The following is a 59,198-nucleotide window of genomic DNA, read 5'->3' as shown; positions in this document are numbered from 1 at the left end:
ATGGGTCACGGGCAGAAGCACAGTCCCTCATGATGGGAGTCCCTACCATGGGCCCATATGTAATTACACACTATTCTGGAGTTTATAGAAAATTAAATCTCCCAAATTTATTTTCATTCCTTTGACTTCTACAGACTGCTTGACAACTACAGCAGTTCCCATCAGCATACTTGAAAGGGCCTCCTTGATGCAGCAGCCTAACATAGTGGAACAGGCTTCCCTCCAATTCAGTTGCAACACACTTAATCCACAGAGGCACACTCACTTTGCCCTGCTGTGGAAAGGAAAGTCAAATGCATGTTAGTGTGCCAAGGGTGACCCCTCTCAGTGCCCTCCCCAAATAACTTGTCAGGCAAGAATTTCAAAGAGGTTAAAAATAGACAAACTCATACTAGTTTGGAATACTGCATTATTTATTACATTTTTACTGCACTTATGTTGAACTGAGGTGTATAAAGTGTTGGCAAAATGTGCATTTTAGCCTGGTTTAATTTCTTTTTTATCATTACTTTAAAGCAAACAAGAATTATCTGTTTCTGATTGACAGCAGTAGAAGCAGAAGTGTTTAGGCTAGAGGTGTCTCAACCCATTAGACATCTAAAGTGCCTGAATCTTCATTTCCCAGTGTTTCCAGAGCACAGAACTTCACTGAAGTGACCAAGATCCGGGTATATACTTATTTAAAAAAATAAAATAAAAAATTAAAAAGGCTTGCTTTACATCCCTGTTGACTCCAAATCCAGCTAGCATCAAAAAGCACCAGCAAGCTCAGTTTATTCTGACAGGACAAGTGGCCTGTGGGTATCTGGGGTAGGCTGGGCAGCCAGGAAGGGGATGGGAGGGGGGGTCTAGTCCAGACTGGCTATCATATCAACAGCTGCTGCAGAATTTAATTTCCTTTTATAGAAGGGGAACTGTGGGAACTGTTGCTCTCCACAGTCAGTGGAGCCTTTGGCTTAAAAAACTGCCCTCCCTGGGGAACAGATGCTACGTAACATCTCAAATGCCTGCATGTTTGCTCTGGTTTCTTCCACAGCCAAAACCAGTGTGCTTGTGTTTGTTTGATGCAGGACCTGTGAAGCCTGCCTTTTCCCTGGCTTCTGGACCGTGAGTTGGAGTCACAGGAGACGAGAAAGCCTGCAGCAGTCCCAAGAGGTTAGAGGCAGAGGGGGAAGGAAATGCAGTGCTAGGCCCATCCAGGGGCAGAAGGAGAAATGTGCCAGGAGCATACCTGCTGCTGTGCACGGGGCCCCATGGGGCAGAGCTCGGGCTCGGATGCCTGGCTGTGTCTGTGCTGCTGGCCCCGAGCTCAGGAGCTGTCACAGAGCTGGGGAGCAGCTTTCCCACCAATAGCTGCCTCTCCCAACTTGTGCTCAGAGCTGGCAGCGCCCCTCAGCAGGGAGGGGTGTGCATCCTGGGCACAGTAAACGTGTGCCTCTGCTGTTCCCTTGTTCTTGTGCTTCCAGGATAAACCAGGGCTGGCAGAAGGGAAGGGAACAGGGCTTGTCTTAATGCCGGGGAAGCTCACCTTGCTAATGCAGTTAACACCTTTTCTTTAGATGCCCACCCCACCAGTCCTCACTTGTACCAGCAGCTCCTCATTCTGTAGAATGAAGTTGTTGGAGGCTGGAGTTTTTTTACACTGAAAACAGACGTCAAGGCATGGAGCCATCAGAAAAAAAATTGGTGGTAGTAGCAGTTTGCATGGTGTGCACAAGAAGCTATCTATAGCAACTGGAAAGTCACAGAGGGTGCATTATCACCGCCCTGCAGGACTCATTCTGGCCCCATACAGGGAGTTATATATAGAGCTGTATACAAAAATACAGAAGAGCCCTGTGCTTATGTTGGAAAGCCTCATTAGGACTGCTCTTGGGCAGACTCCTGTCCTTGGCCTCACCAGAGAACTGCATATTTCAGAAGATATTTTGGAAGGATGCTGGACGGTGAGTACCACCCAAGGACAGCTAATCTGTGAAGTACAAGACCAGAGTGCATGTATGCCCAATCTAGCTAAGATTTCTGATTTCCTCTGAAGTATTTTTACACTATTTATAGAAATCTACACACACACACACACACACACACACACCATTCCACCTTCTCATCTATTTACCTCACAGATTTGCTCTACATTAAACTGTGCTGCCAGAGCAAAACTCTCCTTAGTTTAAGAATTCACAGGTTGGGGGTTCAGGGATGGTGGGTGTAGTGTTAAAAAAAATTAAAAAAAATAAAGAACTGTAAGAACTGTAAAGAATTGTAGCCCACCAAAGTGGCCAAGGCAGGATAAACTGTCCTTACACCATGCCCAACAGTTCTTAGTCTAACCCACTGTGAAAGAGCACCCCTAATAAATGCTACCTGGGCAACAGGTTTACACAGATGATACCTTCCCATAACATGACAGGGTCTAATTCAAAGGAGGTTTTAATGATGAAATAAGCAGAATGGATGTTGGGACAAAGATGAAAATGCAATTTGGTCAAGTGAGTTTATTTTAGTAAGGCTTGGCTGTAATTTAAAAAAGTTAAACAAAGACCTCTGGACAGCACAACAGCAAATAAATACAGCTTTGTGCCTAGGGAAACCTTTAAATTCATCAAAGGCAGCATGCAATTTCAACAGCAGTCTTGCATATTTAGCTTTCTAGGCAGCATAATCACCTGTCCCACAAGCACTCACAAAGGGTGATAAACCACAGAAAAACTTGCCTTGACTTATGTCATTTCCACTTCAAATTTTTCTTTTGCAGATTTCACATGAAAAGAAGAGGTGGGATCCCCCCTCCCAGGGTGAGGCAGAGCCTTTGTCCCATGTCTGGAGCAAGCAGGGAGAGTTCTGGACAGGATCCCAGGCTGGATCTTGCAGAAATAGCCTCATGAAAGCCTGAGCACCCAAAGCAGTTGCTTCACTGGCACAGAGGTGTGGTGGGTTGACCTGGGCTGGGCACAAGATGCCTATCAAACTGCTCACTCTCTCCAGCTGGACAGGAGAGAGAAAATAAGATTGAAAAGGACTCAGAGGTTCAGATAAGGCAGTTTACTAAAGCAAAAGTGAAAGTTTGCACTTACACAAGTAAAGAGAAAAACAGGTTTATTCTCTACTTCCCATTGGCAAGAGATGTTCAGCCACTTCACCAGAATAAGGCTTCAGCACCTGGAGTGGTGGCTCCAGAAGGCAAACATTGTAAATAAAAGACGTCACACTTCCTCTTCCTTTTCTTAGCGTTTATGTCTGAGTTGATGTCACATGATGTGATATATCCCTTGGGTCAGTTTGGATCAGCTGGCCTGGTTGTGTCTTTCCCAGAACCTTGCCCAGCCCCAGCCCACTGATGGGGCAGGCAAGAGTGCTGGGGAGACAGTGCTGATGCTGTGCCAGCACTGCCCAGCAGCACCTTTCCAGCTACCAGTGCAAAGCACAGCACTGTGAGGGCTGCTAAGGGAAAATAAACTCAACCAGACTCAACACATCTGAGTAGTTCCTGATCCTTGTACTAGGGCTTGGTTATCAATGTGAAGGAGTTAATTTGGAAGCCACTTCCACAAGCAGGCTAAAATTGTCAAAACACAGCTGCTACATTCATATCTCCCTCCTTGCATTTGTGAATTTGATATAAACAACTTATGTGGAAAGTTGAAAGTTCTTCCCTGACATTTTTAATTTTCAAAGTGAGAGTGTGCAGATTGTTATCACACAGATTTTCTCTTCCTCAATGTAAACTTTCTCTTTTTACTGCAAGTCAGGACCGTATTCTTTCTCAGAATCCTACTTGTTCTCCAGTGATAGCAGCCTGTCCATTCCCAAGTACAGAATCTGTACCTGCAGATAAACATTTTAAAGGATGCCAGTCTCACCTTGGTGGAAGGAAAGATCATGGAGAAAATCCTTCTAGAAATTATGCTAAGGCATGTGAAAAATAAGTAGGTGATTTGTGACAGCCAGCATGGCTTCACTAAGGGCAAATAGTGCCTGACAATTTTGGTGGCCTTCTAAAATGGGTTTGCACTGATGGATGTGGAAAGAGCAACTAACATCTACAAAGGCTTGTGTAAAGCCTTTGACACTGTTCCATAGGCCTCATCCTTTCTCTAAACCAGAGAGAGTGGACTGCCCAGTGGATAAGGAATGGGCTGTATGGTCTCACTCAAGACTTGCGCTCAGCACTAAGTGTCCAAGTAGAAACCAGCGATGAGCTGCCTTGCACAGGGGCTGGTATTTGGACTGGCCCTGTTCCACACCCCTGTGGACAGCAGGGAGGGTGGGACTGAGGGCACCCTCAGCAAGTGTGCCAATGCCTCTGAGCTGCTTGGTGCTGTCCACACAGTGGACGGAAGGGATGGCGCTCAGAGGGACCTGGACAGGCTTGAGAAGGGGGCTTGTGCTAACCTCATAGTCATAGTCAGAGCCAAGTGCAAGGTCCCTCTGACAGGAGTACAGGCTCGGCAATGAATGCATCGAGAGCAGCTGGTCTGAGAAGGACTGGGGAGTGCTGGTGGATGAGAGGCTGGACATGACCCAGCCATGAGCACTCACAGCCCAGAGAGCCAAACTGTCCTGGGCTGCATCCAAAGCAGCGTGGGCAGCAGGGGAGGGAGGGGATTGTGCCCCTCTGCTCTGCCCTGGTGAGATCCTATTTGGAGTCCTGCATCCATCTCTGGGATCCTCTGCATAAGAAGGACGTGGACCTTTTGGCATGCACCCAGAGGAGGCCACAAAGATGATCAGAGGGCTGGAACATCCCTTCTGTGAAGTCAGGCTGAGAGGGGGTTGTTTGACCTGAGGACAAGGCTCTGCAGAGACCTACAGGACCTTCCAGCACACCTGAAGGGACCCCACAAAAAAGTCGGAGAGAGACTTTTTACAAAGGCATGCAGTGACAGGACAAGGGGGAATGGATTAAAACTGAGTGAGTGGATATTAGGAGAAAATTCTTCACTGAGAGGCTGGTGAGGCACTGGGAGAAGGACTGCCTAGATAAGCTGTGGATGCCCCATCCCCAGAAGTGTTCAGATCCAGGTTGGACTGGGCTTTGAGCAACCTGACCTGGCAGGAGGTCTCCCTGCCCATGGCAGGGGGTGGGAACAGATAATTTTTAAGGTCCCTTCCAACCCAAACCATTCTGTGATTCTATGTTCTCACAATGTAGTTATCAAACAAGGCACTTCTCCAGTGTCTCAAATATAAAGCAGTAGTGTCAGGGTTTGCTGCCTTTGGTGGTTTCAGTTTGAAAACCTTCAGAGGTTGTCACTCTCTGTGCCCTTGGGAAGACAGGTCCTCACCCAGAACATGTAACTTGGATAAAAAGACATGACAAGAGCTACAGTTCAAAAGAAATGACAAAGTTTTCCCTCAATTTCCCAACAGTTCATTGATTTTTATTAAACTCAGGAACTAATCAGGCAAATAGAGACCAGGAACACAAAAGCTTAAAAATGGTGAATGAAAAGTGTAAATCTACAACACATTGTAACCACTCAGTGGAGTAATTTAATAACCATTTAGTATAAAGATGTTGAGACTAGTTTCTTTTTCACCCAATGTCATCTGAAGTGAGGGAAACTTGTTAAGTGGTCTTTTCTTACAAGTACAAGAGAAGAGCTTTTCAGAATCACCACATTATTTAGCATCAATGTAAACAGACCAATAATCTCATTCATGATTTTTGGAGATGTCTCATATTTAGTTGCAGCAATAACATCTTATCTAGGATCTGTCTGCTTCTCACCATGTCCTGAAATCTCTTTGACCTAAACAGGGACACTGATAGTAGGGTTTCTCCAAAATGCCAGGAGACAGGCTGTCCAAAAAAGGCTTTCACTTTGGAAATCACCATTTCTTCCCTTCTATATTAGGCAACTCCACACTGAATGGCACAAAATTGAAATGTATTTTTAGGGAACACAACAGCTTTTACAGAGTATTTAATTTTTATACTGGCATTCATGAAGAAAGCACATTTGATGCAGCTTCTTCAGCTCCTCTCAGGTTGCCCTTTACCTTGGGCAATAGAGCATAGAACAAGGTACTTCTAATATGTACTTCAGCATATGTATTTCAGGTATTTCTGCAATACCCAATTTACTTGCTAGTTTTTTTCAGTGATGATGATTGTTCTATTTAGAAAAAAACAGTTCTCAACACGAAAATTCATAAATACAAACATGCTTGGAAGCAGCCTTCCAAAAGGGTGTTACCATATCCACCAGCAGCTATGTACAATCAAGTGGGCCGGAAAGCCCTAATGTGACAATTTTTAAATCCCCAGTCCTCACATCCTATAGAAAAGATATATTTGACTTCTTTTGTTCAACATACCATTTTAAAGCTGTTTTTTTGGAAGAGAAACTTGGGCCACACTTAAGAGTTTGGGAGTGTTTCACATAGGATAGAGGCACTCACATTTGTCAGACTAATAGCCAAGAGGTTTTACATCCTCAAGCACATGGTAAAGCCATTTAATGCATTAATTTCTTATGTAGATTCAGTCTCAGCAATGTAAAGCTGTGGTTAACACAAAGTTATTAGAGGTAGGTAATAATCATATGGTTTGCTTTTTCTAGCTACATTTAAACTTCACAGTTCACATTTAAGTTTTAGCTCTGTTTTGATGTATCCCCTTTAAAAGTGATTTTAGGTTATGGACTTCCGTGAAACTTCTGTCCACTGATTTCTCATTTAACATTTTTATAGTCAGAAGACACAATAAACCACAACAATCAGAGAGGCAATTCAATACAGTCAGAATCCAGATGTCTGCTACACAGGAACAGTCAATGTTCATCATTTGTTTGCCTGCCATCAACTGGCATATTTAGAATGGCAAATCACGACTGCAGAGTTGGTAATTAGTACAGATTTTTGTTAACCAAAAAAATTAAAGTAATTAGATATTCAATGTGATGTGAAAGCATAGATATTTTGCTGTCTTCATCAAACTTTGTGAGTTTATCAAAAACAAATATGCCTTGTACAACCTTTAGGAAAGGCCAGCTCTGCTGTCAACATGCAGCCTGAAAAGATGTAGAATAACTGGGGGCCAAGGAGATAAGAAATGTAGAATCCATATGCAGAACCCAGGGTAGCTTACAGATACAAAGAAACATAGCAAGAAATGTTACCTGCTTTTTGAGGCAGTAAACTGTCAAATTACTTGCCATGAGAATTTTTCTTGTTCACATAATATGATTTTTCAGTGTTACCCCCATACTTTCTGCTGAGGGATACTGATGTCCCTCACAGATGAGAATCTGGTCACACGTAGGGCAACTCAGGAACCATAGGATTTTGCAAGTATGGATTTGCCTCACAATAATCAAATACAACACTTCTTATGAAGCTAAGAACAAATGAATATTTAGGCTATTTCCCAGAAGACACTTAGAACACCTTATTCAACTTCTGAAATTCAAAGCTACTCCCTCTACCAGGGTATGCAGTAAATGCTAAAAAACCTCAAAACTAAAAAACTCAAAGATGGTTCACCAGCAAGGCAGAGAAGCAGTGGTGGGGATGGGTAGGTACAATTACATCTCACCTTCACTGTAACTATACTGCATTCCAGAAACCCATCCTACCCTACCACGAAATCAACTTGTGGTCACCATCTGATGTAAAGACAAGAATATACCATGCCTTTTTGATCAATTTTTACTTCAAGATTTTTGTTGTCTGGTTTCAAATGGGTTTTCATCTAGGTAGACCCCCCATGACATAAGAGAATTCTGCTCAGGTAAGCTACTTCAGCCTTTGCTGACCAACATCCTGTTAAGACTACCCAGGAAAATGGGATTCCCACAGGAACTGCTGTGGTGAGCCCACTGCCTGGGAGATCCTCTCTTTTAGGTATCTTGCTAGTTCTTTTTTCTTGTGGCTGGATTTCTAATCATCTCAGCATGTGGCCAATAAAACCAATTCCCAAGCTCTATCTTCCCCCCCTAACTCCTTCATGTTCCTTGAGTTATCACTTTTCTTTTGCACCCTAATCTTACCCTAGGCAGCTCAAATCCTTTCCACCAGTTTGGTTCCATTATTACCCCACATTCTTGGCTCTTGCCTCCAGTCTCAATATCTCCCAGCTTTCATTTCTCTTACTCTGCAAACAGTCCTACTCAAGCACCTCATTCTCCCTCTCCAGTACTGGCCTCACAGCTCTCCTGGCTCCACCCCTCTGGACTTCCTATTTTTTCCAACTATTGAGTCTCTCCTCCAAACAAAGTGTCTGCTGGGACGTATCTAGCTCACACACCTTACTCTGCTCCTTCTCTGATTTTCCAAGCAGATCACTATCACTAGTTATGCTCCCAATGCTGCCACGTAAATCAATCTGCTATAGAAATAAAACTTATTTATTTAGCTAGGAAGGCTGCTACAGGTTTGGACAATGGGATTGTTCTGGTAGCCTAAAGATACCTATTGGACTTCTCTAACATGTGTGCTAGGGGTACAGCTACACTACCCTTTTCACTTGCCCTGCATTGCGAAACAGGAATCATATTTATCCCCAAAGTTATTTTTGCTGGCCAAAATGGTCTACATCCTGTCTCTTTGGGCTCAGCAGTGGCAAATGGTGCACCTAATCTGTTTTAAGAAGTCTTCAGTTGTCTTTGGAACCTTTAGAAAAAAAAAAAAAAAGTGCTGTTAATGACTGGCAAGTAGAAAGACTTGTGGAGTCTACTGAATGCACAAACTGACCTGCCACAAACACACCAGCTGCAAAGTTACTTGCTTCAACTCTGAACAGCACTTCAAGCATACAAAATAAGGCACTAGTAAAGCACTAAAGAAGCTGAGAATATTCACCATTATGCTAATTTGAACAGACTGGAAATTCTGATTTATTCTATTCTAATTCTAATTGGAAAGGTCTGTCTTTGTAAGCAGGTTCTAATGCTACTCTTGCATACAGATATGCTTCCAAAAGACTGGGCTGAATATCTCTTATTGACACACATCAATATGCCATACTCTTACTGAACTTCACACAAAGAAAACTATTTCAGATGAAAACTCTTCGTCTGGCTATCAATCCACTGCATCTGTGTAAAACCTACTCAGAAGAATTATGAAATCCATTTAGTAAGGCCACACAACTTTAAAAGTCCAGTATATTGAATAAAATAATTTTATTTGTATTTAATTAATTTGTTTGTGAAAAACAAAGTTTATGGAATCTGAAAGTTGATGATAATAGGTAACTTTTAAGTGAGACTTAATATGAGAGATTCTCTACCCAAAAATATGTCAAACAGTAAGATTATAAAGAACTTCAACGTTCTGTGCTATACTGTATGATATGTAAACAATTTTGAAAATATTTCCCCATTATATATTTTGACACAGTATGCACAAATTTAAAAAAATAAAATTAAAATGAAGTTTAAACGCCTCAAGGGATTTCTCAGAAGTAAAGCCATCTGAAAAGCCATTTACAGTCTGCGGTGACAAACTTCTATATAATCAAAATATTCCCCTTTTCACAATGCAGAATAACCTGCTGAAGGCAACTCCCTATCAAAGTGATGCCAGCAACACAGATCTGATTGTATGACTCCAGCACTTAAAAGAGCACATTGGTTATACATGGCTTTTAACCCTGGGCTACAATTATGCTACCAGAACTAAATTCAAGTCTAAATCAGTCATGTAGAGAGGTGTGTGTCATCTGAACGCTGTTTAAAGTCCGTGTTTTCCAGATCTGATGAAGGTGGTGAAGACGCTCTGATGCTCTTGTGCTTACATTCAGGGCAGGATGAACTTTGCAAATACCAGATTCTCCAATTAATGACAAACCACAGATCCCAAAGTAGGCATGTAAAGCATCTGAAAGAAGGACAGAAATGGAAAAATATGATTATTTCAGGCTTAACATCCAAGTGTTCCCATATTCAAACACCTCTGAGTAATTACAGCCAAGGAAAATGAATAATCAGGTGCTGTATTTAAACCTGAGTTTTGATGGAAGAAAAACAAAGCTACCAACATGAACTAAAGTCCAGATTTCTTTTATAACAACTTGTGCACTACTTTACTTTTTCTGAGTGCCACTGCCAAAAAGCAAAACAATTTATGCATCTGAAAATAACCAGTCCAGAAAGCAAATTTTTTTCTTGCATGTTTTTTTTTAGATGCTTACTTTATGGGCAGCTAACTACTGAAACAACAAAACTAGTGCCAATAGCTGCCAACAGCAAGACTTAGAGAAATTGAAGAAGCCATTACTTTTCCTAGCTTCACCTTTTCCTGAGAGATTACCCTAAAGATTCATGCAGCTTGACTGAGAGATGACTGCCACCAAAATGGGATACTCTTACTCTCCTGTTCCATACTGCTCCTGATGTCCAACCTAACCAGGGTTGCAGCTCACTGAGTCTGCCTCCTTTGGGTAGCAGCAAGCTATCAGATTGGATTATCTGCCCATGAAATCACAGGTGAAAGGTCAAAAGACTATGAGAATTTCATGTGTCCCTTGCAAAATCTTAACATGTAGCACTCTGTGGAGCTGTCAATAATTCAGTATCTCACTAAAATGAACACCGAATCATTTAGGCTGGAAAAGACTTCTAAGATCACAGTCCAATCCTCAACCTACCATTGCCAAGACCAGCACTAAATCATGTCCCTAAGTGTCATATCATATCTCCAGGGATGGTACTCAAACACTGCCTCGAGTAGCCAATGTTTTACAACCCTTCTGGCAAAGTACTTTTTCCTACTATCCAATCTACACACCTCCTCTGGTGTAACCTGAGGCTTTATTCTTGTCCTATCAGTTCTTTCTTAAATAATGCTAGTGGGTCTCCACAGCCATGTTTTGATGTCTGTTAGCACAGGAACAAAGCAAGACTACAAAATAGTATTTCCCTGGATAATCAGCTGGAAAGAGTTACTTGTTAACATTGTAAGTCCATATGGCACTTAGATTATCACAAGCAGTTGACTGTCTTCTGAATCTAGTCTTCTTCCTAAAAACATTTTTGCACAGCAAAGACAGCTTGAGTCCTCAAATTTTAACTGAGTAGGAGTAAAGTAGGAGCCACAGAAGTTAAAATCTAATTCTGATTAAGTCTTAGGAATCTTTATAGTGTAGACATGACTGAAAGACAGCTTGCCTTTCAGATATGAAACTGAGCTGGCAAGAAGCTCAGCTGCATATATATAACAATGAAAACAATTCCCCAGAAGCCATCTTTGCAATGTTACATTTTTAGTCTTTCTTTGTATCAGAACTGAGCTAACTTTTTACTTCTTCCTTCAAAACAGGACCACAGACTTATGCCACCATCTGCCTGAGGAAAAATTGCTACAGCAAGCCTGGAAAATACAAACATGCACACACACAACAAGGAAAACCAATTATTATTTGTCTTGCCTTTCTTAAATCTTATCTCTAACAGTCACAACTATGCTAAAAGACAGAATCATAGAATCATAAAATACCCTGAGTTGGAAGGACTCCACAAAGGTGATAAAAGTCTGACTCCTGGCTCTGCATAGGATGCCCTGAGAATTACACCATGTGCCTGAGAGGATTGTCCAAAAATTTCTTGAGCTCTGTCAGGTTGGTGGTATGACAGCTTCCCTGGGGAGCCTGTTCCAGTGCCCAAACAACCTCTGGGTGAAGAACCTTTTCCTAATATCCAACCTAAACCTTCCCTGATACAACTTCAGGCCACCCCCTCGTGTCCTGTCGCTGTCACCACAGAGCAGAGATCAGTGCCTGCCCCTCCTCTTCCCCTCCCAAGGAAGCTGTCACTGCAGTGAGGTCTCCCCTCAGTCTCCTCCAGGCTGAACAGACCAAGTGCCCTCAGCCACTCCTGACACGGCTTCCCCCCAAGGCCCTTCCCCATCCTCATGGCCCCCCTTGGACACTCCCTAACACCTCAATGTCTTTTTTGTGTTGTGGCACCCAGAACTGTCCCCAGCACTCGAGCTGAGGCTGCCCCAGCTCAGAGCAGAGCAGGACAATCCCCTCCCTTGCCCGGCTGTGATGCTGGGCCTGATGCACCCCAGGACACCGGGGCCCTCCTGCCTGCCAGGGCACTGCTGGCTCAGGGTCAACTTGTCATTGACCAGGATCCCCAGGACCCTTTCTGCAGCAGTGCTCTCCAGCATCTTGTTTTCCAGTCTATCCATACATTCAGGACTTGCCCTTGTTAAACTTCATATGGTTGGTGAGTGCCCATCTCTCTGATTTGTCAATGTCTCTCTGCAAGATTTCTCTGCCCAACAGCTACTCCCAAAATAGTCAACAGCTACTCCCAATTTAGTGCTGTTTGTGAACTTACTTAGTATTCCTTCCAGACCTGCATCCAAGTCATTAATGAATATGTTGAACAGCACAGGGCCAAGGATGGATTTCTGTGGATCCCCTCTAGTGACAAGTCACCAATCTGATGTCACCCCATGCATTATGTCCTTTTCTGCCCAAAGTGTGAACCAGTTGCTCACCCATCCCATTATGTGTTTACCCAGCCATGTACTGGACAGTTTGTCCAGAAGGATCCTGGAAGGGACAGTATTGAAAGCCTTAGATTGTATCAACTGGCTTGCCTTGGTCAACTACAGGGACAACACTGTCATAAAAGGAAATTAAGACAGATTAAAGCACTTCACACATGACACGTATTTGAAACAGATTTTTCTAATCTCTGACTCACAAGGTAAATGTCTCATTAAGTTAAACCAAAATTCTCCCTCCAAATGATATTGTTTAATCTATATGATGAGGAGTAAATACATCTGAATTCCTCAGAAATGCTTAACTGGTTTTCAGGGAAGAGGCAGATGTGAATCTATCCAAAGCACTGTATTTTTAGTGTGGGTTCACCTTGAAAAATTCTGAACTGTTGTTCAAAACAAAATTATAAAGGATTAAATATCAGGTCATAGATTCTAAACAGATTCCTCCTTTATTATGACTGAATTTTTATCTTATTTGGTCAGTTTAAAGACTGTTTATCTTCCCTGTGCAAAATGCCGTGGGCAGACACTACTGGCGCAAACTTTGTTTTCACAAGTTTGCAAAATCTTAATTGAATTCTAACAACTTCTTACATTAATATTTTAAATATTAAAATACTTTAGCATCCTTTTGAGGTTTTTTTTCACAACAAATTATCCACTTCCAAAAGCATAATGACTAGTTTTCAGACATACTCGTATAATCACAACCTGTAAATCATAGTACATAACTGCAAGCTTTGACTGTTTTTACATATATCAATGACTCCTGAATAAGCTTGAATTACTAAATTACTAAAGAAACAAGTGTTTTGATGTATTAAACTCAATTTACAGAAATACCTACAACACAATATTCCCTTTAAGTAGAACAGTTAAACACATACTAAATAGACAGTGATACTCTTTTAATAGGAACCTAAACAACAGCAGCTCACTTCCTCTGTGGTTGAACAAGGAAAAACTTCATCTCCCTCTTTCTACCTCAAGAAAAATCCTTATTATATTTTTGAGGGTGGGGTTTTTTTTGTTTGTTTGTGGGGGTTTTTTTGTTTTTTTTAAGAGTATAGTTTCCCTTACACATCTCAAATGTCTGACTGCTGGAATGTATTTCTTACTTAGAAATACATTAGAATTAGAAATACATTTCATTACTTAGAAATACACTCACTGCAATTTTGAGAAGTTATTTTACCTGGATGGCTGTCTGGCCACTTGGCAAATCCACCAACAAGGCGATCTTGAGTTGACAGGATGTAATTTCGGTTTTTCTCAAAATTTGTATATTGGAATATGTTCAAGAGCTGAAAAGAAATTACATTGCAATAGTAATGTAAGTCTTAGTATTTTTTTAACACTGAGTCGTTAACTAAGTCTTAGTAAATTTTTACCACTAGAATATAGTGCCTATATTTGAGATAAGCAGTGACAGCACATATAGCACCAATCTGGTAAACCTCCATTTCCTGCATCTTTTGAGAGATGAACAACATTTACAGTCATTGGTGCATACTGGCACACTTGTGTGAAGTATCTAACTCTTTCAAGCAAAGAAAACAATGCTTAAAGAAATCAAAACAGGTCAATAACTATCCCTATATCTGTTCTGTACACTACCTTCAATGTCGCTCCCACCCAAAAGGAATAGCAAGTGTCTACAGGTTTGTTGGGTCGTCCATGGTAGCCATTCTGTTGCCTCATTATACACCACCTTCTTATTCTGTTCAGTTCTTTTTCTGAAAAAACTTCCTCCAGTTTCCCCATCAAACACAGTGATGCAATACCACAAAATGTAGAGCCACCTGTAAAGACAGAGCAGGGTTTGCAATGCTTTGATACACGGATTTTCTGAAGCCAGTATGATCTCAGTCAGAACTTTAATTAAGTTTTTAGCAACTAAATCAATGGACTTTTAAAAGTACAAAAAAGTTAATTTTAGGTCTAAAATCCAAATAAATAAGGACACTGTAAATAAGAGCACTTTAGCAGGTATGTCAAAGGAGGGAAAGAAACCCCTCAACCCAGCTCTTGCAGAAATAAACCAGCTCATTTTCTTAAAGCTATTTTTTCTCTCAATGCTGCACAATTTACATTACACAGCAGTCTAGAAATAAGAAAATGGCATTGCAACAGAAATATTTTTTCATTTGTAACTTAAAAAAGAAAAATATTGTAATGCCAGCAATCAAACTGAAGCAGAGATGCCAAAGCCAGGCTCAGACACAATCCCCTAGAGGACATAAACAAACAAGAGTGTCTGGTGAGAAGAAGAAAAAAAATTCAAATTAAAATTATTAAAAAACCAAAACACACAGTTAATACAGTGAAAAGACTCCTGGACTCTCATGGTTGCAATACATACAAATTGTGCTTCTAAGACTGTCAAGGAAACTGCACGGTAAAAACTCATGTTCTTTGTGTAGCCCAGCCAACACTTTTTAAAGCCCATCAAAGTTTACTTTGAATCGAATACCTGATATGATAAAATCAGAGGCTGGGAAAGACCATAAGCAAGCTGCTGACAGATGATTCAGGCCTCAAAGCTCCTTACAATATCCTGGTGCTGGAAGACCCCAGGAGCTGTAAAATTATTTTCACTCTGATGCTGAAACACAGTGCTGAAGTACTGCTATTTGTTATCACTAATATTCTACAGAAAGTTAGCTAACCAATTGTTTTAATACCTAGGGGTGCAATTTAAATATTTCCGCTTTATTGATCCATCAAGAAGGAAACAGGCAAAATCCTATCAAAGCACAATACTAAGGATAAAGATAGCAAACATTTGAGAGGATCATAGAATCATTTAGGCTGCAAAAGACCTCCAGGATCATCAAGTCCAACCTTTGCCAATCACCACCTTGGCTAACAGACCACAGCACTAGATTTAGTATCACCCACCTAAAAGTCAAAAGCTCCTCTGTCACAAGCAAATTGCTGCTTCATGGCACAGAAAGATTTTGCTTAAAAATAGCATTCTCTTGGGAATTCCTATCTTCAGATCTACCAACTCTTTACAAAAATTAACTGTTGCTTCAAGATTTGAATCCACAACAGATACTGTATCTATAAGAGGAAATGTTTCTAGGTTTTACCAAAGCTGTTGAAATGGGAAATAATCAGTTACACTGCACAAAATCTCTTGCAGTTAAAATCCTCGGAGTAACAATGGCACCTGCGGAAAAAGTTTGCTCTGTCAGCAACAGCTGAGAACTACAAGCAACACCTTTCAACAAAACACTAATGAGGTAAGATTAATGTAGGTGATTAAGAGCCCGTCTGTTCAGATATTAAGCTAGCTCTAAAGGAAGAAGAAGCGATATTTGGAGGCATGTTTTGGATTTGCTCCTCCCCACATCACTTCCTTAAAAATCAGAAAAGAAGAAAAGGTATGGCATACCCTGCACCTTCTACAGCATTTTCAATACCACTCTGAAAGGTATAGAAGACTTTGACATTCTTACCATGAGATTCCAGTCCAGCTCCCTGTGCCAGGCCATTATCGTAAGACTGAAGAAAAAAAATCCCACAAAGCAGTTACTTTAGAACCACAGCTCTTTGACAGACATTGCAATTTCTTAGTTTACCAGCAAATTTATTATCAAATCATTGCCACAATTTAACCTGATTAAATTCTGAACTTCCGAAAGTTCTTGGCACAACACAGTTAACAAATGAGCCCTGTTTCAATGCAGGCAGTTTTTATGACTTTCATAGAATTAATTTTAGTTGTGACATATGTTAGAAACCTGAAAAACGGTATGCATATCTTTGCCACAAAGAAAAAAGCATGTACAGCAGGTATAAAAAGAAAAAAAATGGATATGTAATCAAAACAAAACAAAATTAAATGGTCATTTAATCTGTCTCTAATCCAAGAGCAGTTTAACATTAAAAAGAGGCAAAAATGCTAGGTACTACTATGTGTAGAATACTCAAATCCAATCAATACTTTAGTAAGAAGCAAGTACATCAGGCTTTAAAAAAACAAAAAGGGAACCAGAAGCAATAAGAAAATTATAACATCCATTGGAATAAACTTAAAATGTCCTATAAAATATTACTGTTTAAAAACACTGTTACAGTGCTGAAAAATCACTCTGTTAAGTGCAACCAATGGAAACTCAAGTCTGACAAAGCACCAAGAATATCATAGTTCACATCTCTCATGACCAATCTAGGAACACATGTATATGTGAGAATAATAATCTTTCTTCCCTAAAAATCCATTAAATTATTTTACTTGAAAAGAAACAAAGGATCATATAGGAAATTATTCATAAAATGGAAAATGTTTATTTTACAAGAGTTCACAAAATATTTAATGAATGATCTCTGAACAATACCAAATGCTTAGAAGGAACAAAGAGGTACACAACTTTTGAAGTTAAATTACATAAGTCCTTTATATTCTTCATCAACTGCTCAATTAATGATTGAATCATTCATTCAGTGAAATATCCAATCAGACAAAAATTTCTGCCACATCCCCCAGGTGCTGACTGTGAATTTCCCACATTTTCTCTAAAACAGCGGCTAGTAGATACAGGACACCTTGACAAACCACTAATGACTCCCATAGTCCTAACTAAAGAATGGCTACAGGACTATCATATCTTTAGAAATTACCTAAAGGTTATTTTGTATATCTGCTTTTAAAGCTGACATTGAGAAGGAAAAGGTAAACAGAACAGACAGAAGCTACACTAAAACTGTATTTCTGGTTTTGAGTTGTTGCTGCAAGCTGAAGCAACTTTAAAGACTAATATCTGATGCATACACTTCAAGCTGCAGCTTGATTTCAAAGGTTTGAACCACCACATTTTAGTAATCTCTATGAACTTCTGAATGTTAAAGCACACACTGTGAACTCTTCCTTTTTCACTGCCTTTTGAGAATGAAATACAAATGTGCTACCACACTCCACAGGCACATTAATTGCTAAGAAAAGGCAAGCTGATTAGCAAAGCTATGCTGGCAAAGCTAATTAACTCTACAAACAGCAATTTTAAGAGGAGGTGGCTTGCTTTATGTATGACAAAGTAATTTGCTCTGGAGAAAAGCTGTTAAGTGTGCATCCCAGGCACTACTATGTTGGGCTGTACAATTAGCTTTAAACTCTAATAGACAATAGCTGACCCTGGGCTAACTGGTGCCTATTTATTTACATACAGCAGCTGCTCTTTGGGGACTTGTGTGCTCTAAACAGCTAGGGAATACTTTTATTTTTTTGTCCTTTTGAAAAGACTCCAGAAATTCTATGCAAAAATAGCTCTTGATTACTGCAACAAGACAACTGTATAATTAAATACTATTGTCAGGGAACATGTAAATCCAGTTGGGTAAAATCTTCACTTCAAAGTATACAAGTTTTACAACCAGCTCAATTAAATCAATAGACTAATACAACTGCATTTGAAGAAGACTATACTAGAAGCAGCAGATATTTTTAAAGCTTCTTGCAATATTTCCATTTCAAAAAAACACCAAGCATTATTGCAAAAAGCAGTGCTATTGAGTCTCTGAAAGCTGTTCAAAATCTCAGCATTGTGGTGTCTGTTGATTAGTGATATATCTGAGTTTTGAATGTGAAAGACAAGAATCAACCTACACTGATAAAAATTGTTTGTTGGAATCTGACTATTTTACTGACTATAAAACTGGCCCAGAATTCTTTTTGTGATCAGCATTGTATGAACACTATTTTAGTTGAATGACAACAAGAAGGCCATCTATTCTTTAAGAAGTTTCAGTTCTTTTTAACATTTTAAACATTATGCTCCAATCTCCTGCTGTTCTTGACATACCTGACTACACAAATGCACTCCCTCATTCAGCTGTATTGAATTGTAGGCCACAATTCTTACACTGCATCACTAAAGGCAACAGAATCTGAAGAATAAGCTAAAAAATCCACAATCTTATTACAAAGAATACTGTGTTTAACCACTCATATTACTCTCAATACAGATCAGTTGCACTTCACCTGTATGCCAACTTGAAAAACTGAAAAAAGTTCTGTTAACTGTCACATGCTTCATCTAAGTGTAAATGAGTAACATACAACAGTAAATAAAAACCACACCTTCCTGTCAAAGCAATTTAGTAGTGAGCAAAGCAATCCCTCTTGTTCTATAACTAAAAAAAGTGCCAGAATGAGGTGACACTGTAGCAAAACAGAAATAAACATTTACAATGAAACCTATAGCCATATTAATTGTATAGTTAGTTACACAAGGAGCAACAAAATAATCTCAAACAGAATTTACTTGATTCCATTTTGTAGGTTAGTTTTAGCACCATCTACAAACTCTTAATGAGAGAAACCAAGCTAACATTCTTGGATGCCACATTTCACACTCATTGTATTTATTTATGAGATACACTTTAAGAAATACTTGGCTCCTGTGATAGGTACTTGAACTAAAATACATCTCAAGGAAAGTGGTGGAAAGAGATGAATTAATGAATGAATGAAAGGAAGGAAAAACCTCGGCTGTGAAATGATTTTCAGAATGGGCTAGTATGAATGTCTTAAACTTCTTCAGAAACAACCACAGCTCTAATTGTGACCAACCAGGATGCAAAGGTTTCGTGTCTTTCCCTAGAATTGCCAGACACCTTGCAACTGAGTTAATTCACAGAAATACTGGTGGATGAAGGAGTGCAAACCCAGAAAACACAGACAGAACTAGTGTACATGTACATAGCAGCTCTGCAGTGAATTCATAGCATACCAGTGGTTTAAAAAAGTCCTGCTGAACACAGTGTATAGTTAACCTACCAACTCACAGTAAATCTGGACAAAAATACAGCATGCCTTACTGCACATTTCTAGATGCTAGGATGACTGCTGCTGACAGAACACCACTTAAAGGATCTCTTCAAGTTACTCTCTGAGCTAGCCAGGAAAAGACACAATCTATGTGATAAGCCAGTGTCTTCTGAATTTTGACCATGCCAAGACTGAGTTCTATTTACTGGTGAACTCAAGTATTAGTAGGAGGCCTTCCAGAATGTCCTGCCATGTTAGGCTTCAATTATTAATTTTTTTTTTAAATGCTGTCAATTTTTCCAATAGGAACATAATGACTGGAATTTAGAGGTGCAACAACTAATGCTAAACTCTAGAAACAAAGTATAAATTTGGTTCAAGATCACACTACACAGTAAATCTCCAGTACCACTTCATAGCTCTAAACTTTCAAATTTCCACTTGCCTACTCCATTATTAAATGGACTCATCTGATGCTCTCTGTCTGTTCTGTCTTAGAAATAGTTGCTTCTTTCTCCTTTTATTTTTTCAGTGCTGTTACTTTACATATCTTTGTCACACTCTATTTAACAATCTCATTTCCAGAATGAAGACTCATAGTATATTAAATACTCCTTTTACACAAGCTGATTCATACCTTTCACAGTTCAACACAACTTTCTTTGTCCCCTTCCTAGTTCTACCATTTCCTTTAGGACCAAAACTGCACTCAAATATTCATAAGGTTAATTAACAGACAATATGATGTACAGAACTACAATGATGATTTTTCTCTTGGGTTTTTTTCTTTTCTTCTGTAACACTTGATTCTCCTAGTGTATCTCTGATAAACTATTTGACTAAAGACTGATCTCAGTAAACACTAAGGTCGAGAATCAGAGCAGGAAGAATGCTCCCAACCTAATCAGCAAGCGTGAGCACTCTGCCTAAGCTCCTCCCTCAGACTGTGAAAGGAGAAAGGATAAATCACTATCCTTGGGTGAAACCCACTGAGAGGATTCATCAGGCATATTCTCATGCTGAGAATCCATGCCAACTAAAGTGAGATACCAACTATGAGAGTAGGGCTCTTATGGGATGCCAGGGAAGAAGATTCTAGGATTGTATAGAAACCTGCTTACCATGGAATGTTTACTGGGGAATGCAGGGGTGAGCATAACTTACTATAGGGTGGCTAGGGAAAGGGCCAGTGGTAAGAAATGGAAATACCAAAGCAGACTGAGGAAGAACAAATAACAGTCAACAGAGGGGAAAATGGGATAAAAGGTGCTACTAGAGTGTGAACAGACTGCAGGCCCATATCATTGTATGACTTGTAACCCTGGCCTCGATCATCTCAGTCTGTAAAGGACTACGGCAGTGTGCCAGAAAGCTTCCCGGGGTGTACAGTAAGAAATACTAAGGCATCCAATTACCTCCTTTAAAAATAAACAATGAACAATTTGGTCTGAAGCAGGAGATTTTGAAGTCTTTTTTAAAACTGTTTCTCACAATCTTGCTGCTGGCAGCAACTACTGAAAATATTAATTTCCAACAGAAGTTGTGTGTCATCATAAATTTGGGTCTTCTTTGTAGGCCAGAAGAGTTTATTTACACACACTCAGGGAGCTGCAATTTTCAAGCTTGCTCAGCTTCCTTAAAAAACTGTGTTTCAATATTCAAAAACGTAACTCAATTAAACTAGTGAAACAACATGAAAAAATTTGGAAAGCTCCTTTACTCCAAACAAATATGAAGACAACAGACACAAAAAAAGTGTATACTCATGAATATATTTTTTCATTCCAAGTATCTAATAAATAAATTATGAAGTGCATGACTGGAAATGCTTAAGCATGAACTGATGTCAATTAGTTTATTTGAATCTGTGTATCTTTTAAAAAGCAGTACTACTCCCCAGTGAAGTGTGAGGATTTTATTGATACATTTTTCAAAAGCACTTTATGCACTTCTATTTTTTCTAAGTTACACAAACATCATAACTCAGTTTTCAAAAACTTGCTTTCAATTGTTTAATTATTTCAATTAATGAGGACTTTCAATTTAATTTGCAGTGAACAAACACACCAAATAAAATTATCTTGCTAGTACAAACATTCTAATGAAAACACAAATGCAAAAAAACACTGTACTTTGTAATTTTCAGCTTGCTAAAGCAGGAAGAAAAAATGAAGAAATGACCATAATACAGTTTGGACAGAGATTTTTTTTTTTAGCTATAGACCAGGAAAAAAGCTATAAGCCTCAAACCATAGGAAGAAGTAACATTTTGAAAACACTCACCATACTTCTTCTAATGTAGTCTATTGCCTTCTTCATATCCATGCCTGACCAGTTATCGAGCATGTAGCAGATACAGGAAGCACAGTACACAAACCTCATATCATTCTCACTTCCTTCCAGCACTGCACAGAAACTGAAAGAAACATTTCTGTCTTTAGACACTGTTTCGCCTGTTACACCAGAAAATATGAAATGCAGCTCAAGGAATTGCAGTGTTTTCTTTAAAGATTAGTTTACAGTAATCTCATAAATACAACCCAAAGCTGCACAAGATTTTCTTTTTAGAAGATGTGATTCTAAGCCAAGGAAAATTCATAGAACTATAAACATTTAGGAGCCTAAGTAACTACTTCCAGCAACCTAATGACACTGATGTTTATTTATTCCAAGATGTTTATGCTTACAGTCCTTCACCTATTACAGTATATACAGATACATGGCTTATCATTTTACCTCTTTTGGGCAGAATTCTTTGACTTCCTAGGAATCCTAATAGCTCACAAGATTTTCCTTCATTACTGCAACTTGAAGACCAGTTTGCCAGGTATGTATAAAGGTAACTGCTAATACTACCATTTCTAATACAAGCGGTGAATCAGTTTTTCATTACTTATTGTTACAATCTCACCAAACTTTACAAACATCTTAAAATTTTTGTAACTGGGTTATTTTGGCACAATCTCAGAGAATCCTAAGATGATGAATGCCCTGATTTGGATGCTTGTATCAGAAAGTGGCCAGCAGAACCAGGGCAGTAACCATCCCCCTGTACTGGGCACTGGTGAGGCCACACCTCGAGTTTTGTGCTCTGTTTTGGGTCCCTCACAACAAGGAAGACCACTGAGGTGCTGGAGCAGGTCCAGAGAAGGGCAGCAGAGCTGGAGAAGGGTTTGGAGCACAGATCTGATGAGGAGCAGCTGAGGGAGCTTGGAGTGTTCAGCCTGGCAAAAAGAACACCAAGGGGACACCCTATCACCCAACTACCTGGAAGGTGGCAAGGTGAGGGTTGGTCTCCTCTCCCATGTGGGACAGAGGAAATAGCCTCAAGTTGCACCAGGCGAGATTTAGATCAGGTATTAGAAAAATTTTCTTCATCAGAAGGCTTGTCTAGCACTGGAACAGGCTGCCCAGGAAAACGGTGGAGTCATCATCCCTGAAGGTATTTAAAAGACATGCAGATGTGGCACTTAAAGACATGGTTTAGTGTTGGCTTTGGCAGTGCTGGATTAAGAGTTGGACTTGATGATCTCAAGGGTCTTTTTCAACCTATATGCTTCTATGATACACAAAAATAAATAAAAGGTTGAATTACCTATGACAATAAACAAATCTTTAATTGTTTCTTCTGGGATTTGCTGCTGGGCCTCCAATTTGATTCAAAGAGCTAGTTAGTATCATCTGATAACTTAGCTATTTGTAAGAAGCCAGCATATGTTCTATGACTTATATTATTACCAATCAAACTATTTTCTAACTACTACTTCTATAAAAAACATGTTTCTTATGTTTCATTCTACATGTGGGAGCTGTGGGAGTTGCAGCATATAAAATGTCTTTTACCTTCCATCCTCCAGCTGGAGAGCTCTCAGTCCTGCCAGTATGGCATCTTTATTTACTCGACTTAAATCATCTCCAAGAATAACCAGACACGATAATCCTGTGTAAGTCATTGCTATGTGCCCACTGTCATAGGGATGAGATATACCTGGACCCTAAAAAAAGAGGCAAAATACAGAAATATTGAAACATCACAAAATCTTACACTACAGCAAAGCTTTTGTTGTTGTTGTTGCTGTTAAGGCAAGAGGTAAACAAATTACTTTCCCCTTCACTCATTATGGTACCCTGCTCAGCTTTCCTCATCAAACTCTGCTCAACTTTCCTCATCAAACTAAGTTGCTCGTTGCTCTTCTAATCACTTGATCAGTAGAAAGCTTTGGAAAAAAGCTTTGCCAAGAGCTCCATCTGCCAAACCATTAAGAAAAAAGATGGGATGTCCACAACTGTACCTAAGTTTGTCCTGACACTGGGCATTAACTTTCTGGCAGCTGGGTAAGCACTCTTAAACAGCCAAACCTCTGGAGGGCTCCTCAGCAGAGATTTTACAACATAATGCTCTACATGAAGAAAGAAGTGTGAGCAATTACTAGTAATCTCTCTGTCAATTGAAGCAATACCAAATTAGCCATTTATCTACTTTCATCTCTATTTTAAAATAATAATCAGAGTTCAAATGAAGTATTTATATACCAAATAATCACAGAAACATACAATATCTGGAGCTGGATGGTACTCACAAGGATCACTGAATGTCAACTGAGAAGCAAAGATGATAGTTAAAGGCTGACTAGTCCCACAATACAAGTCATAGAAATGAGCAAGGGATTGATACACCTGTGCTAAAACTACTATTTTTCTTTATGGTATTTTATAGGCCCATCCTGGATTGTACCACTTCATGAAATCTGAGACCACGTGTAACAAGGTGACTGTGGATACTTGGGATAGTTCAGCTTGGAGCAACTGGAAGATAACTATTTAAAACATAATAAAAACTATTTAAATACTGAGTAGATTTTTAAGTGATATTTAAAATTTTATTTTCAATGATATTTAAATGGTATTTTACTAGCACTATTGCCTAATCAGTTACAATTTTTATTTTGAAATTCATCCTAAAAACACAAGGAAAGAAAAAAATTTAATACTATGTTATGTGTAATTGGTATTTTTCAGGCAAGTCATGCTTATTTCCAAAGCCAAAAGGCTTTGCTTCTAGTAAGAAACTGGGAGAAAAATTGTTATTACCCGCCAGACAGCAAGAGACTGCTCTCACACAAGGGAATCAAAGATGGTTGGAAAAGGGAGGCAGAAAACAAGATGAAATGGGCTCAGCAGCACTGAAAAAGCTATGTAACAGAGAAGGAGAACGGGAGAGTGCTGCACCTCCTCTCCCTTATTTCCAGTTCTGGACCCCCTCTTGAGGAGGCAGTACAAATCTCAACAGCTCCCACTCCCATCCCTGTGCTGCCAGTGCCCCCATCACTGTCTCTTACCCTGCACATTAAATTGACATACAGGGCACATTAAATTGCCTTTGTAAAGTGGTCTCTATTGACTTGAGCTAATGCACTGGTGCAGATATACTCTGAGAAGACAACAAAGGGGGTATGGCCAGGGTGAGCTGTCTATGCACTTTGCCTTTTGTGAGAATTAGTCTGTAGATCCCACAGGAGACAGATTTACTTGGATCTCAGAGAGGAAGTAAACAGTTCTGTTCTACTGAACATCATATTTTCCAAAATCCCAGTCTTCTTTAAAAGAGTAAACACTTGAAAGACGTAAGTTGTGGGGAAGCTTTCAAACATTTAAACTTGACTCAGTGATGTGACAGTGTTCCCTACTATATCAATTAGAACAGCTATTAAAATATAATTCATGGCCAACAAGAATTCCCACTGACCACTGCAGAGCTAAGAAACTCTGCTGCAGAAGCATGGGCAAGATTTCTTCAAACACTAATAAAGAATGCTACTAAACATGCACATGCACTGGCACAGTGCCACTTTCAAAAAGCTTTCTTCTCACACCTTGGTTCACTGTTGTACCAAGACAGGGCTCCTTCACCCAGACTGCCAATCCACACTTGGAGTTAAGTGGTTTTGACGTATTTGCACAGAGGTGTGTGCTGGGTGCTAAGTACACCAAGCCAACACACGTGGTTACAGCCAAGAAGCATAATTATGCTTTCAAAACATAAGTATGCAGTTATCTAATTTCCAAATACATGCCTACTTAATAGTCATGGGATAACCAATCTTTTACATGCTTTGAAGTATTTCACAATACATTTTGCAGATGTTCAGTTGGTAGGGGTCTTCACTTGTATGTGGGTAGCCTCAGGTTTAGAGGTGTGTTTTCCACATTATAATGACATAAATTCATCTAAAGCACATGATTTTAACTGATTTAGCTAATTTGAGTAAAACTTAGGGTACCTTGCCAAATGCAGTATCTAGCCACTAATACAAGGTGTCTCTGCTGCTGTAAACTCTTTACTCATTTCAAAACTGTTCTGCAAGACCTTGCCATTTCTCACTTTGTGGAACCACAAAATGGCCTCGGCTGGAAGGGACCTTAAGGTCATTTAGTTGCAACACCCCTGCCATGGGCAGAGACACTTTTCAGTAGACCATGTTGCACAGAACCCCTGAAAATATAATACAGAGATGTTTGCTTAAAATAAAAAAATACATAGTACAAAGACATTTTGGCCCAGGCTTACCTGGGTCTTTATGGTATTTATTTTTATCTTACATTTACTTTTATATTCTATTTATTGTTACCTTTTTCGTGATTCACTCTGAAAGTATTTTTAACTATTCATCTTTCATCAGTATCAGTGTTGCAGCCTTGAAAAAATACAATGTTGTGTCTGGAACACAAAAGTTATCTTTTTCCCCCCAAATGAAAGCATATGTTAATTACCACAATCTTACATAACAGTTGCAGCTATTGGCTTTCAATTTAGCCTTAAAACTGATTCACAACACTTTAAACATACTGAAAAGATCTAGGCCTATCTGAAACTTTGAGGAGACTGTTCACCCCAAAATTAAAAAGCTAGTTTAAACTTCAATAATACCAAATTAGAGAGACTGCAAAATCTGGAGCCATTTCAGTATATAATTATTTTTTAATCCTGAAAGTAATCATGTTTTAATTGTGATGATAGACAAGTCATTCTTAGCCTTCATTCACAGTTAAGACTGTTACATTTGAGAGGGTTGTGCTGTGAGCTGGTGGATATGCTTTTGTTTCACTTTTGCTTCTGTCCCAAAATACTGCAAAGAGACTACTGTCAAACACCTCAAAGGCAACAGCTAAAATACCACAACTCCCCAGCCAAACCCAAATGACCTCTCCTTGAGAGATTCAGTAAAGCTGGATATTCTAACATAACCCTTGCTTTTTTCTACTATTTTGAAGGGTCCCTAGTGACTGAATAGATTTGGCTACCTCTGGTATGGCACCTTCTTAGAGTTCAAGAATGAAATCACTGTAGTGGCATGTAATGATAGCAAATGTCAATGCAAATCCAAAATGCTTACATGCTTTTTCTAAAAAAAAAATTTCAAGGCAGATTTAACAGAACACTTTCAAATAATGAAAAAATAAAAATGATGCGATCATAAACACATCCCGAGTGAATTTCCAAGTCTTTTTTTCTGAGTTATTTCAGAACATTTCAGGCAACAGTGCTGAAAATGCTTTAAACCTTTCTTTGCCAATAAATCAAACAGATGCAATCCCTCAAATGTAGATACAATGAAAAAAGTAGTGCAATACTTGAAAAAAATCACATCCATGTGCAAACAATTTTCTAGCAGTAGTGACCTTGTAGCAAATTCTACAGGTAACATGATTCCACCCCTCTATCTCATATGTATATTGGCCAACACATTCTAAGACAGTAATGGACTGCAACATATTCCCAGAAAAGATAATATTTCAGTATGAAGCATTTACTGTCGGAAATTGACAATTAAATTAAAACACCAGAAATTGCTGGGAGGGGAAAACAATGCTTATCTTACAGACTTTTTGTCTTCATGGCACTTTACAAGACCTCAGAACTATATCCAGAATAAACTCTTCTGGCTTCATACACTGAGGATTTGAAAGAGGTTCCTAAAAGAATGCACTGATTGAAAGTACTACATTGTAGAGCTGCTAAAGGTATGATACAGCTGGAAAAGGAAAGTAGAGGCCAGTGTGCAGGAAGGACTATGAAAGAAGGACAGTAGTTCTGTACTGTGTTTGAGAGTGAAGAATGAAATTGCACTGAAAAGTGGATGAAAAAATCTATGGGAGCACTAAACTGGCCTCTGCCAACCTCATTTCTATCTCTTCTTAAAGGCATTTTCTTTGCATATCAAAAGTTTAACTCTCTTGAACCCCAGTTCACTGGACTTCAAAGCATTTCTTATGGTCATGACAAACAGGGATGAACAGAGCCTTGCCTAAGTCTGTGTGGGTATCAGATACAACCAAATACACATGATTCAGCACAGGAAGAGAAGTACCAGTTGCAGTTGCAGATGCTGACTTTGGAAGAAACAGTTAGGCCCCGTCTATTAATACATGCCTTCCTGTCTGGTGTCACTGCCCAGATTTTAGGTGTTTTTTAAACAATGGGATGGCCTACATGGCACCAAACACATTGGCATCAGATGGGATTCACCTTTCTCAAAGGACCCAGACAAGTTCCAGAAGTGGGTCATGAGAACCTCACGAGATTTAACATGACCAAGTGGAAGGTGCTACACCCAGGTCAGGACAATGCAGACTGGGACGGTACAGACTGGGCAAAGAAGTCTTTGAGAGCCATGGGTTTGGGAACTTGGTGGATGAGACGCCAGACATGACCCAGCCATGAGCTCTCACAGCCCAGAAAGCCAAACACGGCCTGGGCTGCATCCAAAGCAGTGTGGGCAGCAGGGGACAGAGGGAATTCTGCCCCACTGGTGAGACCCTGTGTGAAATGTTGTGTCCAGCCCTGAGGTCCTCAGCACAGGAAGGATGGGAACCTGTTGAAACACATCCAGAATAGGTCATTAAGTTCATTAGAGGGCCGGAGCACCTCTCCTGTAAGAAAAGGCTGCAAGAGTTGTCATCTGTCAGCCTGGAAAAGAGAAGGCTTTGAGGTGACTTAATTGTGGCCTTCCAGTTCCTGAAGGGACACTACAGGAAAGATGGAGAGAGACTTTTTTACCAGTGTGCAGTGACAGGACAAGGAGAATGGTTTCCAACTGAAAGAGGGCAGGTTTAGATTACGTATCAGGAAGAATTCTTTACTGTGAGGGTGGTGAGGCATTGGAACAGATTGTCCAGAATCCCCATCCCCAGAAGCATCCAAGGCCAGGCTGAATGAGGCCCTGAGCAATCTGCTCTAGTGGAAGGTGTCCCTGCCTGTGGCAAGACGATAAGAGCTAAATGATCTTAAGCACCCTTTCCAGCCTGAACCTTTCTGTGATACCAAAGAACAGCACATTCTGCATCACTTAATTACGGCTATTCTGCCCTTCTCTACCTCATAACAATTCTTCAGCTAGAGAAGTTTTCCTTTGTCATTAAAAGACCAGAGAAGGAGGAGACTGCACTGAGATAAGCTACAATTTCTATGTCAGTTTCTTCACTGCTGTAAGAATTGAAGTTTTAGGTATCATTTCAGCATGTTTGTTATGCACACTTCTTAAAAGTTCTGCAAACATTTCAGTATCAACAGTACAAAATTCCCTGTGTTCCAGACATTCTGTAACTATGCAGTTAATATTACTTAAATAAAAAAGACTTTATCAAAGTATTTTATTATTATTTACATTTTAATATAAATAATAAAAATATTTATATATGTTAATAAATATATGTTACATTAAATATACCATTATTAAAAAAAGACACAAGATCATTTATTGCTTAATAAAAAACATTTCACATGCACATTTTTAACTGACCTTGGAGGGATTGAATGGCATCCCTAAATATGAAGAACCTCTGAATCCACAGCGATTCATGTTTGATCCTGGAAAAGATTAAAACAATAATCAACTAATTTGTTTCATTGAAACATTCATTATAAACCATAATTCTCTAATGAGATCAAGACCTGTTAGTTCAAGACCATTCACAGCCTTAATGAAGCGTGCACATGCCTCTCAGTTCCCAACCTCAGTTTCTTATCTGATTAACAAAAAAATAATGAACACCATGAGCAAACTTAACTTACTTACTGCTGCAGTGACAAAACACAAAGAATCAAGTTTTTTGTGTGTTTTTTTTCTTTTTTGTTTTTTGTTTGGTGGAAATACAGTCTGTATCACCACAGATTTGTCTTCCATGCTCACAAGAAAAAAAGGGAAAAGGGCTGCTCCCCTGGGAAAATGGCCAGAGTTAACACGGTTTTTTTTTTATTCCTCTCTGGATTCCTGCCTGGTAATACCGTCTGTTCCCAAGCAGAACTGTTTCAAGATACTTCGCAACATGTTCAAGGACAAACAATTCGCAGTTTTTAAGCACATTGTAGCTACCACACATTTCTGTCAGTGATACAGAGTAATTAGTTTCAAACATGTCACAATACCTGAGCATGTAGCACATTGAAGTGTGAACCACACACAGTCAAGAGTTAAGTTACAGCTTTGCAGAGCTCAAACTTGCTTTTGCATGGCAAAACCTCAGTTTACTGCTCAGTGTCTGAAATTAAAAGCCTAATGAATGCCACAGTCAAAGAGCAGCTGAGTGTTCTTAAATTTTCTCCACCTCTTTTAATTTATTCAGTCTTTAAGTTAAAAATCCCAATGGATATTAGGGAAAATTGCGCCAGAATAAATAAAAATTAATAGTTATAAAGCTGAAAGCTCTAAGTAACATCACAACATGCAATGTGGCCTACAAGCTCTGGTGTAATTTAGCAGCATATTACCTTCTCACTCTAAATACACTCTGTATATATGCAAAATATAAACTAAGAAAGGTTTCATTAGCTTAAGAATTTTGACTAGGCAAGTTTCTCTGCAAGACAAGTCTTTGGATTTCACTGAAATGGAGCGAAACACCTGCAATTTTCCACTTTCTCCACAGTTCAGTCAAAAGTACTTTTTAATGATTCTACACATGTAATAAAAGCAGCTTCAGCCTACTTAAAAGCTGGTGTGCCATAGTCAGATCCACACAGAGGAAACAGAATAAAAAAAATAATAAGTTTTATTTTATTATAATATAAACATTCTCAGCAGAGAACATTTGTCTGTTCACTTGCACAGTCAAAAACTTGCATTTCATGTTGCCTCAGCCTCTATAAAGCACAAAAATTATATGAGCCTTAAAGACTAATCTAAGATCCTGAAGAATACTGCCCCAAAAAGCATCACAATTTCAAAATGACACAATGTGAACAAATTAGTAAGGGAAGGCCTAGAATTCCTGCCTGGTAAGTCCCAGATTTCCCAGGTGACTTCATGGAAAAAAAAACCAAAATCACTATTCACGTTCCAGTAAAAATGAATCTGTGTCTCAAGTGCTTAAGCAAACTAGAACACTCTGAAATGACACTAGTGTGGAAACCCTTCATCCAGAAAAGAGTTATTACACTTCTAACACAGTTATTCTGGCCTGCTGCAAAGGAAACATGTTAGAATTAAGACAGCTCTGCACTTGAAAAGAACTCAGCTGACAGTTGCTAGATGGAAGGATTCATCTCAGAAATAGTGATCCACATTACTGGCCTTTTGGAGTGGAATTTATAATTCCTTATTGGGGTAGAAAAGGCAACATGAAACCCAAGTTTGTATGCTGTTAGTGTGTTAGTGTTAGCATCACTTTGATCACCTTCCGAATTCACAGATGCTATACAGACAGATTAAAAACAAAGTACATGAAAGTACATCAATGAACATCTTTGGATGTTCAATTTTCATACAGTATTTTAAAACCTTTCTTGCACTACTAAACTTCTACCAACTAGAAAACAGCATTTGCAATTTTAAAATTGGATTTAAAGTTGGATTTGTAACAGTATTGCTATGAATTTAAAATCTATCTTAACCTTTTTTTTGTCAGTACTTCTCATTTCCCACTCTAAACTTCACACACTGGCTCCTAGAAAAAAACGGAAGACCACCAGCCTACCCTTTAGGGAAAACTTTAGGGAAAACTTTCCAGGGAATTTTATCCTGTCCTCAAATGCATTAATTTGCAATAGATGCTTCCTAGACCTTGGTATTACAAGTGAGTTGCTAAATCTCTAGTCACAATACGAAGTATTGTAGTAAAAAATAGAATTCTGAGTTGATAAAGGAAGCATTAAAACAGGAAGTAAAAACAGCTTGTTTTAACCACGACTCTGGAATACTGATGCAGTGTCTCAAAATGTTTTTTTAGCATCCTGTGAACATACAAATGAGAACCAAAGATGAGTTACAGGAAATTACCATCTTTCAGTTTATGAAAGAAACTTTACAATGTGAAATTTCATCTTCTGTAAAATTGGCTTTACTATTTTATTGAAATGTACTTGTACTTTTTGTTTTATGTAATAGCTATTAGTATTGCTAATCAAACTCTTCACTTTTCTGAACCAAAAATGGGCTGTCAGAATCAGAAATGGAATTAAAAATCAGAAAACCCAAATTAAAAAGATGTCATTACAGCTTATGTCCCTTGAGAAAAAACTGCTGGAGTGGCCAGTTCAGCTCCAGCAGTTTGCTGTGCATCAGTTCAACTGCAGCTGCGAAACGCTACCACCTGGTGTTCACTTCCACCATTAACCTCACCTAGCCACTCCGTGCAGGAGCTTAACATCGAGCAAAAACTAACAAATATTTCATAAACTGCTGTGTAACTATTTGTGGTGGTTTGAAACCTGAAAAAACACACCTGGAAAAACTTTTCACATTTGACAACTAAAGAACAATGACTCTCTTCCAAAACCAAAAGACTTCATGCTTAAATCAAAAGCTGAAACTTTCCTGTGATGTTACTTGTGTGTCCTGTGTCCTTAAGACATGTAGAAGAGCTTCGAGTGATGACCACAGACAACTTATCCTAAGAGCTCTTTTTTTACAGACAGGGTATTTTAGTTATTTTTATTTTATGATATCTCTTGCATAGAAGGATTGATAAACTTTTACCACTACTTCTTCACATTCCGATTATCCATGCATTCCTCTGGTTGCAAGGCTTGTCTCCTTTTGCTAAGTACTGGAGTTTCCATACATTACTAAAATTTTATAATATATTAAGAAAATAGCTTTAGCATAGGCTGATTCAGTCAATACATCCAGATAAAAGTAAGCATAAGCTCTTCTCACTGAACTAGAGCTTGTAATTGTTCCCATAAATCAAAGTACTAGAGGATGTCACTAAATGCAAAGTTGCATTCTCTGAAATGGAAGTCCATTACACATCCAGGTAAGTACTTCAAATGCAACCATAAGAGAAAGTTATGCTTGAGGAAAATTTGTGGTTTTGCTCAAGAAACTCATGATCAGAAAGCCCACATGTATCAAAGATTTCAAAAAAGTCAATGTCGTTTAATACATTTTTTTCAGTACTGCCACATAAGATGAAATTATTATAATTCCATTAATACAAGTCTAAATTTAGGCCTTGAAGTAAATTTTAGATCTGTCATGCAGCATACTGGTTTTCAGTCTCCATGGGTCCTGGGGATTCAGATCTACAAATAAAAGGTTTCAGCGTTCCTTTAGGTTCCATTCCTTAGTACAGCAAAGACAGTAAAGCATCCAGCTATCAAAAAGTACAGCTCTCCTCCCTCTCCCTTAGTGGGCTGGCACTGGCACTCCCAATCAACACAGTTCACCAACGCAACACAAAGCTAACCTTCTGTTAGATAAATAAATGTGTGTTTTTCTGCCACTTCAGCAAGCTCTCAAGCAGGGTCAAACAAATGCCGCAGTTCCTATGGGGAAGGATGGTAGATGAATATGGCCAAGCAGTGTGCTTCCACTGTATAATTAGATTGCTTGAGTACAAATCTCTGGATTCAGTCTCTTTTAAAAGTGCTGAACTGGCTCTGAATGTGACTTGCAAGAAACCGGAATACATCTTTCTTAAATTCCTATGAGTTGCACTTTTGGTAGTTAAAATAAATTTGAAATTCTGTCAAGGAGCTGCACTATGAGAGGAAAAACAGAAAAGCACTGACATGATAAGGATCTTAAGAACAAGCAACTAGTTAAGAGGGTGTTTCATCAACCCTTTCCAAATTTCACTAACACTTCAAAAACTAATGTTTTAATCTAAAAATGTATAATTTCTGGTTAGGCTTGTAAAAGAATATTACCTTTCTCAAAATGAGAAAAGTACTTTTTAAGATTTCAACTTCTTTCTAGAAGAAAATATAGTTAGGTATTCTGGCAGCGAATGCACATAGAAAACAAAAACACATAGTAGATATCCATATAAGCAAAGCATTCACTAAAAGGGAAGGAAAGGTAACAATGGCCAAATCTATGCAAGATAAAGCCAAACTATTTAGCATGAGTTAACGAAGACAGGGGCCCTTAGAACAAGCAGAAGGCAGCAGTAAGTGGAAGCATTCAGCTAAGAATGTGTTTCTGTGTGAAGCTCAGTTTGCACAAGTGATACGCCATTCCCTCCAAATTAGAACTGGTATTGAGCCAGTCTCTGGAAGACTTGAACTAAAATTATGGTACCTAAAGGACATTATTTGTTTGAATCATAGGTACAATAAACCCACAGAAGAATACAGTCTATCTGGGCAGACCCTAGTCTTCAACTTCCTTAGTAATTTTGATTAGGCTGACAGAGCTACGTTTGCTTTCTTACTCAGTAGATCAAGATCTCACCACTAGTGAGCTTTAGTTTCACATAAAATTTCAAAGGCTATAAACATCTGAAGTGAAGCTATCATTAGACATCAGATATATGTATATATACAGTAAATAGAGTCAGTTAGAACTATCACAGGGTATTGTGAGACTTTATCTAAGAAGTGCTCTAAACCACCAAATTCTGAATTTTCTAGCAGGTTCTGTAACACTCTCCTGCAGTGAGTCGACTCCAACCAGCAGATGAAAACAGCAAGAAAACAGAGAGGTGAAGAGAAGACTCACAGAGTGAGACAGAGACAGTTTGATAGGTGAAGCAGAAATTGTGGGCACACAGCAAAGCAAAGGATTAATTTACTACTTCCCATCAGCTACGCAGGTGTATAGTCACTTCCCAGAAAGCAGGGCCTCAGAAAGTGTAAGGGTTACTCAGGATGACAAATGCCAGAACCACAAATATTGCTCCCTTTCTCCTTCTTTTCCCAAGCTTTTATTGCTGAAAATGATGTCAGATAGTGTGGAGTGTCCCTCCAGTCAGTCCTGAGGTCAGCCTGGATCAGCCGTCCTGGCTGTGTCCCCTGCCATGGGAAAAGGAGTGCAGAGGAGGCAAAAAGAGCCAGCCTTGACTGGCACTTCTCAGCAATAGCTGAAAGACTAGAACACTCTTTTAGTACCAGCAGATTAACACAGCAGATTAGAGACCCCTATGAAAAAAAATAATTCTAGCTAGTACACCTACTGTAACAGTTATTGATAAAAATAAACAGATACTACGTTTGCACCAACTGCTCTGTCCCCCATCTACTGGAAAAAAGACTGTAAGGTAGCGCTAGTTCTCAAAACAATTTGAATTCAGTATCTTAAAAGAAATGCTTTAAATAAAAATCAAGTTAAGTGCTGTGCATAAAGGAACCTTTGGAGGGACAAACGTGAAAAGCAGAGAAATTTCTTTTTCTAGTAAGAATTACCAGAATTCTCTTTTTGGCTGATACCGAATTTTAGAAATTCAACCCCTGATACAATCAAGAACAAATCCCAAGATTCTATAAAAACATATTCCTGTATAAAATGTAGCTTTAAAATTGGTTTTCAGTCCCACAGCCAAATTTGGTGAAGACTTTTATCTAATACAATGTAGTTCCCTTAGATTGGTGGAATTCATCATTATAAAACAGTACTTTAATTTAAATTTTTAAAAACCAGTACTCCACAGAAAGAGATTTATCAGAATGCATGAAAAAAATGCTGCAATAGGATGTTTTCTTAAAAGTAACATGTTGTGCTTTCTTGGTTTTGGGTTTTTTTTTTAACCCGGATAGATTCCAACCTATCAAGTTAGCAATCTCCTCTTTAACTAGAGATGCACAAGTACTCCTGAAACCAAAAACTTCAGTGCTGTAGCCTACCACAGTTTAGTTACTTCTTCAAAGAGGCCAAAAGAGGGAGTAGGAGCTCTGGTCTGGAAGGCTATCAATTAACAAACATTGCACCCACCCAGGACTAAAAAAGAGAACCAATACGTTTTACTGGAAGTAGACATTATTGGAGTGTAGGTGTTTCCTTCTTCACATTTGGTCATTCAATGTCCAACCTGCCGGTATAAGCATCATTTACATTTTGCACTTTCTGTTGTCCAAAATTTAAAAAATGAAATACAAATGACACTGGAGTTTTAGTGGTCAAATGACCAAATAAGAGCAGGGAAATTACCAAAAGCATAAGAAGAACAAGAGTTATTACAGAATGATACAAAAACACAGGACTGAGGGAAAGTTTGTTCTTCTAGTGAAAAGCAGAGATATATTACTTTGCACAGAGTGCACTGCCAAGAGTGCCCTCCCCAAAACTCCCCTCAGTTTTTGTGAGGGGGTGATAGCTAGAAAAAGAAGGAGCACATCTCTGCTGAACTGTCAGCCCCCACATGAACATGCTCCAATTTTTACTGCCCTCCCTAGGAGGCTCTCGCAATAACAATATTCTAAACACTGGCCAGGTAGAACCCCCAGAGAATTACTGCATACTGTGTCAAAGACAAACAAACACAAATGTCTGTTCTAATCTCTCTTCTTGCAAACTTTCCTGTTCTTCTGGAATTAAGTCCCGAAGATTGGGATAAAAGTCAAAAAGTGAGCAACTCCTAGAAACAAAGCATGCACACCATGGCAAGATTTCTTAACAGTAAGGCATAGGAACCTTCTAATTATTAAAAGAACTTTGTAGGAATATTCATGTAATTCAAACTCCTAAATTTCAGGAATCAATCCTGGAATACAATACAAGAAAAAATAAATCTATCAGAACCAGTTCCTGTGGTGGATCTGATGGTTTCTAAATCTCCAGAGTAAGAAAAAAGAGTTTTTTTATTACTGTAAAAATAAAGCATCAGCAGTACTGACTTCCATACGCTTATTTCATAAAACTGATTTGAGACCTAATTTGTTGTATATAATTGCAATAGACAATAGAAGGAAACATACCATTTTCTTTCTACATCCATCCAAAGTACATGTTCATGATTTTACTGACAGGCTAATGGAATTGCCTTTTTGCTAGACACCACCAGCCTAGAGCTATGCCCACAGCAGCATTTAACATGCCAGCACCTTCTGTCATAAAGCAGTAGTGCCTCACCTACGTCTCCCTCCCTCCTTCCCACCCCTTCTAGTGCTACCAGCCAGTCACCTGGGCTGCCACAAAAAAAACTGCCAACACCAACTAACTGACAAGAACAGCACCTCCCTAACTTCTGTCAAATCAACCAGGAAAGGGACATTTCCCGTGAGTTCCCTTGCCACCTTTTCTGCTACGCACCTTCCAATCTGAGGACAGCTGGGATTCAGCAGCAGTATTATTCCTTCTCAAAACCTTGTTTAAATTCAACCTTCACAGAGCTAAGGAACATCAGTCAGGGACTGTGTTTATCCTTTTTGCTTCTTACCCTTACACCTCCAATTCTCCAAAAGCTGTTGTAAATAACCACACCTGTGATCACAGCTCCTGGCATTGGAGTGGAAGTCAATATAATCACTATTAGACTTGTAATACTTTCACAACATATGCATTTTATTTTAGAACCAGGTGAAACATTCTTCTGAAATGCATAAAGGTGCAACTTTATTATCCTATTTTATACTTATACTGGCTTATCTTCAAATTAATTTCTGCTTTTTCTAGCTTTATCATTTATGAGAGATCTATATCCAAGATTTGCTCAACATCACTACCTGAAATTATCAGGACTGCACTTCAGGAAGGTCAACCTTGTATTTTATAAAAACAAGAGCCATCCACTATTCCCCAAGTAAAAAGCAAAAGTAAAAATGTTAATATCAATAAAAAAAAACTAAAAACTCACTCACTGTCTTCTGTGGGAAGGACCTGAAGGGAATAAATCCATTCTATTATATCATCTTTGTTCACCACATCTAAGGAATCCAACATATCCAGACCAGAGAGTGCGAAAAATGCAATTGTCAACCTAAAAGAAAAAGATAAGACTTACACTTCCCACCATAAATATCATGGGGAAATTAACAAACGGTTGCAGCAACAGATACATCTATGAATTCTCAGTCTTTGACAGTGGTGCAACACAGAGCCTAGCTTAGAATACATAAAAGTCATCTACTGGACAAAATAATGTTCTTTGTACTGAAAACATTTCTCTGCCTCAACAAGGCTTTTCATATAGGCTGCCCCTCCTTTTAAACATTAATGAAATTCAATCAGACCTAAGGGCCTGTTTACCTGAAAGAAAACCCCAACAAAACAACCCACTACATAGTAAACTAGGTTATAGTATTAACATATGGAGCACTAGTTCTCCATGAAGAATTCTTACATGAACAATCCCCTAAACATTAGGTGCACATGCAAGCTAACCCTTAATTATAGTAAGCTACCTCTCATTGTGTCCCAAACTCAACTTCAGATGCTTAGATGTCAATGTCAAACAGCAAAGCCTACTTTGTAAGCAAACAATGCATAAATAGGTATATGGGGTGAATTAACATCTAGAGGTACTTATTTCTGGTCCTTGGGTGTAAAGCAGCCTAGTTGACTACCTTACTTAAACATCCAAAACAAAGCATGTGATATACAAGCATCCAACAGAGCAGTGGAGTAGCTAGCATGCTGAATGTCCTTCTTTCTTACAACTTGTTTCCTTGCAGGAATGACAGCTATCATACCTGCTAGTTAACACCTTCTTTGCTGGGTTTAACTCAAACCATTTAAGCTACCCACAGCATGGCCACTCCAAACAGTGCATTACTTACTCCGACAGAGCACCAAAACAACAGCACTGGGTTAGGAATTTGGGAGAACTTGCTGTGAGAGAAAATGCTCATGTAATGGTACCTTGGATGTTCTGACTCAGACTAAAATTAGCTGAGTGTATATTTTACCGCCCACACTTGTCTGCTGATCCTTCTAGAAATTCTTGTTCTCCTTATACCAGATAAGATGATGGACTGTGAAACAACTGTTACACATGCAGAAACTACAGTTCAGCATGCTAAGGAAAACAAACAGTTAATACCAACTTTCCTTACAAGATTAAGTTTTAATTCCTATTTACCTTACAAACTGGTAAACCACCTTGGCCACCAGTAGTTGGTGCCTCTAAAGAGACAGATGTGGACAGCAGCCTCTACAGCCACTTAATTTCTGCATGAGGTTCTGCATCAGAACCACAAACAGTAAGACCATGGAAAAAATGGTGATGTGAATCCAAAGCACACATCCAGAAGAATTATTCTAATTAAAACACAGCAGCCAAATGACAATGCAGCAGATGCTCATCTCAATACAACGGCACAACCTCCTAGGGTGACATGCCTACCAGTGGGCTATATATCTTTATTGTTACTATTTAAAATAAATTTTTTGAGTAGAGAAAGCAAAAAAGAAGATTGTTGCACACAAAATTATTTCTATGTAGAACAAGAGTACATTTTAACTCTTCTGATGACTAAGAAATTGTCTTTCAAAGCGCAAAATTAACACTTCAAGGCTTATATCAACTTTTACCATTGATCAGATCTCTGTTTAAACCCAAATCTAACCCTGCATAATAAATAACTAATTTTAAAAAATCATTACTTTTATTAAAAAAGCCAAGGAATTACTGTTCACCCACAATAAACTATTTCTTTGAAACATTGCCTGTATGTTCTGATTTTCACAGACACAATTTAATTTACTAGACCTATTAAAAAGACATTTTCACTCTATTTTACCCAGCTAAGTTGCTTCCAATCAGGCACAAACAACATGCCAACATCAGCCAGCACTAGAAATTGCTGCAAAGTAGATATAAAACCACAAGACTACGCGTACAACACAGACAGCAAATCTCATCTACATGTAATACATAAAAATGGGTATGTCATATGTATGAATTTAAAAAGTGGCTTTACATATAGTTAGGGTTCAGTTCATTTATTCAGAGTTGACTATCTCCAGCATTACTAAAGAACAGCCTGTAGTGTGATCAAATTTATTTACAGTGGGCCAGAGTGGCACCACTGGCCATACACGGGCTGCAACACAGCTGCTTAGACACCGCATCTTTACGCCATATGCTATCCTCCCTCATAGAAAATTAACAGATACATGTCCTAGCAAAAACAAATCTTGGCAGCACCTCAGGTGACAAGACACATGCCAAGAAGTGTAAAAACTTTATCTACAGCCATTTCAATAGAGGATGGCCAACAGGACACTTTGGATGGCAGATTCAGATGCCTTTGTCTTCAAGCGAGGACAAAGACTATAGTTTCACAGAATTCAGAAAGCATTTGAAGTGACAAGTTTGAGAAAATTATTTAAGTATGCTACAAAGAGCACCATGAAGTACCAGACTCTTAAAAGACTTTAGAGACCAGGAAACCTGCATTCTCCTGAAAAACCTCAGTGCTGACAACCAGTGTGTATGAAACACTATCAATCAGAATACTTAAAAACTACTCTTGCTGCAACTACTGTTGCATCCAAATAACTACAGATAAAAATAATTACAAAGGCTTTGAGGCAAAAAGTTGAGAACATGAAATGATTTTTCTTTATTCCCCATTATTGTTTGACAATCTACAGCTTAAGTTGGAATGCACCAGCACAGTGAGAAAAATTTCACTCTCTAGCACCCTTGTCTGGTGACAAGAAACAGAGCTTTATACTGCATCACAGTGGAAAAAAAAATCTGACAAATTACTTTATTTATTTATTTAACAAATCTCTCCTTGATTTAGTTGACTTTCCCCATCTAACTCAAAATGGAACCACTCCAATTTGAATAAAAGGGTAACAGCATTTTTTTCTGCAGCTGTATCAGCTCCAGAGGTTTGTTGTACTCAGTGACCTTGAACTTGGCAAAAAGGGAAACTTAATATCCTTGAAGTCAAACTGGAGATGATGCATTTATGGTTCAATCCCACATTTAGTATTTGTCAACAGACAGGTGTGCACCCCTGCAGAACATGTCTACATTGTCATGGGCCTCTGGAGATCACTGGTCCCACCTTTTGAAGAACACAGGGCCTCAGAGACGATCCAGGACCTTGAGAAGCCATGTCCTCAAAGGTGACTCCATCACTTCAATAGGGAAGCTTTTCATGGTTAATTCTTCTAACAGTGAGAACATTTTTCCTGCAGCCACACAATTCTCCCTGACATACCCACTCCCACAGCCCCCTGCCCCGTTACCATGGTCCCTTGCAAACAGTACACCTCCATCTTTCCTGGTAGGTAGTTTCCCACAATGGAGAACTGTGATTAGATCCCTTCTTGTCTAGGCTGAAGACATCCCATTTCTTTAGCTGCTTTCAAATGTCAGTGGGGCTAAGGTTAGCTATTTGTGTTATAACTCTAGTAGATCTGCATGCTGTGGTAATTTTAAGGCCTATACAAGTTGAGCATAGGATGCTAGACTTCCCTTTGCTGTCACCTAAAATAAATGAGAAAGTAGACTGAAATACCAGCTAGTTTTTAATGAATAAATTATTTACAGCTCTGCAACCAAAATTTTATAAAATTACGGAATAGCTGGGGTTGGAAAAGACCTCTGGAGATCATCTAGTACAACCCTCTTCTCCTAATGCAGGTTCATCCACAGGATTGTGTCCAGGCAGGGTATGAATATCTCCAAGAAAGAAAACTCCACAACCTCTCTAGACAGTCTGTTTCAGTCATCAGTCACCCTCAACATGAGGAAGTTTTCTCTCATATTGAGATGGACCTTCCTGTGTTTCTGTCTGCTGCTCCTTGCCCTGTCACAAGGACCACTTAAAGAGTCTGTCCCCACCCTCTCACCACCTACCCTTTAACATGTTTCAATGCACTGGTAAGATGCAATCATTACCTCTCTGAGTCATCTCTTCTTGAGGCTGAAGAGGCCCAGCTCCCCCAGCCTTTCCTCACATGACAGATTCTCCAGTCCCTTAACCATCTTCGAAGTCCTCTGCTGGCCCCTCTCCAGTAGTTCCATTTCTAACTTTTCAATATCAACTTGTGTTATTTCACACACGGCTCAGCACTATCTGTTCTATTCCTTACATGTTTATGGCAGATGTTTGTGATCTGAAATAAAGCAGGATGACCTGACCAAAGCCATGGAGCATTCCTCACAGGATGAGGATGGCACAGGATGTCTTGACAGACATCACAAAATTAAAAGAATCTTACTATTTTATTGGCCAAATAAGATTATCTAACCATCCACGTGTCCCCAACATTTTATCAAATGCAGCTTCATAATCACAATACTGGCATTCTTACACCTCCAATGTAACTATCTTAAGACTTGAAGAATATCACGTAAGTACACTCTGAAGCCATTAAAGGAATAAATGTCCCTCCAATTCAACGTGTGGAACATACTTCACTAGCATTTTCTCTTTTATACTAGGGAATGAATACTTAAAAATATTTGTTACATGAAACAAGAGTCTTCTACGTGCCAAAGTGAAGCTTAAGTGGTTTATTTTAAAATGGCTTCCAGAGCAGATTAAGAGAGTGAAGCACTTGATTTAGAACAGATTAGAAGGATCAACGAGTCTCCCCTCGTGGATGTCAAGCAGTTCACGCGAGCAGTGACTACACCCCTACATTAACACATATTTTTTGGGACCCGTCTGCTGCTGGGCAGATTTATAGGGATGTTATTCCTTCCGGCCGCAGGGCGGTGCTCCCTGCCCCGGGCCGCGGGAGGCGGCAGCGCTCTGCAAGGGGCTTCCCGTCACCGCGACCGGCCTGCGGGAGGGCAGCGCGGCCGGGCCCGGGACGGGCGGGGGCGCCGGGCGGACACGGCGGCGCCCGTCCCGCCTCCCGCCGCGCGGCCCGCCGGAGGAGCCCGGCCCGCTGCTACCTGCTGGTCTCCAGGGACGAGTAGCGCTCGGGCAGGATCTGGAGGCACCGCTGGAAGAAGCGCACGTGCCGCTCCCGCAGGAAGTCCAGCCGCTCCGGTTCCCCCGGGCACGGCGGCGCCGCCGCCGCCATCTCCATCTCGCCGCTGCTGCCCGCGCCCGGCGCGCCCGGATCGCGCCACCCGCAGCGCCCGCCCCGGGGCGGGGAAACGGAACGGAAGGGGGAAAGGGAGCGGGGGGAGAAAAGGGAGCGGGGGGAGAAAAGGGAGCGGGCGCCTCAGGTCACTGTGGCGGCGGCCAGGGTGGTGACCCCAAGCTTAAGGGGCCGCCACAACCAGCTACGGGGAAAACGCACTTTTAATGCCAAGGGGCATCACAGCCGGCCGGTCTGACAGCCGGCGTGTTAAACCCGACACTCGCAAAATACAGAGGTAATACACGCCATGGGTCAAGCCAGCTCTGTGCCGGTGCCCGGGAAGTGCTGGCTGCTGCTTCGTCCTGCGACAGGGACAGGCTGGCGCACAGCTACGGCCCTCCTCTCCAGGCTGGGACGGCTCTGCCAACAAAGCAAAAAGGCATAAAGTATAGATGTGCACTCGTGTCATGTTACATGTCCATCAGTCCCTTCTTCACCTCTGAGAAACGCACAACAACCCTTCTGCAGCTGCTGGTGCCAGCTCTTGCCTGCGTTCCTCTGAGCCCTTGGAAGGTCTGTTCAGCCTGGGTCGGTCTCTGGTGACCCGAATCTCGACCTCAGAGTGAAACAAACAACCAAAAAAAAAAAAAAATCAGTCTTTTTCATTTATCACAAAAGGAGTTCCATAAGCCTCATAGGGTCTTCACCGTAGAAGACAGTGACACAGCTTGCTGTCATTAAATTTTAATGATTTAAAAGGTTAAACTCTTGTAAAACCCAGTGCATGCAAAATGCTTCTGTGAGTCTACTTATTTAACCAATGGTAGAAAACTATTTGAAGAAATGAAAGCCGCCACCCATATTGCTGCTCACTTTTATGACAGGTAGGCCATACCAGTGAAATACTGCCGTGAGATCCGTAAATTCTAGGGGTTTTTTTCCCCATTTTTTTAAACACAGGAACAACTATGCCTGCTGCAATTCTGTCTCCTGATAACCGGCACGACTTTTTGTTTTCCTTTATTTAGATAATTAAAAACAATTGCTTTTTAGATCAATAAAAAAAAAGTCTGCTTAAATCACCAAGCTGCACACATCCCTGGTTAAAACAAACAAGAAGTTACCTTCTCTCTTAATTTTGCCAGTCTTTTTTCTTTTTCTTGCTTCTCTATTTCTTTAGTGTGTTTCTGAAAAACCCTTGGCTCCAGTTTATGTAGATCCTGAAACACAATGAGTGAAAAAGCAAACTTTTCTTTGGAAATAAATGGTATAAAAATATATATGCAGCCTTTTCACATTTTTTGTTTTTGTTTTTTGTTTTTGTGGGTTTTTTTTCGGTGGTTGGTTGGTTTTTGTTTGTTTGTTTTTGTTTTGAAATTACTGTAATAGTAAAGAATAAGGTAAAGAATAAGTTTTCACTAGGTAGCTATGTGCCATACCTTGTCCTGCACAGACAAATTTACATAGCTTGGAAAAAAAAAAGTAGTAGTTTAAACTGTGCTTATAAAACTTTAGTATGAATGCTAACAATATCAATTCTCCAGCAACTGCATTTACACTGATACGGGATCTGACTTTGCCTAACAGGTACCAAAACCCACAGGATACTCAAACAACTCTTCCTACTTCCCATCTGAATATGACACTCAGGTCCTCTAATGTCTTCTTAGGCAGCATAGCCCAAGTAGTTTTTTTCCAAATAAATTATTTACCGAAGATATAAACACACTTCTATATGGATAAAGAAATATGAGTAATCCTGTAGAATTTAGATATTGAAGAAAAGGAGCATCTTTGTCTAAAATCAAGTTTCATACTGTTTGTCTGCAATAGATGCTGTTATTTGTAATGAATCAATAATTGATTTAGAGTAATGAAACTTGGATTTTAAAACCTCTTTAACTTACTATATTGTAGGAGGATGTATCAAATTTAAAACAATGACATGCAAAAATGTAATTACATACATGCTCTTGAAACTTAGAAATTTCTTCTGCAGCAGTTTTCTTCCTGCCCTCCTTTTCAGTTTCCTCTCTCTTCTCATTTTCAAGTTTTTCAAGTTGCTGCTTTACTTTTTTTTGCAAGGTATTCCTTTCCAAAAGTAACTTCACATGGCTTTGGCGCTCTTTTTGTTGCTTTTTCTCTTTCTCTTCTAGTTTTAGTTGTGATGCTTGATCTATTGCAAATGCTACTACTTTCTGTTTCTTCCAGACTTCAACTGCGGCTTGTTTTCTTTTTCTTTCTTCTTCTGCTTTTTGCTTCTGAGCTTCTTCACGCTGTAGCCATCTTTCCTTGGACATTTTTTCTGCTTTCTCTTTTTCCTTCAAGTTTCTTTCTTTTTCTTGCTGCTGCTTTTCTCTCCACTTTTTAATTGACTGCAAGAGACCATAAGAAAAATCCAAGGTTTTCATGAAAATTTTACATATTCACATTGATTCATTCAGTCTGGTGAAGACATTTGTTCCAAGGACACAAAATGCATATAGGAATTAAAAGTCTACTAAAGGCAAAATTTAAAAACAAGAAACACCTGTATGCTTGCTCTCTTTTTTCTGTTTTATGGATCACACAAGCAGGTAAAACAGATGTCTTCTAAAACTGTTTCAGTTACAGCAATCATAAAAACTTTGGGTAGTTCTGAATGTTGATGTAATATGCTTTTTTAATGCAAATGTATTTCAGTCCTTACTTTTTTTCAATTAAAAAAAGAATATAGTACTTTATAAAGTACTATATATAGTACTTTATAGTATTTATAGCATATAAATACTATATATTATATATAAATATAGTATATATTTATATATAGTACTTTATATATAAGTATGTATGTATGTATATATATATAGTACTTTATAGTACTTCTTATTCAGTTTATCTTTTATTACTTGGATAGTTCTTGAGGGAATCATAATTCTGCATGTCTGTCTTAGGTGTATTGCTTATACCATGGGACAGACATTCTTAGAGACATATGCAACATGAAGACAGGATCACTAACTGCTCTAATTAGTGGCATCTAATTTGCTAGATCATCGACTTCAAAAGCATTTATAATATACTTTGGCAATACACAGCCCACTTTTCTGTCTAATTAGTGGCATCTAATTTGCTAGATCATCGACTTCAAAAGCATTTATAATATACTTTGGCAATACACAGCCCACTTTTCTGTATTGTTAGGTCTTTGCTTATTTGTCACTATTTATTAAAGACAAATACTCTGGCAGGTTGGGGATACTAAAGACCTCAGTTATATGCCATCAACTGTAAGAGAAATCTCCCTAGCACTACTACCAGAGAGGCAGATACAAAACCAAGAAAGTATTCTTTAAAAAAAATAAGTACTTTTTCTGAAATCTTCAAAAGCCTTAGTTATTTTACCTCTTTCTTTCTTTCATGTAAGATTACATATTCTTGATACCACTTGTCATGCTGTTCTATATCTTCTTTTGTTCTTCCACTGAGATACTCAAGGGCTTCATCTATGTAAGACAGCCTTCCTCTATATTTTGTCCGTATTTTCAGAAAATTTTGATGATCATAATCATCCCAGCCTCCTTGCCTCCCCCCTGTTCGTTGAAGAAATCTTTCAAACTCTATTACTTCTTCTGGTATATGATTTTCCAGTGTTTTATCAACTGTGATCCTGGCTGATGGTAATTTCCAAACTTTTTCCGCTGTTGAGCCCCCTAATGCCCACAGTTCCACTTTTCTCTCAAAGAGACTGAGCTCATTAATGACAGCTTTTTCCTCTTTCAAAAGCTGTTGATATCTGAAAAGAGACAAACACTGAAATGTAAGGAAAGAAAAAAAAAATCCAGTATTCATTGTCCATTCACTAAAAATGAATTTTGGAATTGTTCAATGCCACACAAGAGCTATTCTTCAAAGATTAAGAACTGAAGTGGTAACAGCACAGTTGTAATGATCCAATAATAAAGCCCTACACAATGAGAATTAAGTTATCCTTTTACTGAAAGAACACATTTATGGCGTGCATACAATTAACTCAATCCTCTCCTGACACCAGTATGGAAAAAAAGAAACACCCCAAAGAAGTCTCCAACCCGTCGTCCCCCGCTTAGACAACACAACAGCAACAACAAAACCCCCACAATCTAGTCTCTTCTACAGCCTCTCTACAAAGCCTATTCATAAGCAAATCGTTGTTACAGTGGAATGCTGCAATAGCTGTATAAACACCCCCTCTCAAAGGCAGTTTATCAAGGTTCTAATGCTGATAGTTTGTGCTTTGATTTACATACCACAGGAATCCCTACCAAAAGAGTACATAAGAACAGTTTGCTAGATTAAAGCAAAGTTTTCATTGTGTCTTATGAAAACCCTTTTTCTAGTAGCTAAAGCATGTATGAGCATACATTTGTCTCTGATCCTCTTTAAAAGCATTGATTGCATTTTCAATTTCTTCCATCATTTCCTTGATCTTGTCAACAACTAAAAATGGAAAAGAAGAAAAAAAAGCATATAACTTAAGTTTACAGTATTTATCAGCACTATCCAGAAATGCAGGACTTGTTAATACTCTCAGGACACATATTTCAGTGTACATAAAAGCATGCATTTCCATCTCAAACAGCCTTAAGCCTAAAAGACAAAGTCTTATGTTTTCAAAAGATGTGTTTATGCAGGGACTTAGCTAACTGGATGCAAATCCCAGTACAAATGTTTATTTTCCTTATAGAAGTCTCATCTTAACTAACCTTCAAATGATTCCCAGAATAAGACAGACTTTAGTTGTCCTTGAGTTCCACTTTTGTTTTTTACAGCAATGCAGTTAGTGACTTAAGAACTCTAGTTTATACTGTACTACAGCAATGCTATTTAACCTTCAGGCTAGTACTTTTACAGAACTGACAAAGAAACAAGACTTTGTCCTGTACTGTGAGCATGCTGTAGTCCTGAATTTAGACGGTTAAATAGCTGTCCAGAGTAGATTTATTTTGCAGAAGATTTATTTTGTGGAAGAAAATCCATCCATTTGATTCGATTATATTATTAGACTAAAATATCTTTTTTATCAGCACATCTCTATGGACTGAATGCACAGTTTAACTAATTTGTATTTTAGTAAAGCTATATAAATTAGATCTCATTTTTCAGCTTTCATGCCTTGTTAGTTCTTAGTATCTTGACAGACAGTTTAAGAAGATAATGATTTTTTAATAGATAAAACACTGAATAAATTAAATGGAATGCATTTTATTTAGTAGAATACCAAGTTTATTTGCACAAGGCAAATGTTACAGGTAGAAAACCTGGCTTTCAACAGCTTCAAGGAACAAACACCCACCACTCTTAAGACCAAGTAAATTTCTGTTTCCACACAGAACTGCACAGTTTTTCATCATTTCTTAGGTTTCTGCCATTTCTAGGTTTAGTCTTCCCTTTCCAAGTTCCTGCAAAATCATAAGGACTGGAGGAGTGTCCCAAGTCTGCAGGAGAAAGACAACTATCCAAGAAACCTGTCTCTAGAGGAAAATGTTTGTAAATCTGTTGTCATGACTTACACTCTGGTGTAGGCTTCACATCTTTTAATTGCTGCTGAAGTTTCTTCACATTGTTTTGTATTTTTGATAGCTGCTGCAGGATTTTAGCTTCTGTTAAACAAAATAAAGTGCTGATAGTTCTAACAGTTTCTTCATGCATTAAATTCAGTAAAAGAACAAGAGCCATGAAGTTGCAAAAATAATCTAAGCAGGGACACAAATTCTATTTGATGATATTAAGCTGCCATAATACTAAGCATTTTAACTGGTAATTGCATTTAGCTGACCATGTGGTCCATGTCAGGTCCCTATACATAATCAGCAGATTTTAAAATTAGTAGCTCCCATTTCTAAAGGGCAGCTTTGAGAATATTGTCTATGCAGGTGATATCTTCTAGAGATTTGAGGCAGACTAACACCCATTTATGAAGAGAAAAACTTTGGAAGTATATATGAATGTACTACTTCAACAAGATTAATTTATTCAGTGTGCTAAACAGCGAAGAATCAATGTTTTCATGTGCTCCAAGCATGTGTGCACTTACTTGAATTGTTAGTACTGGGCTCCTCATGAGTCCATAAATACACTACTGAAGAGGATGAAGTTCTGGCTACATCTTAGATACTAAGGAGCTGTATCTTCTAATAGATTTGAATCAAGGAAAGTACAAGTTCCTGCTGAGACCACAGAAAATCTTAAAGCGCACAGATCATGCTGAAAAACCTCAGCATAGTAAATGGCAATTTGGGGGGGGAGTTTGTACACTTTTGTATCTTTTAGTACATCTGACATGTACTGCTCTCATCACTGTCCTCTTTATTATCTCATAACATCAATTCCATGCATATTCCATGCTCCCTTCTTACTCATGGAAAAAATTCTTAACTTATTAGCTTAGTCATTCCTACAAACTTTTCATTTCCTAAGGACTGTAAGATGTAAAGGATATTGTAAGATTCTGTAAATGAAAGGTGCACATCAGAAGACATGCAAATTTGTAACAAAGTATACTTCTAATTGTTTCTACATTCCTTTCTTCAACTTATTTTGACTTGTATCAGATAGCATAGCATAATTTATGTGATTATTGTTGAAAGAATTGTGAGAAAAGGGAGTAACTTTTCTCTTTAACTACATTATAGTCTGTAAGTGGAACAGATACTGTAAGACAGACTGGGTACCATCTCACAGCACTACTTGAACTAGGAATATTCATTGCCCAAAAACTCGAAAAATGCAAACACAGAATAGTTAAAAAGGCTATTTAAAGGCAACAATCAGAGTCTGAATGTTGAGGTAAGAATCTTTTACTGTACTGGAGTACATTAGGTTTTGCAGTATACACACAAAATTGATTCCAAGTTTTTTGAACAGTACATTTCCACCACAGTGGGTTTACATTGAAGATTAAAAGAAAAAGTGAGTAACATATGAGGCTCAAAATGTTTATTTGCAATGAATTGTGTGTTTGCAAGCACATGGTGAAATACTACATGTATCAGTATCTATCTTCCACCTAAACTCATGTCTCTGTAATACTGATTTTTAAACCATTTATAAAAGCAATAGTATATTAAAAAAAAAAAAAAAACAAAACAAGCCCAAATAAAACCTCACTTACTTTCCATTTTCCTGCTGACTGTCATGCTGTGTTCCAGTTCCTCTAGCAATCTGTATTCTACCCTGAAATCACTCTTCCTATTATAAAGGTGTCCAGTTTTGTCTTTTTCTATATTTGCAAGCCTAGGAAGAAAGGGTGCCACACTGAGTAAGACACGAACACTCAGCAAAGCCCCAAGATTTTTCCAAAGTTAGTGTGCAGGCTGTGTTAACAGGACTGTCTTAGATTTTATACAAGTCCCTGGTTTGTTCTACAACTGTTTTCAAGGAAAATATTTCTGCAGCTGTATGACTACACACCACAGTAACTCAATAACTTTAATAAGAAATTAACAAGGCAATCACCTCAGCGGCACGCAGTGGTTCACACGCTGAAATTTTATGCGCATGCATTTTCTCTGGGAGCCTTGAGAGAGTTTTCCCTGGAAAGTGCGGGCAGACGGGCTGTATTAACGCAGTGGCATACCTAGATGGAGCCCCAGCACAGACAACGTTACAGAGGGGCGCTGAGCCACAGTTAAATGGCATGCCTCATTTCAGTCGCCTTGGGAACACTTACATTACCCAGCAGTCAAATTTTGAGCCGCAACCCAGGATTCAGGGCAATCAAGGTGAACTCGATTAAGTCACATAGTCTAAAACACTTGCTCGAGAAGAAAACTCCCTGTTCTTTCAGCTGCCATTGTGGTTGTATCAGCACTTGGTCAAGATGTGGGGAAGCAGATTTAAATCACTTCTGTGTCTGAGCTGTCTTGAACGCTTGTTTTTCAAAACAGTGGCCTAGATATTCTAGATGAAGCCTTCCAATCTTCTGTAGTTGCAGTTCCCCTTTTGTCGCAATGTCTTAAGGGCTTTAGGTCCCTAGAGAGTAAGCACAGCTAAGCAGGAAGACTGAGAACTCAATTGTGCCACACACTTCCTTTTCTGTGCACCTAAGAGCAGCAATTCTTACTAAATTCTTATTACATGACCGGCCTAAGTCCAAATGGTAATTCAAACAACGGGACATTTCGGAGTTCATCAGCCTATCCCGAGCTGCTGTAACAACCACAATAACTTGAGCGCCTGAAAAGGAAAACTCTAGCCTAAAGATATCATTACCATATATTCTTACTTTGAACTTCGAGTTAATAATGTTACCTCCAGAACAGAATGAAAACATACTTATGATAAAGTGTTTAACTTACTGAGCTTTTAGCCTTTCTGCAGTTCTTATGAATTCAACTTTCTTAGCTCGTTCAGCTTTCATCTTCCGGCTCTGAAATTGTCGGCCAGCACCTGCAGTACTGGAACAGCTCTCATTCTGTAGATAACAAAATCAACTGTTATTTACAGTCAATCTTTTCTTTATTTCCTTTTTTTTTTTTTAATTTTTATTTTTTAAATTAAATGCTCGTTGGTTACTTTCAAGCAGACAACACCACAGTGCAAAGCTCGGTTTTCTACTGGCTCGATTCAATTAAGTTTAAGCGGCACGGGCACGAAACTGGAGTGAGGAGCGACACGGCCGCACGCACGAGTGCCCTGTTCGACAGGGAAACGCCAAGCCCGCCACGCCGAAGGGCTGCCACAGGGGCTGCGTCCCGCGGCCAGCCCGACACACCCGCGCAGCCCACGACTCCTCCGGGAGGTGCCGGCGGCCTTTACCTGGAGCCGGCCAGCAGCCGCCGCCAGCGCCGGGGCCAGCGCGGCCATGTTGGTGCCGGCCCGCCCAGGGGAGGGGCGGCTGCACCCCCGCGGCCGCCATTTAACTCTTGCCTCCCTCGCCTGCCTGAGGGCTGCCTCGCTCGGCCTCGGCTCATTCGTGGCCCAGGGTTTATGTGGAGTGCTTCCTTCAGGAAAACCGGCATATAGCCTCGTTATCCTTTCAGAATGTGAAGGCTTCCGCGTGATCAATAAATATTTGGGGGTGGGCTCTGAAGGCCTTGTTTCCCACTCGTGTGCAAATCAAACTTTCAAATGAATTGCCATTTAACATTCCTGTGGAACAGAAATAATTATTTATCCAGTGGCTTTCCTGCTACAGAGATTTTAGGAACTGGTGTTTTCCCAGCTGCAAGACACAAACACATTCACAGATACCATCTGAAGGGCTATGCTGAAGACATTTTATTGCCTAATTGATGTTTTTAACATTTTTCCTCTTCGTATTTTATAACTATACATGATCTCTTTGTATTTGCTGAATAGAAATTGAAAAGTGAAGGAGAACATTTCAAAACCTGGAAATAGTCTTCAGCATAAAATAGAGTTGTTCTCACAAATTGCTACCTGAAAGGCTTGTAAAAGTACTCTCTCCTGTGCACTGTTTCAAAGCCTTCTTTGCCTTGGCCTTCCCTATTGTAAGAGAAAAACGTATAGTTGTGTTAGCATTTGCTTTGTTTTGGTGATTGTCAGCCCTTCCAAGTTCCCTGTTACTGTGAGCAGCAAATCAGTCACTGTTTGGGGACTGCTCTACAGTAATCTGTTTTCAGAAAGTGCTTTAATAAGGTGCGTCCACTCATCATGTAATTCAGGTACTGTTCAGTAGTTCACCAGTTTCTGGCTGGTCAATCTTTATGACTGTTTTACTTTACTTTTGAGTTACTCAGAATCCTGAGGACTTTACATGGTTGTCCTGGAAACTATACACAGGGATGTTTCAGGTATCGGAACATAGTCAGATTTGGTTACTTCTGGATTTGGGCAGCAGGGACTCGGACATCAAGTTGTGATGCTGGTATAAAGATGAAGATATCCTGGCTTTCAGTTGTGCCAGGACGTTGCCTCATTCTCCCTGCTGAGCAAAGCTCATTTCAGCCAGGATATGCCTGCAGTGGGTTCACCTTGACTGGGCACCAGGACTCCACAAAGATACTCCATCACTTGCTCTGCTCAGCAGGACTGGAGGAGAAAATGAGATGAAAAAGTCATTGGTTGAGATCAAGGCAAAGGCCACACTGGGAAGCAAAAAGATTTATTCTGTAATTGCTCTTAGCAGGTGATGTCCAGACATTTCCTGGGAATATGGCCTTAGTACATGTAGCAGTTGCTTTAGAAGACAATCACCTTAATAAAAAAAATTAAAGATAATATAGACAATCACCTTAATAAAAAAATTCACCACTCCTTAGCTTTAGTTTTTACAACATCTTATAGTTTGGAGTGTCCCTTTGGTCAGTTTGGGCTAGCTGTCCCAGCTGTGTCTACCTTCCCAGGCTCTTGCACTCTCCAAGCCTGCTGGCCTCTGTGGGAGGTGTTGGAGAGACAGCCCTGATGCCACCTGAGCACTGCTCATCCAAGAGCCCAGCACTGGAGTGGTCTCAACATTGTGTTGTGGCTACAAACACAATGCACAGCTGTTTGAGTGTTAACTCCACCTCAGCCAGAGCAATCAAGATGCAACAACTCTTGGATGGCCTGTTTACCAAACAGGTAAACAGGTAATCTGAATCCAGAAGAAACAGTCTAGATAATTACATGATTTCCTTCTGATCTCTACCACATACTTTATTTGCTTAGTTTGGTGTTCGAAGTCAATGAATCCATGACTTCTCTGTGTCCTTTGCTTCATAAAATCTTCCAAGATTTGGCACAAACAGAAAGCATGAAAATACACCAAGGAAAAAAAGAAACTTGTTAACATTTAAAGAAATAAATATACAAAGAACAGGAAAAAAAAGCAAATAACAGGAAAAAAACCCTGTTAACCTGGAAGATACAATGCCAGCAATCAAACAATTGATCATGGTCACCTTATTTATGGCAGAGGCCTCATATGTCGCAGCATTGATTCTGCAGTATATGACAATTTTTGAAATTCTTTGAGCCAAATAGAGAAACAGAACTGCACCAGAACTTAATATTCCTATCCATGAGATCCTTGAGGAAACCGCTTGTTTCACCACAAGATATAAGCATCCCCAGAAGGAACACTTTTCTAAGTACATGCTTCTTTGCAAAGTGCCTTTTTTTTTCACATTTTTATTGCTATCTTATTTCTGAGACCTCAACAGGGATGCATTAGGGCAGTTGTAAAGCATCAGGCAGAAAAGACAGACACTGTAACAGAAGCAAACTGGAATTAGTTTAAAAGAGAATGAATAAATTAATAATCAGAAGAAACAAAAGCCTTTAACCCTCTGAGTGTAACTGTCCACTTGTAAAGGCATTCATAATATTGTCTAGTTATCCCACACCATAAAAGCACCCTGTTGCTGCTACCCTGGGCTTTCCCTGTATTTTTATTTTTGGAAATGGTGTGTCCACTCTAGCCTAGTTTCAGACTTGCAAGTCAGAATTAAACAAACTCAGGATGTGAGTCAGAATAATAATTAAAGAATAAATAAAATGGATATGAGTGCTCAAAAAAAAGCTGTTGCAGGTACATGGGTGATACGTGCTTATTCTGGGGACATGGGATGGATAAGCAGGTATGGAGGACAGCTGATAGGTGCATCTGCAGTAAGTGTAGTGGTGCAGCTGTGAGCAAGGATCAAGGGTCTCTGCACGATGAGGGCATAACGCTTTCATCTCTTCAGCTTTTGTCCACCAGGTGTCATCTGAGAAGCACAATAGCTACTAAAGGCTTAGTTTTTGTGGGTTTTGTTGTTTGTTTCTTCGGGGTTTTTTTTCTTGGGTTTTTTTTTTTTTTTTTTTAGAAACCAGCAGCACACTTTTAGTGTCTGTAGATAGCAGAGCCTACATTCAGCCTTTTGGCTGTTTCTGTCCCTCTTTATGGGATGATTCAGCCCTATATTGATACCATCAACTTCCATTTATTTGATGAGGACTGTCCATCACTTGTTCCTGTGAGTCCTGACCTGGAGTGCTGGCAGACCTGAAACCTGGAGAGACCTGGACACAGACAGGGTTGTGGCTCTGCAGCTGCAGACTAGTGTCTGTGTCTCCCAGTACCTTCTCCTACCAGTGCCTAACCTGCCCCAGAATTCAAGGAGCTCCAGACTTGACAATGGCATTATAGAAATTAATTTTCTGTTCCCCAGATGTGTGCCTTTTCCACTGACCCCAAGTCATTTTTCCTGTGCTTTAGGTAGAACGGGCTTTGGTTAATGGCATGATGCAAGGAAAGGTAGCTTGGCTTTCATCTTTTGTTTCCTATAGATGTTCCAAAGAAACTAAAAGCACAAGATATGAAAAGAGGTCTGGAGTCAGTAACTTAGTTTTGGTGTGTGTTTGTAGGAGAATATAGGTGGTAGGAATAATAAAAATAAAATTAAAAAGCTGTATTCTAAGTATCCACTGAAATATCTGCTAATGTAAACCACTTTCCCCTCCCCTCCTTTTCCCTCCCTTCATAGAAATCTAGCTTTCACAGTAAAATTGAAATTGAAACCAAAGGGGAAAATAACAAAAAACTGGAAGAGTCCAAGGGTCCCAAGTGAACATCATTTTAGTGTTCTTCACTTTCTCCTGATTTATGCTATATAAAAGATAATTGAATAGTTATTAATCCTCTTCATTCCCTTTTCCCTCCAATTCTTCCCCTTTTTTATTTTTCTGTTCTCTAGAATTTTTAATATATTTTCACATAATTTCCCATTCTTGCCTCTTCTGTAATTATCTCCTTGTTTATCTCTCTTTTCTGTTATAAAAGGAGAAAGAAAATATTTCCAGCAACTGTACTTGAAAGAAACAAAAAGTGTTAGCAGGCATGCCAGTAAACAAACAATTCCTGATGTGTCTTAAGTCTTGTGAGAAATGAACTTGTAAGAATTCGTAGAAATCTAAATAAATGTATATAACAATAATGATATAAAATATAAAGTACAGTATGGCCCACAAGCCCTTCCCAGATCTAGTCGCGAATTCCCACTCAAAGGATAACGATCCTAGCCGGCGCCCATCAACGAAAAAGAATAGACAGGACAAGGATCATCAAGCTGACAGGGACAGGCTCGGTGCCCATCAACGGAAAAGAATAGACAGGACATGAATCATCAAGCTAACAAGGAGAGGCTCCGACGAGATACTCATCACCGGACCTGAACACCCCGCCTTGCAGGCCACCGTTGGGGGAAGCCATCAGGTAGACAAAAGGAAAAATCCAGCCGAGATATCCATCAGCTCCAACCCGGATCCAACCATCCCATCCAGATGGCCTGAACCACAATGAAATCAAGAACCACCCAGAACTTCTTTACATATGAGGAGACTCTGTCCGGAAGTCTATTTGACTCTATTCTCCAACGCCAGGAAATCAATTCATACAACAATCAAGGACCCTTGGTGAATGGTGCCTGCCTGGAATTTGGCCTCAAGGCTAAAAATCCCTATAAAAACCCTGGACAGTCTACCCTCCTTCGTGGATTTGGGAACACCTATACCTTTGGGTATAGACCCCTGTCCACCCAGCGCTGCGCTGTTGGTTTTATTGTGGTTTTTCCTCATTGTTTATTTTTTTATAGAAATTGTTTTATAATAAATTATTTTTTATTTAACCCAAATCTGCCTTTGCATTTATAACAGTCTCAAAGGTTTTCTTGAAAATCATTCTGGATGTGATGAAGGTGTTAGCTCTAAGTTCAAGTCCCAGTGTTCCAAAATACTACTCTTCTTAGATCTTGGCAAGCAGAGGACAGAAATGTGCTCTGGCAAAATTACAGAAGATTTTAGTCTTGGCCAAACCTCAACACAGCAAAAAGTTGGATGCTGTCCCTGGTACACATTTGTATGTTCAATCAACAGCCTTAGCAGCTGCTTGTGTTGGGAACTGGCAGACTGTATAGGTCACACTACTACATCAGTCATGCTGGGGCTTTAAGACCTTACTCAGCAGCTGTCTCTGCCACTTTTTCATCACAAGTTTTTAATTTATCAGCTCCTACACTGCTTTTCTGGAACTGGTTATTAATGCAATCAAGTGTGATTGACTTCCTTATGGACTTTTGTTGCCCTTTTCTGCAGCTTCTGCAAAAAATTGGCTGCCTACTTTGGGCTGGTGGGAGCTTTTCTTCCTCCTGTCACCTAAAGGCCAAGATTTGACTAACTTAAACCACGCTCAGGAGAACTCCAAAGACCTTAAACACATCAGAGGCAAATAAATGAGAATGCATTACCAGTGTAATGAAGGTTCTCCAGGGAAGTGTGTGCTGCAGAAAAGAGAGGGGGCTCCTGGGTGCCTGAAGAAAACGTTTGGCTGGCAAAGATGACCTGTACTGGGTGCAAGTGCAGGGATATTGGTGCACAAAAGTAAACCTGACATATACAAATAAAGATAATCATCTAGTCTGTCACAAGTGTATGGCCTAGCATTGCTGCTAGTGTTCAAGAGCACGGCAGTACTAATGGGCACATTGAAACCCTAAACTTTTATGATTACTTTTGTTTTTCTCAGTTCTGGTCCCTACCAGATTGCTATGGAAGCTATGAGAGTTAAGTGATTAAATTAGTGATCATGTAGTACTTCTATATTTTTTCTTTAAGTCCTTGTGCTTAAGCAGCTGAAAGAGCATGTGTGTGACTCGGGACTGTAACTGCACAACCACCACAGCAACACACATATATGAATCACAGCCACAATTTTCACCTCCTTTATTCTGGATATATGGCTGAAAGGTGCAAGACATATGCACTGCTATTTAACGTGTCTTCATAGTTTGAAAAGGGAACACATAAAGTCCATTTACAGAAAAAAAAAACCCTAATATTGTCCAAATTTAGATGAAAAAATAAACTTGAAATAGGGGCAACATTTCCTACTTTTATGGCCACGGTAAGGTTATGCCAGTTTAACAGATTATTCCAGATTTCAGTAGGACAGAGTTAAACATTGTGGCTTTCCCAGATTTATTCTTGCAATGAAAACAAGAAGTTTGCTGGCAGGTTTTATTCACATTCACTGAGTTTTATTTGACCAGCACCCATGTATCAAAGAGGAGCACCTTCCAGACCATATTAAATATTGCCTCTACTTTTATACCTGGCCCCAGAACAATTTGCTGGAAAACGTGACAGAACATGTGCAAGAATATACCAGTATGTGCCAATATTAAGTAAGTGTTTGAGCAAAAGGCATGGTAAAATTTTGCAGGAGTTAGATAGGATCTTGGTACTGTTTTAGAGGAACAGATTTAGTGAAGACCCTCAACATATTAACATATTGTCTTTTCCCTGGATCTTTCATGGTCTCTGTCATGTAGAATAAACATTGTCCAAGTCACTACTCCTAATTTCTGTCCTGATAATGTCCCAGTGAAGTCATTAGGAGTGCTGCTGTATGATAAAGTTGACACAAACAGTGCTTGATGCTTTTGATAAGGTTTTGGATAGGTTTTTCAGCTCCAACTACTACAGAAGCAGCATTGACAAGCAGTGAGATGGGAAACAGAGCTCATGAGGCTTTAAAGACCTTCGTTTAAGCTCTGTCTTAATTTGTAATTTTCCTTGATCTTAAAATAGTACTTAGAGCAAGAAGACATCCAGTAGAAAAATTTAAAAGTGGAAACAGATGGGCAGCAGGGCAAGGAGAGGGACCACTTGTTACATATCAGGGACTGATCTGATAGTCTGCTGCCATTCCCACAAAACCATGCCTGTAGCAATACCTTTTGGCACCTCATGACACCAGTCCTGTGGCTCCCAGCATAGCCCCAGGAAGGTGACACTGTAATAAGAACCTGCCAAATACTCTGTGTCCATGAATTTGCAGATGTATTTGAAGACAATGATCTCTTCTTACATATTTAGCCAATAAGAAGCATGAAGTGACAGACTTTTTTTTCCTTTGTGTTGCTATTCCTGCATAGATACCTTAGGAGGATCTGCATAGCCATTATTGATTCCTATCTGCTGTAGACATAAATTTAAAAATGTTTGAATTTACCAAAAAAGTGAAAATAGATCAGATGAACATTAGTTTTAATCATCTGTTGGAAATCTTCAATGTCAGGTAAAGGTTGTGGTAACAGGGGTTGAAAACTATATAATTAGTAAGTAACTCACAGCCAAACAGAGGTCAGCCACTACATTTTTGTAATTTTTATTCTTTTCTATTAATGTTTTTTGCTTTTTTTGAGATACCAGAGTTTTGTCCCTTGTAAAGCAGAAAATGAAAGTGAAGCGCTTTTTAGATCCTGGCTGTTGGCAAATAAACTAAATACCAAGGTGTTTTCAGTGAAAATGAATGGGCTATCAGAATATATAAAGTACAGTCACTTGCAGTGAAGAAAAACTTTACATGCGTAATGAAATATCAAATATGCAAGGTGCTGGAGATGGCTGGAGTGAAATAACTCACAGTGGAGGCACAGTGATGCAGTGAGTCTGGAATACATGATTCAGAAAAAAAATCCCCATGCAAACATATGTAGAGTGTTCACCTAGTACACTATCCTTGCTAGAATGGACTGCTAGCCTGCACATCACAGTGGCCCTTAGCCAGATAATCCAGTCAGGACCTGAAATACATTTGGTTGGAAAAAAACAGTGCTGTGGGGCACTGTAGAGAAAGTGAGGGACACATGTGGGATTTCTCCTCAAACAAGCTCTTGTACCAGGCTGAGCCGTGCTTCAGGCACTGGTAAGGAAATGCTGTAAGTCATACAATGAGATTTTTTTCCCCTTAATGAAGTCTTTAAGAAAGAGTAATTGTAATGATTACATATCTGAGAGAAAATAGTCTGCATGAGAAAGGTGAGAGGCTTGACTATATGTTACAGAACTTTCTGGCA

General features: G+C 39.3%; 2 protein-coding genes across 6 annotated transcripts; both read right to left on the bottom strand.

Annotated features, from left to right (window-relative positions):
* Positions 1-9,111: 9,111 nt before the first annotated feature.
* Positions 9,112-42,399, bottom strand: PGGT1B (protein geranylgeranyltransferase type I subunit beta). Its single transcript, XM_014257092.2, is given in 10 exon segments — positions 9,112-9,688; positions 9,691-9,825; positions 13,661-13,769; positions 14,083-14,267; positions 15,930-15,975; positions 21,524-21,656; positions 23,084-23,235; positions 29,041-29,108; positions 37,257-37,375; positions 42,263-42,399. Coding segments are annotated over 10 exon segments (1,128 nt in total). The 3' UTR covers positions 9,112-9,644.
* A 280-nt stretch (positions 42,400-42,679) lies between these two features.
* Positions 42,680-51,304, bottom strand: CCDC112 (coiled-coil domain containing 112). 5 transcript variants are annotated; one of them, XM_005528140.3, is made up of 10 exons: positions 51,175-51,304; positions 50,715-50,830; positions 49,529-49,650; positions 47,928-48,017; positions 46,779-46,854; positions 45,781-46,171; positions 44,364-44,771; positions 43,521-43,616; positions 42,894-43,012; positions 42,680-42,816 (listed from the first exon to the last, which is right to left on the bottom strand). In XM_005528140.3, the coding sequence occupies exons 1-10, from the start codon at positions 51,220-51,222 to the stop codon at positions 42,786-42,788; spliced, it is 1,497 nt and encodes a 498-aa protein (XP_005528197.3). In that variant the 5' UTR covers positions 51,223-51,304; the 3' UTR covers positions 42,680-42,785. The 5 variants fall into 5 exon arrangements, with proteins under 5 accessions (XP_005528197.3, XP_087910545.1, XP_087910546.1 ...); XM_088054419.1 differs by lacking the exon at positions 51,175-51,304 and adding an exon at positions 50,932-51,050; XM_014257091.2 differs by having other exon boundaries at positions 42,710-42,816; positions 42,909-43,012.
* Positions 51,305-59,198: the final 7,894 nt, after the last annotated feature.

The sequence above is a fragment of the Pseudopodoces humilis genome, chromosome 4 (genome assembly GCF_049639895.1).
Source record: "Pseudopodoces humilis isolate 2021_Gansu_Grassland_sample_001 chromosome 4, ASM4963989v1, whole genome shotgun sequence".
Lineage (NCBI taxonomy): Eukaryota > Metazoa > Chordata > Aves > Passeriformes > Paridae > Pseudopodoces > Pseudopodoces humilis.
This window is presented reverse-complemented; position numbering and strand designations above follow the sequence as displayed.

Excerpts from the sequence above, each read along its gene's own strand:
- CCDC112 (XM_005528140.3), bottom strand. The coding sequence starts at position 51,222 with ATGGCCGCGCTGGCCCCGGCGCTGGCGGCGGCTGCTGGCCGGCTCCAG. Across the intron at positions 48,018-49,528 it reads AGTCAGCAGGAAAATGGAAA|AAGCTAAAATCCTGCAGCAG; the intron begins GTAAGTGAGGTT and ends TTTGTTTAACAG. Across the intron at positions 43,013-43,520 it reads TGGCAAAATTAAGAGAGAAG|GTCGAGATTCGGGTCACCAG; the intron begins GTAACTTCTTGT and ends TTTCACTCTGAG.